The following is a 72,089-nucleotide window of genomic DNA, read 5'->3' as shown; positions in this document are numbered from 1 at the left end:
AACTGGTGACCTTTTCTTACTATAAATAACTTCAAGGCCTCGGCTCATTTCCTATTTGAAGTACCTTTTTCATTCAGTTTCTCAAAGTGGGGTGTTAATAGGCATCAGCAAGCGGACGTTGTGGGCACATCCAGTAGTTAGTTATCTTTTATGGGCCTCATCTGCACTGTTGTGTGAATAGATAGATGTTGCCATGCAGATCAGATAAAACCTACCATGCAGGTTAGGGTGCATCTCTATCTATTGTTTCTAGTCCTCTAGTCAACTACATATTGCATGCAGCACTGGCTTCTGGATCATGGCCAGTGGCTTGGCTTAGGTGTGTAGCAAAAGGATATTTGGCTGTTTCTCTTAGTACTATTACTTATGATAGCCTTCACTTTCAAATAATTGAAAGAGTCCTGTCTTTTGCAAGCCACTTCCTGTTCAACCCACTTTAAGTACATATTTCCTGCTACTTTGGGCTTCATGTCATGCCATATTGTGCTAAGAGTGGGATTTTTAATGTAAACAATGTTAAAAAGTAGCTTCTAAAATAATTTTAAAATGCACTAAATAGAAATTGTACTTTTTAGAACACCATTATACTGTTTAGTATAATACAGCATTCCTTACATTCCTTTCTTAAAAGTCATGAGAGCAGGGCTGTCAGCAGAAGGAGACTGGAGGTACAAAACTGGGAAGGCCCAAGTCAGCTGGAGGGCCCCTGAAGTCAGCCTGGTGCTGCATCCAGCTGAATGCCTTTCCAGTGATTTTCCTTTTGATGCAGTTCTGGTTGCAGCTACTAGGGCACAGGGAAATCTGAGCACAATAAAAGGCACTCTGCCTATCGGCTAGGCTCCACTTCTGCAAGACTGAAGCAAACTTGCCTAACAGATCATGCTGAGCCCATCAACCAATCCAGCACTGGAACAAGACAAGACAGCACACTGATGGCTTCCTTTCCTTGTACCCAGCTCAGCCATATCTTGCAAAGTGGTAGTGTATTGCAGCAAGATAAAACAACCTTTCCATCCCTTTTCCTTAATTTATCTCCCTCTTTTCCAACTTTTGTTAATATTATAAAGAGAAGGTTGTGTGGAGGCAATATTTCCCCATGATCCAACAAAGTAGTAAACGGACCCCCCCCCCACCCCCTTACATGCATGGTAATGGAACATTAATTTGTTTTAGTGGCTATACACATGAAACAGAAGTTAGAACTCTCATTGTTGTTGTGTTGATGGAAGCTCTAATAGCCCTTTGTAAAGGCTACTTTGCTGTATGGCAAATGACATACTCTTTTTAATATCATTCAAATTAGATTTATAACAAATGTCATACCCAGTCTTTCCCCCAGTGGGGGTCCAAAGTTGCATTGTTCTCCTGTCCTCCATTTTATTCTCACAACAACCCGTGAAGTAGGTCTGGCTGAGAATGTGTCACCCAGCAACCTTCTATGGCAGACTGGGGATCTGAGTATTAGAGACACATTTTTTGTTTAAAAGCTCTCTTATTACATGTTGCCTCTCGTGAAGATAACCTGGTTCATGGTGTTCGAATGCCCTTAATTTTTGGCACTATAACTTCCATCATCATTCTTGAGTTGATGGCCAGTTTTCAAATGTGTAGCATAGTTTTCTGATGAGTTATGCCTGCCACAAATAGAGACTCTTAGCTTTCACTGCAAATGGCATGGGTGTGTGTGTCTTACCTGGGCCGGGATATTCCCATGTGTTTCAAGTTTGGCCCTGGAATTCCCACAGTCATCTTGAACCTGGTGGCCAATTTTGAGTCTCCTAGCTTTATTCTCCTATGAGTTAAGCTTGCCACAGGTGGACAGACAGGCTGATTATTTTATTACTATAGATTCATGGTAACAGCAAGCAAAATTATTTGTTTTGTTGTGATATTTGGTTTGGATCAAGGTCATGGGGGGCCCTGTGCAAGAAATGGGCTTGGATTGACCTTCACAGGGAGGAATTTATATAGCAAAGGACCCACTGGTATCATGGCCTGCTCTTTCCCCTAACCAAACATATAGGTGATATCTGGAGCAGAGTTTCCTACAGAGATTGTGGAGGAGGCAGGATGGTTCGCAAAAGGAAGAAGCACTCCCAGTGTAATGCAATGCCTAGGTGTTCTATGGATTTATTGGCTATAACCATCTCCTTGAATAATGTCTGGAGGCTCAACGGCAGCAAATACAATTGCAATGAAACTCAAGGGTCTTTTTGTAAGCATCAGCAAAATTGAAAGTAGCCCCTAGGGATTTGATTTACTCCAGTGATTTATTTAGGAGATTTATAGGCCACTTCTCCAGAGCCCTACTTGAGGCAGCTAACAAAGTAAAGATAACGCAATAAAACCATAAAAACTAGCTATAAAATTGTTGATAAACCTCAGTGAAGGAGCATAAAAACAGCAGCATGTTACTGTAGAAGTCAAAAGCTGTAGTCATAAAACAGCAATAGTTATACATACAGCAGTATAAAGAAGAAGAAGAGATTGGATTTATACCCTGCCCTTCACTCAGAGTCTCAGAGTGGCTTACAAACTCCTTTCCCTTCCCCTCCCCACAACAGACACCCTGTGAGGTAGTTGGGACTGAGAGAGCTCTTTCCAGAACTGTCCTTGAGAGAACAGGTCTGACAGAACTATGGCTTGCCCAAGGTCATCCAGCAGCTGCAATTGGAGTAGTGGGGAATCAAACCTGGTTCTCCCAGATTAGAGTCCATGCACTTAACCACTAGACCAAACTGGCTCTCTGTAAAAGCTATAAAACAACCAGGTCAAAAGAATTAGCTAAAACTTTAATTAAAAGCCTGGGCAGAGTCCCTGATGATAGCTCGAACATCCTATTTAGAACCAGTTAAAGTATCCAGGCATTTACCAAAGGCAACCTGTGTTAAGAACATTACAGTAGTCAAAGGTGAGTGTGATCAGAACATCAGACTTCACATTTTGAAGGCTGCGCAGAAACTAGTATGGATGCCAGCCATCCTCCAGGTTCATACCTTATTCCTGAAACTATTCAGGCTATTAATAATGGTGCATGGTAGATGCTAAGCAAAAAAAGCAACCATAAAATGGATGACACTAAAATCTGACTAAGGTCTGAATATTGTCTTTTTCTGAATCTCCATAGCTGATTTGTCTTCCATTTCAGACCAATCCATTAAGTGACTCAGCCCATGTTTTGGAGAGAAGGTAAATAAGCTATGTTCAACTTGCTTCTTTCCTGTTAGTATGATTCTTTAACAATGACCTATCCTGCTCCTACAGCCATTTCATACACTATGGTATGTAGTTTGCTGAGTAAAATATAGAATTTTTGCTAGCTTCTTTATATGAAGTACATCACTGATGCTGCTTCGTTATAAAACCAGACATACTTTCCGTCATTCCAGATGAGCTGACCTAAATCCTCTTTGTTTACATTCTAATCCTTCATTGCCTTGTTGATGAGAAAGGAAACTAAACAAATTGACTTGGATCATGCCTAAAAATTCCAGATGAAAAGGGATTTGTTTCTGATTTCCCCTTCCCATGGTAGACCTCTGACTCCCAGCAAGCTGGGGATCTCTCATCCTCTGGGAGCAGCATTTCAGGGGTCATTTGGGGCTGTACTGGGACAGGGAAGGAGGAGAAGTTGGGCTCATATGGAAAGAAATTCCATCCATCACCTGAAGTTTAAGGCAGGATTTAAGCCAATGTGCTTCAAATGTTGGACTAAATAACTCTCTCCAAAGAAGGGCAGAACAAGTAAGTTCTCTAGTGATGAAATAAAAGATCTAGAAACCAACCACTGCCAAAAACCAACCACTGCCAGAACTCCATTATCATTATGGAGTTCTCACTATAAAGAGAATATTCAAACGCATAACTGATTTAATTTTTTGCTTGCATTTGTTAAAACCATGTGACCCACAGCAGCAGCTTAAAAAATCACAGCTGGGCTCATGATTCATTTGTGAGACCCGTTTTTCATATGCCCCATGCATCCCGAGTGAAGGAAATATGCTTAAATATCCACAGAAGGGTTGTGCTGAATTACTTGCAGAAGGGTTCTGGCCAACATGGTGTCTGAACATTTCATGGCAAAATATGCTGAAGAACTGGAAACAAGGCAAGTTTTCAAAAAGCCCAACTAAATTGCTTTTTAGAATTTTTGTGATTCTATTGTTATATTTTTTCAAAGTTTTTCCAGGACTACCACTTTTTGAAAGTAACCTTCTAAATAACCCCATCAGTATTGATGCATTGAACATGCACAGCAAGGTAGGAAATGTTTTAATTAAAAAAAGGACTATCTGAAGATAAGAAAGAGCTCTGCTGGAGCAGACCAAAGGTCTATTAGTCCATCATTTTCTAAGAAATTTTATGCAGGGAAAAGAGAAAGGAGTGTAGTAGACATTGCCTCCTTGGACAATATGTATGCCATGCTCTCTGTTTTTTCCTTCTTTTTCATACTATGTTTGTATTGTATGCTGGTCTTAAGACCGTAATAATAAAACTAAACTAAACTATATATGCCATGCATAATCTAGCTTTGGGATGACAGAAGGGAGTGGTGATGTGTTCCTATGCCTGAGCAGCATAATTATTACCATGCAACTCTGATGGTCATTCAGCACTGAATCGGTTGCCCATCTCTGCCCAAACTACCAAAGGTTCGTTTGAGGTTTGTTTGAGGCTTCGGCCTAGTTCACTGAGGGTGATAAGCCTGTCTCTGGGTTGTATCTCTTCAGACAGCAGGTGGGAATTTACACAACAAATACCTCACTCTGCTATGAAGCTCACTGAGTGAAACAGTCACTGTCTGCCTAACCTACATCTCATCGCGTAGGTAAAATGTTCAGGGAGACCATTTGTGCTACTTTGAGGTTGGAGGAAAGGTTTAGACTCCTAGGCTTGTATTCTGTCAGAAACAAGTAGACCAGCATGCTCTGAACTTAACTTTTCCACATTACTGGGAAAGGTAATGGCAAAAGTCACCCATTTCCACTGAGAGAAGTGCTCTTTATCAGCAGAAAATAGTATTACGATTAAAAAAAAAACTTGGTTCAAGCCTCCTCTTTCTACAAAATGAAGCAAATTCCATGTTTAAACAGAAGAGATGGCTGCCATCTCGTTTGGCCCTTCATGAAATTATGGAGTCCTAGAGCTGGCCCAGGGACAAAACTATTTGCCTTGTTATGATTAGACAAAACGGCTTATATTGCCAGAATCCAAAATATTTGCTTGTAGATTACATAGTGATCACCAACATTTCATAGTCAAGTTTCTAAACCCCTTGAAAAGTGAAGTACCTTAGAACTTAACTGGATGATAAAAATACTGTTTTAAATTAATATTTTGCTTAAAAGAAAAAACTGAAGTATATTGCCAGTATAAAGTCATTTAAAGAGTCTGAACCTTTATATTTGCTTGGAAATAAGTCCTCTGACTGAGTTTACAGACAGGCTCCCATGCTGGTATAAGTGAATGATTTTATACTAGAAACTGCAAAACTTTGTTCCAAAAATGTTTTAATCCAGTGGCAATCAGCAAGTATGTTGTAAGTCATGGGCAAAACAAGGGAGTGCCACTGAATAATATTTATATTATTATTTAAATATATTATGTTTCTGTCTACAGGTACTTGAGAACATTTACAAGAAAGTGAAACAAAAGCTTTTATGGATAGATTTCCTGGATAGATAAAATAATGTCCTGAGAACTCCTTTGCAGAAGATCTAGTCCTTTTGTAGTTGCAGGAAGCTGTGATTAATCTTCTTAAGAAACTGTCTTTGGACAATGGGGATGTAGGCAATTATAAAACAGTGCTGTGCGGTCTTCCCTTTTGGGGTAAGGCAGCTGAGCAGGTAGGGGGAGAGCAGCTTTCAAGTTAGCTGTCATCAATATACTGATGACGTGTTGCATTTCTTCAGCTCCGCAGAAGAGTTGGTATTATGGCATGGCATGCTAAAAATGGTGTGAAGAGCGCCCTTACCTTTCAGAGAAGGTGTCAGAGTGTTTTGTGCCAAAGAGTTTTTTCAGGAGGGTAAAATAACTTGAGTAAGATCTAGCTGCTATGCTATCATATGTATGTTGTGTGGGGCAATGTTGAAACATTAATGGAATGTATGCTGCCACTCTGTTTAGCAAAGTTTAAAGCCTTCCTCCAAGCTAAGGAGCCTTTGTTAATTTAAGTTGCTCTTCCACCAGAGGAAGAGCCACGTAAAGTTGCCAAAAGGCTCCTTAGGCTAGAAGAAAGCTTCCAACTTTGCCAAGCTGGTGGTAAGACACATACCATTGTTTAATTTTATTTTTTACCACAGCTTTGTTGCTTCTGTATTCCACCTTAAGTCTTAGGAGAAAAATGAGATATAACTGTTTTAAATAAGTAATAGTAAGGCAATCTAAACTAAATGTATTTCTCTTCTGCATCTGACATAAAATGATAGCATTAGCCTAGGCACAAGCTCCAAATAACAATGCCTATGAAAATAAGAAGGGCATGTACAGCCACACAACGAAGTGGCCTGATGGGCTTACCTGGGTAGGGTGTTCTGTCACAGTTGTGCCATTACAGAGAAAGTCCTGCTCCACACATCGCCTAGTCTTACCTCTCAAAGAGATTTCCCTGGAAGATCAGGGAAAAGTGAGTCTGATATTTTGTACAATGCATAAGCCACCCTTGCCACACTTCATGTCTTTTATGTTTTTTGCCTCTAGTCTGCTGAGGATGGAGCAAGAAGCAGCCTAGGGTTGAGGAGGCAGGCAGGCATGTCAGCTAGGCCACAGGGCAGCCACAGATCCCAGCGGTCTGTTAAGATCTGTTAAGGTAGTTCTCCGTCCTGGCCCCAGCCTGGTGGAACATGCTCCCTATTGAGACCAGGGCCCTGCAGGATCTTCTTCAATTCCGCAGGGCCTGCAAGATGGAGCTGTCCCACCAGGCCTTTGGTTGAGGCAACGGGCAGCCATATACGGTCTCCCTGAGGTTGCTGTCACCCGTCTATTTACTGACCACCAACAAGTGGCCTTTAACTCACTGCACCATCTGGCCAGAACTTTATAGCCAACTGACACCGTGTCAAGCTGTACCCATTGTTTTAATTGTTAGAATGTTTTATCATGTTTTCAACTGAAAATTGTATTTATTATAATGATGTTACCCACCCTGAGCCTGCTTGCGGGATGGGTGGGATATAAATGCAAATAATAAATAAAAAATGAATGTAAAAAAATGTTGATAATCTCCCTTTTCTAAACAGGAGAAATATGCCCTTCTTTGCTTCTAGTGTCCTATTTATTCATGTGGTCCATTTTTATTCCGACCTTCCTCCAAGCAACTCCGGCTGGTGTGAATAGTTCTCCCCTCTTTCACTTTCCAATAACTAGGACAGATGGACTCACATTCTAGCTACATCTGAAGAAGTGAGCAGTGACCTGCGAAAGCTCATATACCCCTGCCACAGATTTTGTTAGTTTTTAAGGTGCTACTGGACTCTTGTTCTTTTCTACTGCTACAGACAGACTAACACGGCTACCCATCTTGATCTATCCCCTCTTCCAGTTTATCTCCACAACAACCATGTGACATCGGCTAGGCAGAGGGAGAGAATGATTGGCCAAAGCTCCCCCGGTGAGTGTTATGGCAAATAGGGATTTGGACCTAGATCTTCTCAGTCCAGCACTTTTAACTGCTATGCTACGCTGGTGCCATATGCACATTTATTTATTTAAAATGTTTAATACAAGTCTGGGATAAACTTGCAGTGGAGGGATATAAAGTACTTGCTCTGTGTTAACCACACCTCTCAGTCAAGGGCTAATAGTCAAGGTGGGCAGCGCTTTAAATCAAAAGAGATAGTGCAGAAGATTTTAGTAAAGGGAATCTTTATGCTGTCACTCTTGGTGTGCTTCAGCAGTTTGTAACAGTTTGTTTGTATCTCTTCTAATCTGCTTAATTGAAAGTTTTAGCACCATTTACTCTAAAGGGCAGCTAATTGCTATAGAGCACAATTAGCATCAGCTGTGAGAAGACACATGCCAACAATAAATACATTCAACATGCCTGGCTTGCAGAATCTAGAACATTAAATTTAACAACAATTTGAAAAATGCTATCCTGGGGAAACACTGGCTGATTCCCCCCCTCCCCCAAAAAAGTGGACAAATCAGGCTTAAATATAAAGAAATGTAAATATTGTCATCATGTCTTTGTGATAAGGTTTAATTTGAATTTTGTGATTGAGTGTTGTTGCTCACACTTCCCTCCAGTGAGCTCAGGGTAGGATGCATGGTTCCTCCATTCTATCTTCCTAACAACCCCGAGAGGTAGGTCGGGATGAGAGAGACTGGTCCGGAGCACCCAATAAAGCTTCATGGCAGAGTGGGGATTTGATCTTAGATCCTCCCAGACTTGATTCAACCCCTTAACCACTGGACCACAGCATGTAGAAGGATGTGATTAGACTGAAGATTCAAGATGGTGAGGCACTTTGAAAGAAAACATTCCTGGACTCCACTGCTTGGTCTTGGCTAGAAAGTATATTACTCTAAGGAATCCAGGGCCTCCACATGGGAAAACGTCACTGCCTCTTCTGTAAAACATCAACATTTATGTCATCCCCCTTATGCCTTATTTAATCAATTCCCTAGAAATAGGGGTGCTAGGCCAATTAAAAATTGTTGCTGTGGTTTATGAGCCACTGTGACAGTAACATAAGTGTATCCACTCTTAAGAAACCTACTCTGGACCCAGGAGAGTTGAATAGCTACCATCCAGACTCAGATATACCATTCTTGAGCAAAGTGATTGAACAAGTGGTGGCTGGGCAACTTTAGGGATTCCTGAATTAAGTAGATTGTTTGGATCCATTCCAATCTGGTTTTAGGCCTGATTATGGTACTGAAATGGCCTCGGGTGCCCTCATGGGTAATGTGCTCTGGAAGACGGACAGGGGGAATGCAACCCTGTTAATTCTGCTGGACCTCTTGGCTTCTTATACCATTGATCATGATGTCCATCTGGATCACCTTTCAGAATTGCGACTGGGAGGCACTGTTCTGTGGTGGTTTCAGTACTGCTTCAGTAGGTTTTAGAATGTGGTACTGGGGAACTGCTGCTCTGCCTCTTGACCTCTGGCCTATGGGGTCCCACAAAGCTCCATCTAATCCCCCATGCTTTCTAACATCCGCATGAAGCCACTGGAAGAAGTCATCCAGAGGTTTGGACTGAGCTGCCACCAATATACAGATGACACAATTCTAGCTCATGTTTCCATCAGATCCCAGGGAGGTTGTGGACACTGTGAACAGGTGCCTGAAGCCAGTTTTGGGATGGGTGAGGTCTACCAAACAAACTAAATACCAACAAAATGGTGTTGCTACTAGTGGTAGGAAGGTTTGACCCAGGAAATAGTGTATCTCCTGTTCTGTATGGCTTTGCCCTTCCCCTAGACGAGAATGTTTGTAGCTTGGGGGTGCTGCTGTACTCAGGCCTCCTGTTGGATGAACAGGTGGCAGTTGTGGCCAGCAGTACCTTTCACCAGCCAACAACTCTTCTTGGGCTGGAAAGATCTTGCTACTGTGATGTCTGTCCTGGTAATATCTAATAATGTGCTCTATGTGGGGTTACCCTTGAAGACAGTCTGGAAGCTACAGTTGGTACAAAATGCGGTGGCCAGAATGTTTGACTGGAGTGGATCATAGGGACCATATCATTCCAGCCTTGTTCCATAGACACTGGCTCCCAGTTTGTTTCTGGGACTAATTCAAAATGCTGGTTTTGACCTTTAAACCCTATATGGCTTAAGGCCAGCATGCCTGAAGAGTTGCCTTTTCAAGGGGCCCTAAAGCCAGGATCCTTTAGAGGGGCAGGTCATGCAAAACAAAACCAAAAAAGCCAAAAAAGCTGAAGTGTGAATCTTCACACTCCATAGTAGCACTACCACCAGCCTTTTTCTTACTCCCCAGACAGCTAGAGACCAAGGGACAAAGCCTCCAGCCCTCCTGGGACAACAATCAAGAAGGCCACCCTTGCAAGGTAGGATGCTTACAATGCAAATTTCACAGAACAATCTGGTAGTTGTAGCCAATGGGGGCTAAAGTACTGGATTCATTTTGAAGTCTCATGAATTCAAAAGCATCACAAAACATAAGTAAAGTGTTTTATTACACAATTATGCAGGAATAGTCAATTAAAAAGCACAGAGTCCAATAGGGTTCCAAAGTCCAAGACAAATTTTCTGGGCAATATGACCCACCCAGAATCAAGAAGTGTCCCGAAGTCAGACATAATCCAGATACAGGACAAAACTAGAACGAAAGATCTTTCCTATTTGGTCAAGGGCCAGCATTCGCCTAATTCTAATTAACCAGTGAATGATGTAACTTGACCAATCAGGTCTATTGATAACCAGGTAATCTGACCAATCAGATGGGCTTGCCAATTAAACCAAATGCCCTGCAGCTGCATTGGGTCCAATTAAACAAACACCTTCTCCCACCCAAAAGCTTAGATGCTAACAAGATGGAATGCACCCTCCTAGATTCTTGAGGCCTTGAAATTGCCAGGCCTAATTGGATGATGAGCACCCATCTCCCTTATTGGAGTCTTTGAAGCTACAAGCACCTTGATGGAAGTTCTGAGAGATAGAAACTTGTAGGCCTCCACCTGAACCATTGTTTGAATTGAACAAGAAACTGCTTGAAGAAACCAGTTTCTTGACAGTCTTCTCCCATATGAATCTATCAATCCACTTCAGTCATCTTCAGAGACCCTGCTTCAAGTGCCCCTGACATCTGAGGATAGATGGGTGGTTACCCTTTGGCTGTGGCACCAAAACTTTGGAGTTTCCTCCCCAAGGAGATAATTCTGTCTCCCTCTATCATTGCCTGCTCCCAGCGGATTAAGATTTTTTTTATTTTGTTTGGCATGCCCCCAGTAACTGTTATTGGGCCTCCTCCCTTGTGATTTGTATGTGTTTGTGCCTTTATATGTGTTTTGTTGTTGTTCAGTCGCACAGTCGAGTCCGACTCTTCGCGACCCCATGGACCATCTCCCGCCAGGCCCTCCTGTCTTCCGCAGTCCTCCGAAGTTGGCTCAATTTCATGTTCGTTGCATCTATGACACTGTCTAACCATCTCATCCTTTGCCGTCCCCGTCTTCTTTGACCTTCAATCTTTCCCAGCATCAGGGACTTCTCCAGTGAGTGCTCCCTTCTCATTTGGTGGCCAAAGTATTTGAGCTTCAGTTTCATTATCTGGCCTTCCAGGGAACAGTCAGGGTTGATTTCTTTGAGGATTGACTGATTTGTTCTTCTTGCAGTCCAAGGGACTCTCAAGAGTCTTCTCCAGCACCATAGTTCAAAAGAATCTATTCTTCGGCGCTCGGCCTTCCTTATCGTCCAACTCTCGCAGCCATACATGACTACTGGGAATACCATTGCTTTGACCATGCGGACTTTTGTTGGCAGGGTGATGTCTCTACTTTTTATCATGCTGTTTAGGTTCGCCATCGCTTTCCTCCCAAGGAGCAGGCGTCTTTTAATTTCATGGCTGCAGTCACAGTCTGCCGTGATCTGGGATCCCAGGAACGTGAAGTCTGTCACTACTTCCACGACTTCCCCTTCTATTTGCCAAGGAGTGATGGGGCCGGATGCCATGATCTTAGTTTTTTTGATGTTGAGCTTCAAGCCCACTTTTGCGCTCTCCTCTTTTACTCTGAGCAAGAGGCTCTTTAGATCCTTTTCACTTTCAGCCATTAGAGTGGTATCATCTGCATATCTGAGGTTGTTGATCTTTTCCCCAGCAATCTTAATTCCCGCTTGTGATTCATCCAGGCCAGCATTTCGCATGATGTACTCTGCATATATATTAAATAAGCAAGGTGACAGTATACATCCTTGTCGTACTCCTTTTCCTATGCTGAACCAATCAGTTGTTCCGTATCCGGTTCTAACTGTCGCTTCTTGGCCCTTATACAGGTTTCTCAAGAGACATGTGAGGTGGTCTGGTACTCCCATCTCTTTAAGGACCTGCCATAGTTTGTTGTGATCCACACAGTCAAAGGCTTTAGCATAGTCAATGAAGCAGAAGTAGATATTTTTCTGGTACTCTCTTGCTTTCTCCATAATCCAGCGAATGTTGGCAATATGATCTCTCGTTCCTCTACCTCTTCGAAACCCAGCTTGTACTTCTGGTAGTTCTCTATCCACGTACTGTTGAAGCCTAGCTTGTAGGATCTTGAGCATGACCTTGCTAGCGTGTGATATGAGTGCAATTGTGCGATAGTTTGAACATTCCTTGGCGTTGCCCTTCTTTGGGATTGGAATGTATACTGATCTTTTCCAATCCTGTGGCCACTGTTGCGTTTTCCAAATTTGCTGGCAAATGGAGTGCAGCACTTTAACAGCATCATCTTCTAAGACTTTGAATAGCTCAGCTGGAATACCATCACCTCCACTAGCTTTGTTGTTAGCAATGCTTTCTAAGGCCCATTTAACTTCACATTCCAGGATGTCTGGCTCAAGGTCAGTGATTATACCGTCGTGTTTGTCAAGGACATTGAGGTCTTTCTTGTATAGTTCTTCTGTGTATTCTTGCCATCTTTTCCTAATCTCTTCTGCTTCTGTTAGGTCCCTACCGTTTTTGTCCTTTATCATGGCCAGCTTTGCATGGAACGCTCCCTTGATTTCTCCAATTTTCTTGAAGAGATCTCTAGTCCTTCCCATTCTATTGTTTTCTTCTATTACTTTGCACTGTTCATTCAGGAAGGCCTCCTTATCTCTCCTTGCTGTTCTCTGGAAATCTGCGTTCAGTTGGGTAAATCTTTCCTTTTCGCCTTTGCCTTTCGCTTTCCTTCTTTCCTCTGCTATTTGTAAAGCCTCATCAGAAAGCCACTTTGCTTTCTTACATTTCTTTTTCTTTGGGATGGTGGTGATTGCTGCCTCCTGTACGATGTCACGAACCTCTGTCCATAGTTCTTCAGGCACTCTATCTATCAAATCCAGACCCTTGAATCTATTCTTCACCTCTACTGTATATTCATCAGGGATGCGATCTAGGTCAAACCTGAATGGCCTCGTGGTTTTCCCGATTTTCTTCAGTTTAAGTCTGAATTTTGCAATGAGTAGCTCATGATCTGAACCACAGTCAGCTCCAGGTCTTGTTTTTACTGACTGGATAGAGCTTCTCCATCTTTGACTGCAAATTATATAGTCAATCTGATTTCGGTGTTGCCCATCTGGTGATGTCCATGTGTAGAGTCGCCTCTTAGGTTGTTGGAAAAGGGTGTTCGCTATGACCAGTGTGTTCTCTTGACAAAACTCTGTTAACCTTTGCCCTGCTTCATTTTGCTTTCCAAGGCCAAACTTGTCTGTTATTCCAGTTACCTTTTCACTTCCTACTTTAGCATTCCAGTCCCCTATGATGATGAGGACATCATTTTTTGGTGTTAGTTCTAGGAGGTGTTGTAGGTCTTCATAGAACCGGTCCACTTCAGCCTCTTCTGCATCAGTGGTTGGGGCATAGACTTGGATTACTGTGATGCTGAATGGTTTGCCTTGGAATCGGACATAAATCATTCTGTCATTTTTGAGATTGTATCCCAGTACTGCCTTTTGCACTCTCTTGTTGACTATAAAGGGCACACCATTTTTTCTACGAGATTCCTGGCCACAGTAGTAGATATAATGGTCTTCTGAGTTAAATTCGCCCATTCCTGTCCACTTTAGTTCACTGATTCCTAGGATATCGATGTTTAGTCTTGCCATCTCATTTTTGACCACGTCAAGCTTACCTTGATTCATAGATCTTACATTCCAGGTTCCTATGTAGTATTGTTCTTTGCAGCATTGGACTTTCCTTTCACCATCAGACACATCCACAACTGAGCGTCCTTTCGGCTTTGGCCCAGCCGCTTCACTTTTTCTGGGGTTACTTGTACTTGTCCTCTGCTCTTCCTCAGTAGCATATTGGACACCTTCCGACCTGAGGGGCTCATCTTCCAGCGTCATATCTTTTAGCCTTTTGATACTGTCCATGGGGTTTTCTTGGCAAAGATACTGGAGTGGGTTGCCATTTCCTTCTCCAGGTGGATCACGCTTGGTCTGAGTTCTCTGCTGTGGCCTGTCCGTCTTGGGTGGCCCTTCACGGCATAGCCCACAGCTTCATTGAACTGCGCAAGCCCCCTCGCCATGACAAGGCAGTGATCCATGAGGGGGTATATGTGTTTTACTTCATGTTAAACACTGTTTTGATGTTTTGATCTTTGCCACCTATTTGGGTGGAAAGGCAGCGTATCACAGGTGGATGATAACGTAAAAACTACTGTACTGGGATGATGTTAAGATTACTGAGCCATTGCATTTGAAGCACTGAGTACGACTTCTGTTGTTTTTGTACAAAACAAAAAAGTGAAAAGGCTAATGTGTCCCAATTGGAGTAGTGTAACTTTTGCAATTGACTTGGACTGGATTTTTGCCTGTCTTTGGCCTTGTCCCAGCCACCTTCTCTGACTACAGCCTGTCCACTTCTTTAACAAGACATTTACCATTACACGCATCCACTTAGGCACATTGTGAATTTCCCCTTTCTGCTTCATATCCTCAGGTGCTGTTTTATTCTCAGGATTCCCTCTCTTCCTTTGTATTACATTTATGGTGCTGGTATGATATATGTACATACTGATCTTTTTTCAAAAAGGAAAAAAATAAGAATTTCAGCTGACTGGAAAGGGAAGCAAGTATGTATGGGAAATGTATGAAGAATATCAGGGCCTGATATGTTAACAGAAGCATGAGAAGGTGCTGAGCTGCATGTACTTTTATCAGTAATCTGCATTTGGCTTTGAAGTAGTCAGTTCATAACAGCACTGTAGCTTGTCATGACTTCATTAAAATGCCATAAATAATATTATTGAGTATTAATTTCTAAACATTATGACACTTGCAGGAGCTGAGCAACTACATCAAAATTCATGATGAAGGATGTCTGGCAAAGTTGCTTCTACCATGGCACATAACAGCTAGGTTTGCCACTGAATGTAGTCTTCACACAGGTAGTCATTGTTAGCCTTATCTTTCAGATGAGTGAATTTTGCTTGAGTCTTCACATTTGTGCCACATTAATTCTTCACATTTTTAGAACTGTATACTTCTAAAACCATAAGTGTAATGCACTGTAGGTGTTCAACTGGGCATGTGAATTTCCCCCCCAACACTTAGAAGAAATCCATGTTTGGTAGGAGTCCTCTTGGAGGGAGTGAGACATGATCACTTGAATGAACTATGAGAGGAAATATCTTGTTACTACTTTGTGGTCTACAGAGATGGACTTTGCACCTGCACAGAGCCTCTATTTGGAAACTTGTAGATCTAGTTTTTAGGCATGGAAATCCTCTCCTCAGCAGCACACCCTCAAAAGCATATACCTGAGTGAGAGGAGTTGCATTTTCCCACTGTGTTCCATTTCATTCCCTGCAGTTGCAACAGCACTTGGCAAATTTTTTTGAGTCTCCTCTCTCTCTTTTTTAAACTTTTATTAATATGCACAAACAGATGAATACAAAAACAAACCACAATAACTGCAGAAACAGCATGACCAACCTATGAACCGTAAGTCTCCTTCTCTGGTGGGTAGTCAATACAGACACACAGAGTTATTCTTCCTCCTGTCTCTCTTGTACAGTATTCTTGCCTTTTCTGTCTGCTCTCCATATTTTTCTGTAGCACTCTACTGTCCATAGCATCAATATGGGGGGGTGGGGGAACCTGCCTTTTTGCCTGATGATCACCTTTGGTGTCTCCTGGGCTTTAGAAAACAACATACAATCAAGGCTTGTAGCCATTGCCTCATATTCATTACACAGACAAGCCACAACCAGTTCAGGTGACTGGTTCATCAGGCTGTATCAGCCACTGAGGTAATGGCTGAACAATCTGCACTGACCATACAGAAGCTTCTCCCATCACTTTTGGCTCCCCATCTTCAGCTGACTCCAGAACTACCAAGATGGACCGCTGAGGTGCCAAGCAAGCAACAGCCAAGAAGGCTAAAGCTTAAATGTCCAACCCACTCTCCCGCTGAACCGTGGAAGAAAAAAACATAAAGCAATGCATCAGTCTAAAGTTGATGAATGGAGATTCAGTCCACCCTCAGTCTTGATTCCTGTGATGCTTCTTCTTGAGTTCTGGAAGCCCTCAGTACAGAACTATTTGAGTCAATCTACAGATCATCAAGGAGGTCTTCCCAGTCCTAAGAACCCTAATTATTTATTTGTCATATTTCTACCCCACCCTCCCAGCCAGAGCCGTCTCAGGGCGGCTTACATAAAACAGATAAGTTACATTAAAACATAAATTACAATTAAAACAATTCTAAAACCATCTAACATAACAAAGTGCTAGTAGTCGTCATTATTGATTTGATGGTGGCAGCCATTATTCGATGCTCTCAGTTCACAGTCGGCTCGCAACTCTTCCTTTTTTATTGTCCTTGAGGTGGTTGATGTTCTTTAGGCTGTTGATGGAAAGTCCAGGGATTCAGTGCCCTCTCTCATTCCACTGTTAGTTGTTAATTATTGATGATGGTGGCAGCTCACGAAAGCCTGGTGGAAGAGCTCCATTTTACAGGCCCTTCGAAACTGTAAGAGGTCCCGCAGGGGCCTGATCTCTTCCGGGAGCTCATTCCCTGGTCCTGGTTGTGAACAAAGCATCTCCCCCATGTATAGCCTTTGGGATCTTCTCCAAAGCGCAGGTGGAAAGACTTCTCAACAATGATGCACCCATTCCATCTTAATTCACTTTTGCCATCATCTCTATTTTTTAAAACTGGCAATGGAAACTGGGTGCTTAGATTTTTGCATTTCTTGTATAGCTAAAAACACAGGGTATGAAGAGGCCATTCCTTTAGCTTCTTCCAAGGAGTAGGCATGAATGGTGTGTGTGGGGTTAAGGGTCACTTTAGTTGTTCCAGATAAAATGAATCCTTTGTTTAATGACCCTTTCACCTTTCAGTTCAAAAATTTCTTCATAATATGATACATAAATGTCTGTCTAGTAAGGAATCACTAAATACATCTAACAAAGTATGTTCTCGTCCATCAAAACTTATGCTAGAAAACTTGCTACTCTTTAAAATGTCACAACACTCCAGCTGTCTGTCTGTCTCTTTCTTTCTTTCTTTCTTTCTTTCTTTCTTTCTTTCTTTCTTTCTTTCTTTCTTTCTTTCTTTCTTTCTTTCTTTCTTTCTTTCTTTCTTTCTTTCTGCAACAGCATCACTTGTTTTTCCCCCTGGAATTCTTGCAACTCTTGTTTTCAGTAAAATTTGAAATACATTTGATTATCTGACCTACAGCATCCGGGTGCATGCTTCAGATGCTACAGATAAGAAGACATACTTGACCTATGATGAGAAAGTGGGAGTAGGGAATGACTCATTCCTTGCCCTTCTATATTCCCTTATAAATTCTGAACAGAATATAGCCAATTTAGGTGTAAGGAAGTCTTCATCTCCATCTGATCTCTTTCTCAAAATGGCCTTGCGTAAGGAGAAGGCTGGCAAATACACAAATTTCAGCCTCTTGTTTGGACACAAATGTAGGCCTTAGCATTTTTTTCCATAATAGAAATGAAATATGTTAAGTCTATGTAACTTGGATAATAGGTTTATTTTTGCTCATTTTGGATTCCTGCACTTTTCTGCATATTTTGGAGATCTTAAGTAATGTTATGCAAGGGCAGAGGCAGGGAAATGCTGCCCAAAAATAAGAGAATGAGATGAATCTTTCCAAAACTAGCAAACAAGACATACCATTTTTCTTAATGTCAAAGAAGGTCACTACCAGGTATGCAAGCTAAAGATGTTTTTAGTTAGGCACTACCGGGATGCTGAAATCATATTGAACACATCCCTGGAAAACCCTGAACCTTGGCTTTAACCTCAGCAGAGGGGTCACATCCAATATCCCATATACTTGTGTTCTAAATACCAGACCTCCTTATTCCAGTGGGCAGAATTAGGAATCCCGCTTGAGAAATGTCATCTGATAAACTGCAGATTACAGAGGAAATAACTGAGCAATCCTTTCTTTGGAAATTTGAATGTTAATGTGAAACACAGGAAAAATTCAGTCTTCTGGCTGATCATAAATGGTTCAGTATGTGAGTTAAATAACACAGTGCATTGTTACTATTTTAAATCATGCATTTTAAGCAACCAAATAACTTATTTCCAATCTTAACATTTTTTTCCTAAATCTATATTGCCTTTCCTGTTACAACCAGTCAAGCTGCTTTTCAACAACAAAAAGTCTTTCATCTTTCTCTAGACCAGTGTTTGATCATGTGTCTTGCTGGGTTACAATCCTCCCCCCACACCCCGAATTTTTGGGCTGCTTTTTGGAATGACCTGCTGCTAGTAGAGAGGAAGGGTGAAACATCATCTGAAAGAACCAGTAGGATGGTGAGGTAAGATCACTGAGTGATGAAGAATACAGGCAAGTTCAGGGACCGCCCCCCGCATGCAAAAGTACTCCCTTCCCTTCTTTATATCTCCCACCCATCCTTTGCAGTCTTGCCTGGCAACCTCTAATGCTCCACATCCATGTGAGGCACAGATCCCCTAACTGGTGAGGTAATAATTCAGTCTCCTCCTCTTCCTGTCACAACTGATGTAACATGACTTTCTGTCACAGGCTTGTAGCTCAGTTTGTTCTATGCTGCCACCTGGGGTTTTAATGATGGGTCCTGGATCTGGAAAAGCTGAAGGCCACAACTGTAGCTTATGTAATATGCCCTAAATGCCAATTTGTCACTCTTCCCACATCCTCTTGGAGACAAACTCTTCAATCAAAGCCAACTCTCCTTACCCCATTTGCAAAACAAACTCATCCCTGCTTCCTCTCCCATAGTCAGCTATATGCTCTCCACTTAATCTTAGTTGCAGCTTTTTCTGAAACGCTGATGCCATGGAAAAACGTAACATTTGGAAGGTAGTGAAGATTAAGCAATAGTGACATTCTCAAATCTAAGCTTTATTCCTTTAAGAATGTAAAATGCATAATTTGTAACTTTGCTGGTATACAAAATTATACTATTGGACATAGTTATGAAATTTAAAATACATCACCTTAGTTTTGTTCACATGAAACAGCATATAAACACTGTACTAGAGACAGTCGTAAACGTCTGCACCCACTATGTCACATGAGCCTTCTGAGAAACAGGACTCCCAGAAACTATTTCAGGGCATGACAGTGGGAGAGGAAAATGGCAAATGCTGCTCTGTTCTGTGAGTGGGTCTTTATGGATACAGGCCCATGTGTCTTATTGAGAGTCAGTTTGGTGTAGTGGTTAAGCGGACTCTAATCTGGGAGAACCGGAATTGTTACTCCACTTGCACCTGGCTGGATGACCTTGGCCAGCCATAATTCTGGCACAGCTGTTCTTGAAAAAGAGCACTTTCTGTCAGAGTTCTCTCAGCCCCACCTACCTCACAGGGTGTCTGTTGTGGGGAGGGGAAGGGAAAGGAGTTTGTAAGCCGCTCTGAGACTGCCTTGGGTAGTGAAGGGCGGGATATAAATCCAGTCTCTTTTCTTCTTACTGATTATGAAGAAATGTAGTCACATTTGAGCAATAAACTTGGAAAATATTTATGTCTGCAGCATACACAGGAATTGTTACTGCTGAATGCTGGAAATTCTTACATAAAAATAATCACACCACAGTTCAGAGAAAGCTTTTTGAGTAATATCTTGGCTTATTTATAAAGCATTACATTTATTCTAGAAGAGAACATGATGTTTACCACATGGGGACAGGCTTGTGCAGTTTCCCTGTTGCTGCTGCAGCTAAAGCAGCTGTGTCAGAGCTTCCACACAGCAGGTTTCACTAGTAGGGTTTTTTTTAAATCAACAATTTAATACTGTTATACCAAAATATGTGTCAGGTTCTCTGAGTTTACAGTCCTTCCTTCCTTCCTTCCTTCCTTCCTTCCTTCCTTCCTTCCTTCCTTCCCCCATTAAAGTTATGGAGATATGCTTTCTCCCATATACCCCTGCCTGAGACCCTGAAGAGCTGCTACCAGTCTGAGTAGATAATACTGACCTTGATGGACTCATGATCTGATTCAGTATAAGGCAGCATCAGTGTTCATATATTTCCACAAGGAAAGGGGCTAGGGACTTACTTTTAAAAAAATGAAGACTGAGAATTCAGAGAACCAGGTAATATCTTGGTATAACATCATATTAATAAAACGGTATTAAATCACTGATTTAAAAAGAAAAACAAAAAACTCTTCAGTAGGGAGAGGAAATGGCTACTGTATGGGCAAGACCAGGGAAATCTGAATTTTTCAACCTACACATCAGTTACCCAGGCTTTCCTGCAATCTTTCCCAAAATTGTGGAACAAAGGTTTGAGAAAGATAGATTGGGGAAAAGCTGGGAGGTGCACAGTTGCAGCATGATACTGTGGGGGTGCGGGCGGCGGCGGGGGGAGGGGGAAGCAACAACTTCCCAAAAGCCTTGAACTAGGGACTATTATGGATGAGAGCAAGGGGAAACATGTCACCATAGGAAGGGCTGACATTTACAGAAAGGAACCAGTGTTTATGGAGAGAGCAAGGCTGGGGAAATGTCCATTACCTTGGGTCAGTATGCATTAGCATCCTGTGGGGAAAATAATGAATCCCTCTAATATGAGTAGCTTCTGACCATTGGCAGGCTCCAACAGTCAGGACTGCAGAGCCCAGGTTGGCACAGGACCTTTGGGGGGGGATTGAAAAGGAGTAGTTCTCTCTTTGCTTCTCTGTGTGTGTGTGAGAGAGAGAGAGGGAGAGGGAGAGTGAATGACAGCTGGAGAGTGTCATCTCTGCATACACTCCCAGCTTGGGGGGCTGGGAGAATGCAAATTTCAGATAACCGTAGTGTTCTAAGTTGGGATAAACATCTTTCTCTGTTTTATTTTCTTTCTTAGAGCCTGCACCCTCATTTCTGTAGCCTATATACCTTCTAAAAAATTTATAGTGGAAAAATACTTGGTATTGTTTAAGAGAGAAAGACTGCCTTGATTCCTATTCACAAACCTTGCTGTGCCCATGTTATCACACAGGTGCAGTTTCAAGAGGCTCAGGAGTGTATTGAATGGATCCTATGCAAGCTAAAGACACCAAACACACAAGGGATCTCCATCTGACTCTCTTCTACCCGCCCCCCAAGTTTGGTGAGGATTGGATATACGAGATCTGAGTTACAACCCTCCAAAAAGGTGCCCCAGGAAAGTGCTTTCTGGGAAAATGACAGGTAGTCATTTTTCCCAGAGAGTGCTTTCCTGGGGGCACCTTCTTTGGGGGGCCGTAACTCAGACCTCATAAATTTGCACCAAACATGGAGGTCAGGTAGATGGAGATCCCCTGTGAATTTGGCATCTCTAGTATGCCCAAGGGGCATTCTACTGGACCATGAAACTCATGAGCTGCCCTGAGCCCTTCTTGGCAGGGAAAGGAGTGGGATAAAAATCAAATAAATAGACTTCTGGTTTCGGTGTTCGCCAGGGCGGCCACTTTCTCCCAGAGCTCCGGGAGACTACCGCCAGAGCCTGTGGTTGGGAGGGGACACGACTGTCTGCACCACCCCCGGAGCCCTTGTGTGGGGCTCCCAGCCATGGGGCGCTAGAGTGCCCTTCCTCTGGCGACCCTGCTGGTGAAGGGGGGCTAATCCATGCCCCAAAGGTCCCGCTGCGGAGTGTCCCGAATGGGAACTAGAAATCGCACACTGGAGCAAGCATTTGGTGGCCAAGCAAGTAGAAAATAAAAGCAGATTTATCATTGAACTGTGAGTTAATGTTCAAGCGAGAAACACCGAAGAAGTAGCCGAAAACCTCCCCTTTGAAAGGGAGGGGGAGGAGGGAACTCTCCCCCACTAAGAACAATTAAGCGAACTTTGAGCCATTACGTAAAGGGGGGTGGGCTAATGAAGCAAGACGGACTGAAATAAAGAGTATTTAAGAACTTACCTGGCTGATTCAAGAGCATCAGAGACTGCTCTTGAGAGATAAGTAAACAATTCCCAAACATGGTGCCCACGAAGAAGGATGAGAAAGACAAGCAAGTGAAACCAAAGCTTCTTGCCGGAACTGCCAGCCCAGCGAGTTCTGTGCCTAGACAGGACACAACTACAGAGCTGCAAAAGATACTGATTGAAACTTTGCGCCCTCTGCTGGAACAAGTCACGGCATTGCACCAGAAGTTCAATGCATAGCAAACTCAACTAACTGAGATAGCTAAAAAAACATAAAACTGAGCAAGAGCTGAAAGAAGTGGATACCAATACCAAGAAGCTTAAAAAACAACTGCAGTTGATGGAGAAAAAGAGACTAACGGAGGAGTCTCATTTATTACAGCTACAAATGGAAAGAGCAAGCTATGTTATAAGATTTCAAGGTGTTCCGGAAGAGAAGGGAGAGAATCTGAAGCAGATTATGTGCGAGATTTTAGGCTCTATGGCAGATATAAAAATGGACATACTACAAAGCGAAATTGATACGATCTTCAGGTCGTATTCAGAATTCACAAGAAAGAATAATCTGCCAGGGGATGTTATGGTAAGATTCTCCAGAAGGCAAGTGAGAGACCAAATTCTCAAAGTGACAAATGGAACTACCTTGAAAATCAAGGACAAAGAAATAAAAGTGTTGAAGAACATCCCATTTGAAATAAGAAGGAAAAGAAGAAAATACAGAGACTTGGTTTTATTTCTTCAAAAGAACAACATCCCCTACAGATGGATTGTGCCTGAATGCACAATCTTCAAATTTATGGACAAGAAGGAAAAAATTGACTCTGTTGAAAAGGCACGTGAATTTTTACATCAACATAGTCGTCCAGCAGGAGAAGAAGAAGAGGAGGAAGAAGTCAGCAACAAAGAAAGTGAAGAAGAGGGAGCAGTGGCATCTTCAGATGAGGACTCAGACTCTAAACTGGGGGCAGCAGCCCCAAAGACAAGCTATCATTTGAGAAAGAAAAAGTAGAAAAGATTAGATGTTATCGCACTCTGAAATCTCTTACAATGCTATGTTATAATTATTTCTTTTATTGCTCTTTAAGAAGTCAGTAACGGTGGTGTTTAATTTTTTATCTTAGTTTAAATTGATTACTAGATGACCACATTCAATGAACTTGAACTGAATCTTAAGCTAAAAGCTAAATTGTTAAGCAGTATGTATGACCACCATCTCTTGGGTTTTTTGTGGGTTTTCTTTACTTTCTCCAATAGTTTGTAGTTTCATTGTAGTTTATAGAAAATGCAATTAAAAAATCCCCTATGGGGGGCAAAAAATCAAATAAATAAATAAATTAACCACATCGGTTCGTAAGGTGGCTAAAAATTTGTGACGGTCGGTGGTTCGTGATTGGGGCACATCACAAACTGAACCACATTTTCCAGTTTTCTGTCTATCCCTAACCAGAATGTGTCATAGTGCTCAAATTATGAAGCAACAATTAATGAAGTCCATGTCCCCCTCCCTCTTGAGCTTTACTGATAGTAACAAAGGGACTATGAAAAAAGGAAGGTGGACAGGGACTCCCAGTGCCCCAGAAATTCAAGCACTAGTGTACCCCAATCATATTTTAAACTCTGCTAAAATAAAAGGGACTATTCAAAGATAAGAATGCAATATCTAATATACGTATAATTGAGAGAACAGGGTAGGCTTGCTGTGCTGGGAATTGGGAGACGGTAGAAGAATTGGGTTTGTTTATTTAAAGGAAAACAGGAGATGCAGAGAGAAAGTGATTAATATTACTTTTTTATATTAAAAATCTAGCCACTTTTTCAGTTCAGAATTTGGTCCTAGAAGCTGCTAACAAATACAGCTGAATTTGTTCAGGTACAATTTGGTTTTCATGACAGTTGACCTGCAGTGATGTTTTTTTAAAAAAGAAACAAATCCAAAGGCTCTTAAAATGGTGGAGCACGACTACTCAATCTGGTGGAAAAAGGGTTCCCTTTGCTAAGTTTGCCTAGACCAAAACAAGGGTTCTGTCTGTGCCTCTATTAAGTGATTGTCATATTGGCACTTCTTGGCCCTTGGTTAGTAAAAACAAAAAACCCTGCCTGTGTTGGGCCAGTTAAGGTCAAAGGAAAAGTGGGTGAAGTATTACTCATGCCATTCTGGCCAGGCTCCCATTAATTAAAAGCAGCCCTTTAATTCACGTGCCGATCAGATAACAGCTGTTGCTGGCATTCAAAGAGTGGGCTCCAGCTCAAGTTGGAAATCTAAAAAGCATTATTGTTAGGCATTTTATATGCAAAACTCAGGACACTTAACATATGTCAGTTATTCTTCCATTGCTTTGCAAGGACTGTTTACTCTCTGCCAGCCCAAGATAATTTATAGCCTTTGCTCTGCTGTAGGGAATGACCCTCATTGGCCTCTGTTGGTCAGTGACTGTGATATTACTGCAGAAGTCCTGCCCCTGCCCTTTTGTACCATGATCAATTTGCATCTGAAATGAAAAAGAGGCTTTCCTTCCATTGCTTTAAACTCTACATTTTTTTTCCACTGGTGGCTTTGTTATCCTTCTATCCAGGGATAGTGAGCAAACCTCCAACAACATATAAATCACCCCTTTATAGCAGGACAGTGATCTTTTCCAGCTAAAGGAACAGTGAAGAAAGGTCATAACACAGTGGTGGGCAGACCTCTTGTTTCATTTCACATCACATGAGACAAGTCAAAATCTTGAAGTTAGACCTGCAGAATGGTTAAGGAATTTCTTGGGTACAAAAAAAACCCCGAACTAAATTTACATTGGATAGTTTCTTACCTTTCCACCAAATTGTGTTACATTACAACAGGTGTAAAATGATACAAACAACAATCCACAATTTATAATAACAAAACAGGCAGGGACAGGAATAGTATCCATGCATATGGTACTGACTTTGTGGAATGGATTTCCCACACTGTATCATGTTCATGTTTGTGTTAAATTAACAGTTAAAACATTACCGTGACAAAGTTTTTCTGGCTTTGTTATGGTTTATGAGGTAGACAATGCCAAGCTGAACTGGTAACTCTGAAGATATTCAAAATAAGTGTTGGGAAGGCAGGAATTTAAAAGGATGAGAGGAATATGCATAGAGGCAATCAGGTTCTACTGGATCCATTCTCTTTGTGGTTCAGTTCCATAGTTCTGGTGCTAGGATCAATACAAAGTTGTTCTCCTCTTCTGTTCCAGGGAATTATACTGTAACCCCCCCACCCCCACCCCCCAGTTACTGGAATAAAGCTAAGGCATTGAGCATGAGCAAAGGAGTGTTCTGGGAAAGCTTCTGGGCTTAGTCATTTGTGGCTGGAGTCCTTTCCCCTGCTTGGCGAATACAATCCAGTTCTGTTATATTCCTTTTTGTCCTCACATTTCTTTTCTTTCTCCTCCCTCGCCTTTCACTTTTTTTAAGTACTGAAGAGAGAAGGAGCCTTTGTTTTACACAGCTTCAAACCAGCAGAAACCTGCTGACAGCTCCTAAGGCTAAAACAATACACTCTTGCTGACCTGTTTGTCTCTGACAGTATACCTACTACGCCCTCCATCTGCCTGTGGATCCAGTTTCATGTCACTCTCTTTCTGTTTATCTCAGACAGCAACACTTAATATCAAAGTATGTTCTTGCTATTCTCTGTGCTGGTAACAGTGGAGATAAAATCTCCTCTTGTCCAGAACAACTCTGTGTGTGCTGGCTTGCTTTTGCAGCAAGTTTTCTGTTGTGGACTCTTTCCATTATTTGCCTGGTTATTCTGCCACCAAACTCCTACTTTTTTCTGCTCACAGAAATTGCATAGTAACTGGAACTGAAACACACAGTCCTGAATGTGATGATTACTTATGCCTTTTCCATTTCATGTGACATCCGTTAAATCTTGTTTCTATTTACAGAGCTGATGCATCATTAATGATAATGGGTTGGATTCTAGACTTTGCTAATGGTAGAAGCTTCTGCCAGCACGAGAAGCTTTTTGTTGGCAGAACACAACCCTAAAAGAAGAAGAACTTTTCTGCCAGCAGAAGGCTCCATGATTTTTGAAATAGAGTATAAGATCCAATCAAGTAAGTTTTCCTAACGATTCTGATTGGACTTTGTAAGTAAACATGTAATGTGCTTTATGAGGAGTTTCTCCTTTTTCCTGACATTAATGATGAGACAGCCAAAAGTTGGACTTTATATAATATGACTAGGAATAATGCCCGTTGTGGGAAGAAATACGAGATCTAGAAGGAAGCTCCAGATGAGTGTCCCGACTGTGGCTGGGGGGGCGGCAGAGGGAAGCGGAAAATGGAGGGAGGCAAGCCATGTTTCTTTCCTTCTGCTTAGCTATAAGGCAGGGCTGTCTCAAGTCATTTTGCTGCCCCAAGTGGGTAGAATGGGAGGACAGCCTCATGGTATCAGATATGATTCTCTCCCCCTCTGACTTATTTTTTGAGGGGGAGGGGGGTGTTATGCAGTCAGTGGCCGCTAAGGTAGAAAAGCACCTCCTCCTGTGCCATGTTTTCTGGGTTCCAAGGGTCTGGAAAGTAGTTCCATAGCCGATTGCACGGTTGCCAACTCTGGGTTGGGAAATACCTGTAGATTTGAGGGGTAGAGCCTGGGGAGGGCAGGGGTTTGGGGGGGACCTCAGCAGGGGATAATGCCATAGAATCTACTGCCCAAAGCAGCCATTATCTCCAAGAGAACTGATCTGGGGCATCTGGACATCAGTTTTAATACCTGAAGCCCTGACTGCTATGTCACATTGGCTGTCATACAGGCGCCATCTCAGCAAGATATAAGGACACAGAGTCCACCATTTTCTCCAGAAGAACTGATCTCTGCCATTTGGAAAGCAGTTGTAATTCTGAGTGATCTTTAGCCCTCACCTGGAGATTTGCAACCATGGTTTCCCCCAACAGACACTAAGGGGAAATTTATTTTACCTCAGAACATCAACAGCAAACTGTTTAGAATGTTGGAGGCAGGACTCAGGCAAAGCAGCCAGTGGATAGGGAGACCCTCTGAATGACAGATCAGAGAGCGAACTGATTTTGGAGCCTGTTGGAATGTTCAGGGGAGTCCATGACCAAAATAGAATTATATATACCGGAGGATTAATAGCACAGATCTATGCACTACGGAATTAGGACAAAATAGTAAAAGATTATCTCAAGACACACAGATCCTAATGTGTATGTTCCTCTGTAATTACGTTGGTGGTTTTGGCCATTTGTAGTACCATGGTTTCTATTTTGTTCTGGAATAAAGAGCCACCTTCATTTTATTATTTATTAACAAAATATATAGACTGCCTTTCAACAGTAGCTTTCAAGGTGATTTGTGATATAAAATTAACCATTAAAGTACTTGGTGGTGGAAGGTGCCATCAAGTTGCAACCAATTTATGGTGACCCTGTAGGGTTTTCAGCACCAGTGATTTCACAAGCACTAGACAATGGATACGTTACACTGCCAACACAATATTCCCAACACCCTAAACTGCAATGGTATAAATACATATGTATAGAGGAAGAGAGGAATAAAAATTTCATTTTTTTCAAGGGACAAAAAGCTATTTCACTGTGATGTTTCTGCAAGAAATGGAGTACTAAGGGAGTGCTATCAAGGCCCCATCAACAAATGAATAATAAGCCGGAATGAAGCCTAAAAGAGCCCATTCAACAATTTGGGATCAGGCTATGGTACATTGGCAGAGGCCATGTTATAGGTCCCAAGTTTAATCCTAGCAGCATCAGTTAAAAGATAGCAGATGTTGCATTAGAACTTTCTCTTCCTTACACTGAAGAGTCACTGCTAGTATTACCTAGATGAATGAACAGTCTAATTTTGTGTAAGGCAACTTCATATGTTAATATAATTCAGTACAAACAGTTCAAGTTATCAGAACTATGAAGCCTGCCTCAGCACATTTCTTTCCAATGATGAGCTATATGGAAAGTTGCCTCCCATACAGATTTTTTAATATACTTTATGTGGGTGTGGGTGGATCGGTGTTGTTTTGTGTGTGTGTGTGTGTGTGTGTGTGTGTGTTTGCATGGAAGTCATGATTGACTTCTGATGACCCCTACTAGGGGTTTGGACTTTTTCAGAGAGGTGGCTTGATTAGCCTGCCTCTATGTCCCGCCTCTGGTATTCCTTGGAGGTCGCCCTTCCAAGTACTTGCTAAAGTCAGCCCAAGATCTGACAGGGTTTGCCTGGGCTATCCAGGTCAGGACACCTCCCATACAGAATTTGACCAGTCAGGTTAAGGCCAATTTCTGGGAACTAGGGCTGTTAACCTCCAGACAGGGCCTGGATATCTCCCAGAATTACAGCTGATCTCCAGACTACCGGTTATCAGTTCCTCTGGAGCAAATTGTAGCTTCAAGACCAAAATAATGTTATTAGAGGCAACAAACGAAGATCAAGAAGAGATACAGAAAATAACAGAATGTACTATCACCAAAAAGCCAATAAAACACTTGGGCATTTATGTAACAGCACAAAGTCAAAATTAAAGATAATTATCAAAACGTCTGGGCGAGTATTACTGAAGAAAAAAATAGAAAGACTGAAAATTTCATGGCTAGGAAGAAGTTCGGCTGTCAAAATGAATATATTACCAAAGCTGACTTTTTTGTTTCACATGCTACCAATTCATATAGATGAAAAGAGTTTTAAAAAATGGCAGAAAATGATAAATAATTTCATATGGAATGGGAAGAAGCCAAGAATAAGATTTAAAGTATTACAGAATGAAAAAGAGGAGGTTTAGCAGTACCTAATATTAAATTGTATTGTCAAGCAAGTGCATTGGTTTGGATTGCATAAATCCAAACAAAGGGAGCATCAGATTGGAAATAATTGATATTAAAGAAGGAACCCACAATTATTTATGGACAAAGAAATCATTAAAAACAATACAAAGACAAGATAGTAACCATATTCTGAGAGATGGACTTTTTCTGAGAGATGGAATATGGTTCCAATGTAAAATAGAATAAGTCTGCCTATCTCACCACTGACATTCCCAATTGATGCCTATTGTGACAGCAATACAAGAAAGAAAACTTATAACTTATGAATGTATGACAAGACTAGGGAAAATTAAAACTTGGCAAGTGATCTGTAATGAAGGAAAGAACATTTTGTGGCTTTTCTATTACCCAAAGGTATCTAAATATAAAGAATAGAAAAAGAAGGAAGTTGATTAAGAGAGAAAACAATTTTTCAACATGTAATCACTGGAGATTAAAAAAAAATTATTAGGAAAAATTTATAGAATGTTACTGCAATATGACACAGAAACAGAGCAAGTAAAAAACTATGATATAATGGATGTAAAATTCTAGAGAGAATGTATGAGCCAATGGGAAAAATTATGGACTAAAGAAATCAAATTCACTGAATCTCAAATATTAGGGGAGAATTGGTACAAAATGTTTTAGATGGTATATTACGCCTAAAGATATTGCAAAAACTAATAAAGGATATACTGGGAAGTGTTGGAAAGGCCAGAGTATGGAAGCAACATTCTAATTCTAGCACATGTGGTGGACATGTAAGAAAGCAAGAAAATACATGAATAAATGCAGAAGATATTAAAACTTAAGTTTGTGATGGACCCCAAAAGTATCTTATTAAATATTATATCAAGCAATATTACAAGAGTACACACTGAATTATTTAATTATATGGCGATGGCAGCCAGGGTAACATTTGTGGCAAGATGGAAAGTAGAAAATATACAGAATTGAAGGAATAGAAAAATAAGTTTAATGGTTATGAGATAATGGCAAAATCAACATCTTATGTACGTGACAGACCTATCTCTGAATTCCAGGAGAAATGGAAAGCCTTTTAAAATTACATAGCAGAAAACCAAGATTAAACTGTCAAATTGTAAAAATAGAAAATGATAAAAAGATAGAGTCAGGCAACATACATTTGTAAAAATAAATGGTCAGATATGAAGTAATTAGGAAAAGACAGAACAAAGTTAGAAGTGAAAATTTAAAAAAAAAGTGTACATATACCTAATATCTGTGCAAGTAAGTTCTGATGAATAATTAGCACAGGGTAGCTTTTATTTGTATAAGTAGTTTTTGTTTGTATTTATGTATGTTTAGATAATGTAGATGAAGTAGTGGTAGAAGATTATAGATTATACATATGTTTATATAAGGTGAATGTTTATGTTAATTGTATGATTGTTTATGTTATTTGCATGATCTGAAGGATTGTAGTCTTTTATGTGTTCATAAAAAGAGAGAAAATTGTAGCTTCAGAGAACAAGCTCTATGGTATTATAGATTCTAGGTTAAATCCCTCCCCATATTTTACCCTTCACAGATAACCACCCCCAAATCTCCAGGAACTTGGCAGTTGGGAGAAGCTTTCAGAGTTGCATAGGGAACCTGGTTTGATTTCTCCAGACCCATACCAGATTTTTCTTCTCCTGTCACTTCTCCTCCTTGCTCTGCAGATGGGCTTCTTTCAAAACAGTTAACATTGCCAGAGCATCTGCTTTGAATATCATGAATATCATGTCATGGATTCAGTGATTGTCCTGCAGTGTTACCCTCTTTTTTTAGATCTTGATTTGCACTTGTGGCAGAATAGGAAACTGGATTGTGTTAGATTTAACTCTGTTGGCATGCTGGCATGTATAAGTGTAATTGTTTGGTGAGACTTGTAAGCATATCAAACAGTTGTACACTTAGATGAACAGAGCATTTTTATTGTCTCACCCATTTATCTCTCAGCTCCACATAGGGATCCCAAGTTTCCCCGCCCCAGAGGCCCGTTCCCCGGCGGCGCCAGATCGGGCCCCGGGGGGGACTCCTCCCCAATGTTCGCGTCACCTGGAAGTGACGGGAGGACGCTGGGCACGCTGCGGGCGGGGCCATGGCCATACAAGGGAAAACTCTATGGTTTTCCCTTGTATGGCCGTGGCCCCACCCCCAGCGTGATCGGCGTCCTCCCGTCACTTCTGGGTGATGTGTGTGCGGCGCGCGCTTTGCGCGCGCACCAAACACCAACCAGGAGCCCCCCGCTCCCGGTGAAGATCAACTTGGCAACCCTAGCTCCACAACTTCCTCCCTCTCTCCCTCCCCATGGATGTGTGGGTGGGTGGGCCCCCATAGCTTGACCCTGTCCCTTGTGAGAGGGGGGGGTCTTCCATCCGTTTGTAATTCTAGCTGCAAGAATCTTATGGATGGGTGGTGGTCAAGTTGCCTACACTGCCTCAATCCAGCTACATAACTGTTTATTTACATAGGTACTACTCACTGACAAATAGCAGTAGAAACCCACATAGTAAAGAAGCAGAATAGCAAACCAAATTAGTGACTCCCTACTATTTTGCAACATTTATCTACTCTGAATGTCCGGATCTAAAATGGCTGATTTAAAGAAAGCAGAGCTAGTTTCCAAAAAGGCCATAAAGAACACATATATGATAAAGGCAAGGAGAAAGAAAGGACACAAGATAATGGGCAACGTAAGAGGGCAGTAACTTTCTCCAATTTAATATACAGGTTATTAGTAATCAAAAAAAGTATCTTAAGCAGATGGGTAACTGGTTTTCCATCTGAACCAAAGTGTACATGTGTGTATTTATTTACTTTACAGTCTGCCTTTCTCACTGAGCCTCAAAGTGGATTACAAAATTTAAAAACAATGTAACAGGAACACTATAAGACACAGAAGCAATGCAATAAGATTGGATTACAAAATTAGAAAACAAAGCAATAAAACAGTATGACACAGCATATCATAAGAAATGCATAAACTAGATTACAGAATTTAGAAAATAAAGCAGGGAGCACAAAATAATTCATATAATAAACAATACCATTGACCTACAGCCATAATCATTTTATAAAAGCACCCTTTTGAACAATTCTGTTGTACACATTCTGTGGCATGCTAGAAGTTCAGGAGCCTTCCTGTTCTCCACAAACATGCCATTCCACAAAGTGGGAGCTACAACAGAGAATACTAATGTACAGGCAGCTGCTAGGGTTGCTAGGCCCTCACCTGCTGGTGGTGAGGGGATTTGGGGAGCATTCTAGGGGTAGGCGGTGCTGCCATTGTGGTGTTGGGATGATGCTCTACTTTTTGGGCAAAACTCTATGGTAAAAATGGCTACAAGCCATAGAATTTGCCCCAAAAGTAGAGCGTCGCCCCCAACACTATGACATCATTTCCTGAAGTGATGTCATTGCATCATCGCTGCCACCAAGGGATGTCTTGTTGGGGGTGGGGTTTCTCCTGACAGCCAGCTGGCCAGCGGTAGGCTTGAGCCTGCAAAAATAGGGGATTCCCCCCCGGAGGCTGGCAAGCCTAGGAGCTGCTGGGTGAGACTGCCAGGTAAAAAATTCAACAAAGGGGATGTAGGTATACCTCCCGGTAAACCTAGGATAACCCCTAGGTGTTTAGAAAAAATGTAAAAACTTAAAATAGGGCTAACATTCTCCCAAATCTAACATAAAACTATCTGCAGTAACCTAATATGGCAGCTGACATTCTGTGGCCCCACCCAGGAGAAAAATTTGGGGAGGGGAGAACATGAAGGAGGGCTGGAAGGGGAGAACTTGGGTCAGCAAGGGGAGGAGGTTGGGGCCAGATCAAATGGAGGGGGGAGCAAGGGCCAGAGGCAGCAGGGATCCCTCTCCCTTCTGAGTTCTTTGGGTTCCCTGGTCATGTCACTCTCTGTCTGGACCTGTCTTTGGAGACATCCTATATATATAATTCCATTACGTATTAGCCATTTCCAGCTCTCCCATTGGCTGTGCAGTGCATTCCATCAGCCATTGGCCCATCAACCGCTACTCAAGAGTACTTGTGTGCCATTGACTGAGTGCTGGGTCTGCTCCTCTCCCCCGCCCACTGCCAGCCTGAACATTCTTCTCTCATAGAATTGACTATTAAAATGGCTGTCCTGACAAAGACACTTCTGCTTGGCTCCTGTGGGTCTAACTTTTCCTTCAATGGCTGTTGCTAGGCAACCAAGCTTGTTTCTGTCAGTAAACAGACAAAGAAAATAACCCTTTTTCAGGCCTTTGTGAAGAACTCATTGGGGCCAGTCCTGACGAGGGTTGCCAGCTCCAGGTTGGGAAATTCCTGGATATTCTGTGGTGGAGTCTAAGGAAGGTAGAGTTTGGGGAGGGGAGAGGCCTCGGCTGAATAGAATGCCATAGAGCCCACCCTCCAAAGCAGTTATTTTCTCCAGGGTGGGAGAGATCTGTTGTCTGGAGTTCAGTTGTGATACCCGGTGATCTTCAGGCTCCACCTGGAAGTTGGCTACCCTAGCAGTTAGCGCTTCAAAGAAGGGTCTGCTAGACCCAGGTTCTTGCTGTGGAAGTTGAGTGGGTGATTTTGGACCAGTCACAGACTTTCAGCCTAACCTACCTCACAGGGTTGTTGTGCAGATCAAAAGGGGGAGAGGAGAATGATGTAAGCTGCTTTGGTCTCCACCACGGAGAAAGACTACTTTTCTTCCAGGGGAATTATTGCTGCTAATCTCGAGGTGAGGGCTGGAAATCACTCAGAATTAAAACTGCTCCCCAGATGGTAGAGATCAGTTCCCCTGGAGAAAATGGCTGCTTTACAGGGTGGACTCTGAGTCAATATACCCTGCTGAGGTTTTCCCCTCTTGCTTGGGTCCCCACTGAGGAGGAGAAAGACTGTACTTTTCCTAGGCAGAGGCTGAAGGTGTGTGTGGGAGGGAGATGTAAAGCTGAAGTCAGAGGGGTAGATAAGGGTATGCTGATAGTTGACTGGGAAGGAGATAGGGTTGTCACCTCCAAGACAGGTACAATGCCATAGACTCCACCCTCCAAACCAGACATTTCCTTTGGGGAGCCATTGTTGCCAATCTCCAGGGGAGGGCTGGAGATCACTCAGAAATATAATTGCTTTTCAGATGGCAGAGATCAGTTCCCTTGGAGAAAACAGTAAGCTCTGTGTCATTATACCCTGCTGAGGTCGCCACAGCAAATTGACACTGAGTGCCCAAGGCCAGGGCACCCGCCCAGAGCCTCTTTCTAAAGCTCATTGTATGTATTTCCACAACGAGCCTTATTCCTTGTAAGAAATAAATTATTCAAAGTAGGTTTAGGGAAACATGGCTGGAGAGTTGGCAAAATGGAACAAGGGCCTATGTTTGGGATTCTGGGACCCTTAGGAAGTGCAGGTGAATAAATGGCTTTTTTCAGGGTGTGATGGGTGGGCAGCAGATGTCAAGAATTAGTCCTTGATTCATTGTTGGTGGCACTGTTCAGTGATTAAAAGATTCTGGAGCCAAATTGTACAGGAAATTAAAAAATCGACAGGATATACAATTCCAGAGAACCCAGATATGGTTCTATTAAATAATTGGCAATGTATCAATATTCCTCATATCCAGAAAGAATTGATTTCAATAGTATTGACCACTGCCAAAACGTGTATAGCACAAAAATGGAAGTCTTTGGATTCTCCTAGTATTATTCAATGGTACTCAATTATTTGGGACCATTTTATTATGGATAAGATCACTGCAGGTATCTCCGAAGCAGATCCATTACAGGATTATTTTAGATTTATAACAAAACAGTCACGCATAATAGGGAAATTAGACCAAACTACTCAGGGTATTAGCTCTTTTAGAAATCATAAATATTTTCAACGTATGCGATTTTACTAAAAGTGGATGGGTTATCTATATTAAGCTGTCATAGTCTTAGCACATAGTTTTTAAAGTTTTTATTTTCTTAAATTGTTAATATTTTGACTTTTATAATGTTGTAGTTGTTGTCTACATACTGTAATTTGTCCAACAGTGTAAAAATTAAAAGTATTTTTAAATCTTAAAAAAAGAAAGAAAAAGAATTAGCCGATACCTGATGGCCCGCTGCTTCTAGAAGTTTTACAAAAAAAGTTGGACTAGATGGAGCTTGGTCTGTTCCAGGAAGGTGCTTTTATTCACATGCAAGAGCCAGGATTATGTTCCATAAATTAATCCATTTGTTTTGAGATTCTGTATGCATTTTTACTTTGTAATCTGTCAACACTTCTCTGGTCTAGGGAGATTCTAATGTTTTTGTTGTTGTTGTTAAATACCAGAACTGAGGCCGGATGATTCCTGCTGTACCATAGAGAAGATGTGAAGGAGAAACTGTGCAGTAGTGTGGTTAAAGAGTGAAGACTGAGATGTGGGTGATCTAGAGTCTATTCCCCACTCAGCCACAAAATTCACCAGCTAACTTTGGGCAGTTCCTCATGTTCAGCCTAACCTACCTCATAGGGTTGTTGAGAAATACAGAAAGCCAGTGGAGCTAGCCTGAGTTTATCAGAGGAAGGATGGAATACAAATGCAAAAATAGCTTAAAACCCTGGTGTGACGTCACTTATGTTTTGCCTAAATCCTAGAATGTTGCATTAATGGCACAGCTGCAATGTGATACCACTTCTAGTATTAGCTGGAATACTAGTGCCATCCCCACCCCCAAGTGGGTAGACTATGCGGGTACATCCCCACTGACCTCAGTCCCCTCCCACCCCACTGCAGGCAGGCCTGTAGATATGGTGGGGCTATTTGAGGCTTTGTCCCCTTTCCGCCCCACAAGATTTTCTCCTGTAAAAGCTTTTTAAAAGAGAAATTACAGCCAAGGAGTGGTGGGGTGAGGAGATTGTGGGGAGCTAGGTTTAACTGGAAAATTCAAGCCCCCCTTCCCCCCCAATTGCCCCCCCAAGCCACAAAATCCTGGCTACCGGCCTGTCTAAAGGTATAACCTATTTAATTCAAGGAGCAATATCTAATAAACTGAGGGAGTTCACATATATGACAGTGTGATCCCACCTTGTGACACTTGCATTTATGAAGATAACAATAAAGACATAGTATTTGGAACAATAATTAAGCATATGCAACAATCAAGATGTAATAATTCAGGACTGCTGTATTAAAGCAGACCAGGGTCTCAGTCTTTCTGACTGCTGTGCTGTCTAACCATTCCCTTGAAGATGCATCAGCTTGCAGTTCTGCTCTGTTTCTGTTATCCCTAAAATATTAATATATAGAAAGGAGTGCTTCTCCCTGCAGCTTCAGGCCTTCTAAATCCTTCAGGGAAAATTGTGCCTTTTTTTCCTTATAAGGAATACCCCAACTCTTTCACTCCCCCTGGTGGATTAAGGGTTACACAGGCTTGCTCCCAAATCGCCAAGAATTTCCCTAGCCAAAACTGGCAACCCTATCGAAGCTCGGAAAGGGTATTAGCAGGGAGAAACTTCTTGTAGGTGGGTCTACTTCGTGGTGTCTCTCGCTTGTCCTCGGCGACCCTCCCTTTAAAAGGCGTTCCAGGCAAGCTAGGCCTTAAAACCGGAAGTACGCCTGTTTGAGGAAAAGCGGCTTTCAGAGACTGTGATTAGAGACTGGGCTCGCGGGGGGGACGCGGGGGGGGGGGGATGAAGGTCAAAGCCGGAGGAGTTGGTGCTTCTCCCACCCAATGATGACCCTCTCTTCTAAACAATCCTCTTGCCCTTACACTCCCCCTTATCTCGGTAAATGTGTGGTTGCATTTAGTGAAACAATGGCCTGTCTAGCTCCGTGGTTTACGTTCTGCTCTATATGTGAAAAACGCAGATCGTGTGAGGTTGGAGCTGTTCCTAATGACATGGCAAACCCAGAGTGCGGCGTGGCGAAGAATGAGCTCTGGCTCACGAATGACTCACATCGCAAAACATCCGCGAGTCTTTGCTGCAGCGTTGCCCTATATCTATCCCCCCCCCCCCCCCGAAGTCTCATTCGGTTCATTAGGGTTTACTCTTAGGGAAGCGTGTGCCGAGTTGCCTCCTTAACAAGGCCGAAGGGAACCCGCAGTTTTTGCCGCGCAATAGCCTCACGCGGGCGGTTACCCTTCTGAACTGAATTTCCTTCCCGAGGGGAAAAAACTGTGAGAGGCTAAACCGACACACACTTATAGTGGGTTTTTGATTTCCGAAGAATTATTTACATATATTTAGGAGCTATCTTAGCCAGGGGGAGGCGTTCGAGAGACATTTTGCAGCCTCTTAAATAACAGGAGTAACAGGAATTTTTAGAGGGGGGGGCAGCAAATACAGGCGTTTCTGCCACCACGAGGCGGGCATGTCTCGCGCAGCGCGTGGTCCACAGACTTGTTGCGCCGTCCCTGTAGCCCTAACGCGCAGGCGGGGTTCACGTAGCCAATCAGGCAGGCTGGCGCCATTCGGGGGCGGGCGCTGCTCGTTCCTCCGCCCCTTTGTCAGCCTCGTTGCGGAGGAAGCGGCGTCAGAGAGGCCTGAGGCGGGGAAGCGGTCGCTGCAGCAGTTTCAAGGAGGTCGAGGAGACAGGCGCCGTCTCCACCCGCGTTCGAGCCGCGAGGGTCGTAGCCGCCATGGATTACGGGGAAGGTGAGCGCCCGTTGTCCCTTCAACAAGCCGTACAGCCACGGGGAATGAACAGGCAGGGGATTGATTGTGGCTCAAAATGGCGGCCGGCGGGAGCGGCTGCGGAGGCGGGAATGGCGGCCGAGGCCTAGGCGAAGGGCCTGCGTTGGGAAGCACAGCCAGGCCTAGCAACGGCCCTTCTCTTTAGCATGAGGGTGTAGAACTCGTGTTGTTGAGTCTCACCTTATTGTTTGCGGCAACCAGTATAGGCTTCGTGTCCTAATAGTCCCCCGCCCTTACTTGTGTGTAAATCCCGTGGAGTTGAGTAGGATTTATTTTCAGAGTAGCCATATCCTGGTGTTTAGACGGATATTGGTGTAATCTGAACATGGAAACGAGCAGGGTGGTCCCTGCAGCCGCTTCTTGGATGCACATTTGGGACAGTCCTTGGTGGAAAGGGGGTAGGGTGACTGTAAGAGTTGAGGGTTCGTCGGCAGGCTTAAGTGGGAAGAGAATTAAACGTACATTCTTGTAGCACTCTCTCTTCAGAGGGGTAACCTCCCTAGTTCACTGGAGCTCACGGGAAGCCTTGTTCTGAAACTGCCTCGGCTTTGTGAAAACGGCTTAAGAACTCGTCTTGTACTGTTGAGGCGTACCTGCCTTTATTCCCGTTTCCCATGTAGGATATCGAAGCCGTGTGTACCTGTACAAGATCTAGTCATACACATCAAAGGCATGGATAGTTTGTGATATTATTTTTTAAATTTATTCACGTAATTTATACTCTGCCATTCTTATTGAGGATCGAAGCGGACTACACAATACAAGTCAGTAAATCAACTGGATGGGGCATCTAATAAACAGTGCAGTAGAATTTGGATTTCAGAAATCTGGAACCAAAAAATCTGAAGCAGAGCATAATCATTGATGTATTAAACGATGTGGGATTTCCATAGTAGAGTCTTTAAGTAGTGCAACAGTCAGTACAGACTTTGCACAGAAGTGTATTCACAGACCCTGACCCTTTATCAAAACATTTTTCTGCGCCTCCCTTTTTTACAGTGTAGTGTGTTAAAAAGCCTTCCATAGAAATTCAGTTTTGCATAGTTTTCAGAGAACCAGGAGAGCAGGAGCCTTCCTGACCATCTCAGGCAGGCCATTCCATAAACTGGGGTACTCTAATAATTATTTGCAGGTTTTTGGTAGGGAAGATGCATATTAAGGGTCAACTTGGTACGTTCTTTTCCTGAATAAGTATATAAGGTTCCATGGATGGGCTTGCTTGTCTCATTTAGACAGCATTCAGATGTTAGCAGACAAAGGCTTGTTCACACTCAGCCTAGCCACCTCACAGGTTGTTGTGACAGTATAAGTGCTTTGTTTCCCACTAGTTAAAAAGGTGGGGTATAAATTGTAACCAGCATGAACTTGGCTTGTAGTTGTGTTTGATACCTTTCTTCCTCTGTGGAAAACATACATAAGGTCCTCCTGAAATCAAACTTGCCATATCTGCAGAAATTGGAGAATCCCCCCCCCCAAGAAACGGTGATTTTCAGCCAGAACAAAACAGTGTCATGTTGACAGAAATGGCACCTTAAAGGCAGTGTATATAAAAGCTCTTCTTTGCTGTGAAATTATACATTAAAATTATATTACATTTGTCCACCAGGTGGCAATCCAAAGCACAAAAGCAGAATAGTAAAGCTAGTTTTCTTTAGTCTTATTTTCCTTGACTAAATTTTCTAGATTACATCTCTCCTCCCAAAATGTAATTGAATATACTTGCTTGGCTAATTACTCCATTCCTGCCCTGTAACTCAGGGGTCTGTAATATGGTGTCCACAAACACCTTTTCTTGTGCCTGCCAGGTGTTTTTAGAAAGCAGTTGGGGTCAGATAGGGCTTTTGCCCAACAAGGCTTCTGATTGACTCATAGATTTGATTGACTGTGCAGTTTTTTAAGATGGTGCTTTCACAGCAGTTACTGCTGCAGCAGAGATCTACACTGTTACTGAAGGTAAGCTGTGACAGTCTTTTTGTGTCTGGCTCCACCTCCTGCGACAGCCATTTTGTTGCTGCAAGCATCATGCCATGTCAGAATTCCAGATGTATCCACAGGCTCAGAAAGGTTGGGGACGCCTGCTGTAACTGATGTAAGCATGCGTCATTTTATTTCCTGTGTGCCCCGGCCTACACAACTATTGTATTTTCCCTAGGGATGATAATGTCTTTAAGCGAAAGGCTATTGTGTTATTGTTATTGTGTTATATTGGGGGCCCATTCACATGGAGAAGTTGCTGCGCTAAAGACACGGATGATAGGTGGATTTTTGGTGCGTGATCACACCGCAACATCTGGGAAGGATAGTACACTCGTGGCTAACCCATGGCTTCTCGCCAAAGATGTGGAATAAAAAACTACCACATGCGATGTACTAGTTTCCGGAAAACGCGGAGCAAGGGTGGGCATCTGATCGCGTTTCCGCCTGAATCCTGTGGCTTCTGGCGCCCGTCCATGTCCCATCGCACACCGGATGTTTATTGTGTGTATAAGTCACAGGATACACACAAACAATTATGCGCATGCGCAAACTTCAGTGTAAAAAAAAATTCCCGTTTGCCACGGAAGCGGTGCCTAGTGATTGCTGGTGTGATTGCGCCGCTTCTTTGCCGCGCTGCAGGATAGCCGTGTGATCCGCACCTGATGGCCTAACCACAGGACCTCGATGGGACGTGATCGGGCTGCCGCACGTTACTTTGCTCCAGGGCAAACAGCCACGCTTCCCCCCGCATTTTCTGGCCCATGTGACCGGGACCTGCATTTAGTTGTTTAGGATAAATATTTTATCCTAATATATATAGGGTTTAGTTTAGGATAAATATTTTTGATGCTGATATCTTTTTAAAAATGAGACTTTCCCACCACAATATTTCACTTGTTCCAAACCAGCACAATGCAAGTTCCTATTACTTTGCTGGTAGATTCTAGCTGACATCAACATTCTTTATTAAGGCCCCTGTCACATGTGCCTGAAAAAGCCGGGGGGGGAGGAGGTGTGGCTATTTGTGGTGCCGCAATTAGCCGTGCGACAACGTGATCAGATGCATTGGCGGCAACCCATGGTTCCGGCCCTCAGCGTGTGTGCAGCAACAAAGACGGCTGGAGGGAAAAGCCGCATTGGTGTGATCACACCAAGGGACTCCGGAGGCAGCCCATGGCAAACTGTTTGCTACTATGTTCGAGGAGGTATTTTTTTATCGTGCATTTTCAGCGTCATGCCACAGGTTGGCCACGGGTGCGCTCCACTTGCCAGATGTTGTGGTATGATCGCTCCCGGAAAATCCACCATCCAATCGTGGCTCTCCCACGGCAAATTTGCCGTGTGAATGGGGCCTATAACATATAAAAAAGTACCTTAGGCCTCCACATTATCCATGACTACCCAAAATAGCACTTGGTTGTGCTCAGCTTTATGAAACTATATTTTTCTATGATGCATTGTAAAAAATGAAATAAAGATCTGCAGAACTATGCAGCCAAATGCATTAAAAGATGCAGCAAGGAGCTAAAGGAGTGGAAGAAGAAGAAGAAGAAGAGATTGGATTTATACCCCGCCTTTCACTTGGAGTCTCATAGTGGCTTACAAACTCCTTTCTCTTCCCCTCCCCACAACAGACACCTTGTGAGGTAGGTGGAGCTGAGAGAGCTTTTTCCAGAACTGTGGCTTGCCCAAGGTGATCCTTGGAGGAGTGGGGAATCAAACCTGGTTCTCCCAGATTAGAGTCCATGCACTTAACCACTACACCAAACTGGCTTGGTGACTGGCAAAACCAAGCTGGTGTAGGTCCTGGAGACGGAGATGCGAATGTTAGGGTTGGGCACTTAAGAGACCAAAAAACCCTAATCAAATCTTGATCAGTTAAATGCTTAAGTACTTTATTAGAACAACCAAAAAGGTAGTTTAGCTCATTTGATACTTGTACTAATTGTCAAAACAAATTTGTTAATGTTGTCGAAAAGAGCAAGAGTCCAGTAGCACCTTAAAGACTAACAAAATATGTGGTATGGTATGAGCTTTCATGAGTCACTGCTTCTTCAGTGACACGGCTAACCCTCTTGTTAATGTTCTGTGATAACTTAATGCTTTAAGAGTCTTAATGCAACTTATGATTTTAATGTAATTACCTGTTTTTATGTAAGGGGGGGGAGGAATCTGAATAAATAAATAAATAATGCTGTAAGGTTTCTTTAAATGTGAATGATGACTGAAGTATTATTTTTGGCATTTTTACCTTGGGAAAAAAGAAAGCCAACCTGCAGTTACAAAGTATGAAAAAATGTGGAATAGCCATAAAGCCACATAATGTGGAGGGGTAGTCTCATTTTGTTATCAAGCAAGATGCAGTTAGGGTAGTCCTAGGCAATGACCATTGGTAATGATAGTTTCTTATGTTCCTTTTTGGAGATGCAGTTAAAATGGTGCTGTTAGGTTAGCTCTGCTACAGAGTTAGGTGGCAAGCAGCCTTTACTGCTGTTCTTACTAACAGATGGCATTATAATGAAATAAACATGGTCAGCTGCAGTCTGCACAGTGGGATTCTTGGCTGTGATGGAACATATGACTCTGATAAAATAATTAGTCAATTCAATGACATGCCAACCCTAGTTACCCTTCAGAAAGATAGTGCTACATGAAGGTACAGGTTCTTTGCCTGTTGTTAGTAACAACTTTTGTAGTGTCATATCATTGACTCTCTGATCTACAGAGGGAGATGTGTGGGTCTTAGTAATTTAATTCTGTTAAAGTAAGACTTTCTTTCTTAGAAATGGATCGTGACTATGGGCATGGTGCCTATGGTGGCCCAAGAGCTATGGACTCTTATATGAACCAGTCATATGGAATGGAGAGTCATGGAGGCGGCGGTGGAGGTGGTAACAGGTAAAATGCTGAATTAGTTGCCTTGAGTATTAATTGTAATTAAATTTAATAGTATATTTTGGTCCAATTTAAGTGTTCCTTGAGGATGCTGCATTGATGCACTGTGCATGTGTTTTAGAATGTCTTTTGCTTTTTGAAATGTACACTGCTGCAGTGCATGTTCTATTTCTACTGTTAGTTTGAATCTACTAGAGCTACAGCTTTTTGTAGTGAGGAGTATCTTTACCATTAATATATCAATATGGAATTTATTGTTCGACTCAGCATTTCTCTTTTAGCATTCTGTTTACAAGGAACATTTAAATTTTAACTCTGTTAATGTTAATATAGTGCAAAAATATTCACGGGTAAACTGTCTCATGTCCAGATTATTTTATTGGCAGGTACTAATTACACTGAATTATGTCTGTTCAGTCTACTTTACAAATTTTGGCAGTTTATGTGGTTAGCATTGTAGAGATATTTCTGGTAAGCTTTTGAATTTGTACTATGCCTGCACTTCATGTTTACTAACTTGCAATTCTTAAGCAAAATTGGGGTTTTTGTAAGATCTACACATTCATCAAAAAAAGAAAAGAAAAAACACTGGATGAAGTATTATACTTGTGTTCTCATCCATATGGCTGTGAAAGACTGCAGGTTGGCAACTCTGATTCTACAAGTTCTGTTATGATATGAATTACTAGGGAAATAGAAATTTGTATATATTACTGCATAGTTCTATTCAACAGCTGGTTGAAATATCTAATGCTTGGGTGTTTGCTTAGCTAACTGCCCTGAAAACTAGTATTTATCTGTACCTGCCATTTAGTAATCTGCATATGATTGAAACTCACTAGTCCTCATGAATACATTGACATTTTTTGCTGCTGTAAGGCACTGTTGCGTAGATAGCCTTTTAAATATGCAAGTTTTGTTTCACTGAATTTTTTTTAATGGGGAAAAATTATTATACTGTTGTAGGCAAGGGCAGTTACCTTGGTAGTTTGTTTCCTTTTTTCTTGTTTACTGTGTGTTAATGCTTTGGATAGACTGATAACCTCCCCTTTCCACTATAGTTGTACATGACAGTAATGTCTTCCTGGTTGCTCCATTTTCTAATTCTCAGTAACTAAACTGTTGCATTTGGCTTTTGGTAACAAGTGTTGCCTGTATATACACAGCCAATTGTGATCACTGTATTTCAGTCATACTGAAGACCTGTTTGTGTCTTTTCAGTTCTGAAATAAGGTACCTGCCTTATCCTCGAGGATATGCTAAATATAATATTAAAGGATGGGGCATACTGGCAATTGTTACCTTTGTGTTTGGAAGATCACATTTTGCAAAAAGCAAATGATCTAAAATACAAACGAGCAGTAAACCTATCAAGGTTTAAAAGAAAAAGTATAAAGTTTTATGAATTGCCTCTCATTATTGGTACCTGTCATGACCTTCCCAGTTAAGGACAAAGCTATTTTCAATGTTGTTGAACTGTTGTTAGGCATGGCTTTAAAGGTAGACAAATTTAATTAACTTTTAAGTCTGTGCAGATGCCTGCATCTCTTAAGACTAGGTCTGGGCACAAACAATGAGGTTTAAATACTACTGAGAAATGAAATTTAGTAAAATTCACGTATTTGGAACGGTAATATTCTATTTATGGAAAAGTGGCTCAGATAGCTTTCTGTCTGGTCATGACTTGGAATTGCCCAGACCTAATCAAAACAAACACTACCAAAGTAAAATATACATTGATTTTAGTTGATAAATGTCAACTGATAAACTGTCTTTTGAAATGTTTAACTTTAGTAAGCTTACTTTTTTTTTCCTCACTGCAACTTTTCCAGGTTTGGACCTTATGAGTCTTATGACTCCGGGTCTTCTCTGGGTGGGCGAGATCTGTACAGATCTGGCTATGGTTATAATGAACCCGAACAAAGCCGCTTCGGAGGTAGTTATGGTGGTCGATTTGACAGCAACTACCGGAATAGCCTTGACTCTTTCGGAGGTAGAAACCAGGGCGGGTCTAGCTGGGAAGCACCTTACTCACGCACAAAATTGAGGCCTGGGTTTATGGAGGACAGAGGAAGAGAGAGTTACTCTTCCTACAGCAGTTTTTCTTCACCCCATATGAAGCCTGCACCTGTAGGCTCTCGGGGGAGAGGAACGCCTGCTTACCCTGACAGTGGATTTGGAAGCAGAAACTATGATGCTTTTGGAGGACCATCAACAGGCAGAGGCCGTGGCCGAGGAGTAAGTACAGAATCTTTTCAGATTCTTTTCACTAGTCACTCTTTTAAACCCTTTCAAGACCATAGCATTTAAAAAAATGGCACTGTACATCACAGTGCACTTTTGGCCAAACTGTTAGGGTTGATGACCTTCCAATCCCTTTTGGTGTTTACTTAGAACATCATACCCAGTCTCTCTTCATTTTGCAAGTAAATGCACTAAGACATTAGTTGCTAAGGTTTTATCAAATCTCTCCTTTTGTTTGAAAGGTGAAGATTAAGGCAATGGGTTTGGTCTAAAAGGGATTAAAAGGAATTGCATTTTTCCTTGTCAACACTAGCATCTTGGCTAGTGGGAGAAATTTTGAATCACTGTAAAGGTTAATTAGAACCTTTCTCAGTTTTGAGTAGGTTAAAGGTGCAATGTATGAATGCTAATAATTTTAAGGAGCAAATGCTACAAAGCATATTTTGTCTAGGATGGCAGGCAGTTAGATCTTCATACACATTCTTACTCAAACTTAAGGTCCCTAGACTTACATGGAGGGGAGGGTCTAATAAAGGTACGTGATAAAAAAAGAAGCTGGTTTTAAAAATCACAGTTAATAGGACACCATCAACTTGAAATCATTACCAAATGCAAGCTAATTTATGAAAAGTTTTGGTTTTTCTAATTGTTTTATAATGCTGAATGCGATATTTCAGCACAACTTCAAGTGGTGTAATTGGGCACGACATTTATAAATTCAGGTATTAGCAACAATTTATTAAAAGGTGCTATACACCTAAAAGCATATTTCAGGTTTATGATGATGTCCCATCTGACTCAAAGTACAAATAGTTCAGTTAGTGAAGCTTTTATTAATCATATGTATGCTATCTGAAAATTAATAGTATATTTCTTCAAGACGTCTTAAAGAAAAACAGGTAGCTTACTGGAAGGTAACTTTTTAGGTCTTCTGCATGTCTAAGCTGCTTTTTAAAAAATGGTTCTACCTGCGTGGCTTTCATAAGGGTATAATTGGCATAATTAGTTTTATCTCACAAAGATGTAAACAGACCCAGTAGCTTTCTTGTAGTTTGATAACAGACTACTTTGCGGATCTGTGTAGATTGTCAGACTTTATTTTTTTTACAGATTTCTGAGCTTGAGTTAGTTAAAATTTAATGCAAAAATCTTACTGACTAAAGTTTAGCTTGCCTCTCTTGAACCCTGAATACTTTGAGGATATATATGCTAATTCTTAACCGTATTTAAAATGCATTGCACCTTTAATAGATTATGGAAATATTTGCTCATGAAAAGTAAATTTAGAAAGTGTCCTTTGATTTATGTACATGCTACATGGAGATATTTCTAAAATGTTCTTTACTAAAGGCCTTTGATTATACAATTTGTAGAGGAGCTGAAATTTAGAACAGATGCATGGATTTTGTTAGTATAATTATATTGTAATTATTTTTAATATATTGTTGACTGATAGAATTAAAGGTTAGTTACAGAAGGAAAACATTTTACAAATCTGCTGCCTTAAATCTTAGTAGATTTAGCTTTTTAATATTAAAGATATAAGTTGTCTTTATGGCATTATACATATTTCTGCTTATATGATTTCACTTATCCAGTCAATTGAGCTTTCTTGTTTATTACGGTAATTAAATATATCAGTAAAAAGCTGGCTTGTAATTTGGCATTCTGCTAGTTCCTTCTCTTCAGTTTTCTTCAGTGCCTTTTAAATTGGTTGGTGTCATGGCTTTAAAGCATCTGTATCATTAGCTAGATGTCTAAAATATGGACCAAAAGAGAGAAAATAGACTTTTCATGTCTGTGGTTGACATATTTGGATCCTTAACTGCAAAGATTCCTGTACCGCCGCAGAGAGAACTGGATATGAAATAGATTATATTTTACTGTGGTTACTGCAGGCAATCCTCTTGATACATATGGTGGAAAGGAAGGGTTTGGAAGTTAGCAGTTTGATATGGGCAACCAAAATATACTACTTGTGTTCAACACTGGGGAGTTATGCTATTGCCTCAAAACATACAAGATAGATTTTTACTGATTTACTTAGCACTCAGCAGATAGTCCTGTCGAGAAGTGGGGGGTGTATTTGAAGAATCTGAAGAGAGGGACTACAACTATAACTGTACTGGTGTTTATGATCTGGACTAATGACTTTGAATAAGCAGAAATCAATTTAATATAAAACTTTTATGATCAAGTAATTGAAAAATTAATGAGCTTGCTACTTTGTATGTTAATTTACTAGTTTGTTTTCTACTAAGTTAGAATGTTCATAAATATGACTGTGTAGTAATTACATTGTGTCCAGTCAGCCACATCATTTTCTAATACTTGTTCTTCACCTATTTGCAGTACATGGGAGACTTTGGAGGCATGCATAGACCTGGAATTGTGGTTGACTATCATAACAAACCCAGTACTGCAGCAGTAGCTGCACGAGGAATAAAGAGAAAAATGATACAGCAGCCATATAATAAACCAGGTGGGACATTTATCAAGAAACCCAAACTGACAAAACCTAATGTGAAGATGAACCAAAACAAACCTAGTAAGTAATTGAATGAAAGATGCGAATTATAGCGCTATTTAACTTTTTTCTGAGAGGACACATTTATAATGCTTTGCTATTCTTCATTTTTCAGCCTGAAAGCCCATCTAAAAGTGCCTCTTCATAAAAGAGGTTGATCTTTGCATAAACTAGAAATTTTAATCTGGTATTTGGAAAATTAGGTTGTTCTATCAGATTTGTGCCTATATTCTATGTTCCTGTGTTGAACACTTCGGTGAAAATTCAGTCCCTTTGGTTATGAATTGATGCATATATTTTGAAATCCATTCTAGCTTATTTTATTGTGAAGACTGCTTGCTAAATGAAATCATGCAGTTAAGGCTGTCAGGCACAGGTTGTTACCAAATGAACAAATTGTTACTGTGAAAAAATCTGAAAACTTAATTTATTTTTCAGTTTAAAATTTAGTGGAAGAGGATGAAAAGCAAGTATCTGTCCTGGAGGGTTTTTTGGATTTTTGTGTGTGCAGGCATTAGTAGCTGAGCAGTAGAGTGGTATGGAATTGGAGCAAATACTGGACTCTGCTATTCTTGCTTTTTTCTTTTTGAAAGTTCATTGTGTGGCATTTGTCGGAAAAATAAAATATTTCTAGTCCTACTCTGGAACATCACAGTAAATGTCAACACCCACGCCTCTTGTAGAACATGTCTAGCCTGATTACAGTTTAACTAGAGTGATTAAATCTGAGAGTTGTGATTAATTAAACACGAGCAAACTGGCCTCCCATTTTGTGGCCTCATGTGTTGGAAATGGGGTTCCAGTGCCACATGGTTTTTTTACAGCACAAGCAGACTATAGCTTTGATATAGGAAAACGTCATTGAAAACTAGAATGTTTAGGGCTGCCAAACCGCGGCGGGAGATCCGGGACAGCGATCTGCGTTGCACCGGCGTCGCCAGGATGTGACGCTACGCGTTGCCCTGGCAACGGGACTCCAAACAGCCCCGTTGCCAGAGTGACGCGTAGCGTCACATCCTGGTGACACCGGTGCAACGCGGATCGCTGTCCCCCCGCGACAGCGATCCTGCGACGACGCACGGATCCCCCGCCGCGGTTTGGCAGCCATAAGAATGTTTCAAGAGTTTAATGAAAACTGAGAAGGTAAAACTTGTTCAGAGGCAGGCAAACTCTTAAGCTCATGATTCATACAAAAAGCCTGACTCTGTGTTTGTGTGAGTGTGTGTGTGTGTGTGAGAGAGAGTGCTCGGAATTTTAATCTTTCCCTTCACAAATTCTTTGGGAGTTAGGCTTGGCTAGTTAAGCTTGTGGTCCTTAATTAAGATAAACAAGGTATGTGTTTGAGTAGGCTCTGTTGCACGGACCTGGCATGCATATTGGTTGCAGCACGTTGCTGGACACACCATCATGTATCAGGTGGAGGTTGCTTTGCCCATTATAAGTGTTGACAAGCAGGTGCCCTTTACAATATGGTCCCAAAATGAAATGCTTCATTTTACTCCCATTAAATGAATAACAGCTATTTGCTTACATGTGTAAGTAAAATAATATTTTTAGGGACACTGAGAGCAGGTCTGAGGCTCTATATTTTACCAGCTTTCTTGTGCATTTGTGAATCATTCAGTAAAAGATTTAGTTTCTTGTTGCCTCCCTATGTTCTGTGCCAGGGGTAATGTATGTTATATATGCATGGTCTGTGCAACAGATACGTGTAAAGTGTAACGGTAACTTTAGACATTTTTCTTCTTGCAGTATAAAAGATTTAGCTAGGTTAAGAGCTTTCTCTTTTACAAGAAACAATATTGCTATCCATATGGCAGCTTCCTTTCTGCCTAAATTTTCTTAATTTAATTTTAACGACTTCAAGAAAAAAGACTTCCACTTGTGCCTTATAGTTGTGATTTTTTCTTATATTTTCTTCTCCTGAAAATAACTTCAAAACTTGTCTTAAATATACACCATCACATTGAGAACTAGCTGTTATGCTTTGACTTTAGATTTAAATATCATACTGTACTCAGACATATTGTAATTTTTATAAAAGGTTCACTACTACCCTTACACATGGCCTTCTTTTTCTTACATAATCAGCAAGTTCACAGAAGTTGTGAGCAAGATTCTATATTATCTGCTCTCACAGGGCTTGGTGGTCTATGAAATGCTTTTAATTGTTGCATATGCTTTGTACTGTTGGAGCTTGAGTGTAAACATGGAAAATTCAACTGATTGTTCCAAAAAATACAAAAACAAATCTTTTATGTGTAATGCATACAGCACTTGTGAATTGAAAATTAGAGGTGTGTGCAACAAATGAATGGAAAACCAGTTACACAGTATGATGCTATAACCCCACAATTCTATGATAGTTGTTTTTTGGTTTTCATAGACTGCTTTATGTAAAAGTTCTTGGGAAGAGAGCTTGCCTAAGTCAAATGATATATGTTTATTTTAATATGACTTGTTACTGCATGCCAACAGTCTTTCTTCAATGTATGTTCGGTTCTCTATAATAAAGCTTCCTATTTTTCCAGTTTCTCAAGGATTTAAACAAATTGTTAGGTGAGACAGAACATGCAGTTTGATTCTCTTTAAAATTATTCCTCCTTTCATGCTAATAGACCCAAGGACACCAAGCAAGAAAACTGCTCCTGAGGTAAAGAGCTCTAGATTTGCAAAATGTTTTTCTTTGCAATTAGTGCTAGAGTGCATCCTCTGCATTACAGTAGCAGTCAACATGCTTCATCTTTGCAGTTAAACAATAAGGCAAACATGTCTACAGGCATGGTAGGCTTTGAGTGTCTTTTCTCAGAGCACTTTCCTTGGAGAACTTGCACAGCAGTTTTTGATACATTATGATAAACTGCTGTTGGAAACAAGACTGAGAATCTGTGTGTGTGGCTACACTCCAGAGACTTTTAAGCAGTTAGCATTTTATAAATTCCAATAATCTTACTCCAGCTATTGATAGCTGACAGTTGTTAGTTGTACATCATGTTTAGTTTTATTAAGGGATTACTGAATACAAGATTAAGACAATATTCATAACAAGTGTTCATCTCCTTAAAGCTATAGATATAAAGACTAAGTCTGGATATCTTAAAACATTTTATGGAATTTGTAGTGTCTAGGAGAGCAGAAGTCAGCTCTGTGAGGAAATACTTCTGAGCCTGTAGTACCTTATGTGAGATTATGGCTGGATTCCATATAAATGTGTTGGATTAAAATCTGGATTGTACAGACAGATAACAGATGTTGAGTCATCAAAATGATCAACACATTACCAATTTGATCTGTTCCATCTGGTTTATTGAAAGCAAGTTGTTAGTGTTACCTTCTCTTGAATTATCAGTCTAAATAAATACGTATATTAGAAAAATGGTGCATGTCTGGTTGTCATCATAACACATTGGAATTTGAAACATAAGTTTATGTTATGTGAAACCAATATCTTACCATTTGATTTCTGCACCAGGAATTCTGAACCATTTTCCAACTCTGTAGACTTAAAAAAAACTATATTCCTCAAAATCATAAACAGTCAAAACAGCTTAAATACAAAAGTTGGCACACAGTTAAACTAGTGGCATAAACATGGTCAATTACTACATCTTTTCCAAACATGAAAGTATTTTATCTTAGCAGAATAAAAATATTGTCATGGTTTTTCTAAAAGCACCAGTGGAGAAAGGGTGGTGTGCCATGAGACTGACAGAAAAGACCTTTATTCCAGTAGGATGCACCTGGTTTCATTTTACAGAGGAGCAAGGGCTCACTAGAAGATTGCAGTCCATGAGAGAGAGAGCTCATAAGCGATGATGTACTTCTTGAGGTTGAAGGAGCAGCTGAGTATGAAGGCCGAAGAAGGGAGGAACGATAAGTGAAAAATTATGAGAAGGATAGAAAAACGTGTGTGTGATTGTAAAAAGAAAGTAGAAGGATCCTCCTGAGTTGGTCAGCTGTGTACAAAACCCAGAATGTATCATTTTGCAATGAACTCCACTTTAATTCACATGAATCACTACAGCAAATTGGATTGAGATTACTACTTCATTTACTGGAATTCATATGGCACATTTTGTCAGTTCTTCCGTTTACACTGGAAACTTGTGCATTTGACCTTTCATTAGGGTAATGAAGCTGAAGCAGGTGGCCCAGTTATGGATGAAGATTTTACAGAAGATGCCTATGATGGCATCTATCAGGCCTTCGTAAGCCTGCTTATTTTATTAGGTAAAACTCGAGATACTGTGCCTCCAACAATATCCAGAAAAGCTGCTCCAGACGTTCTGTCTTGCTGTGTTTTCCAAAACAGATAACTTGTAGGTAGTCAGAGGTTTTGGTTGTGGCAAACACTTGTTGCTCATGATAACTTCTTCCTCCCTGCATCTAGATCCACTTATTTGACTTTTTTGCCTTTAGTTTTAGCATATATGCCATCATTTAAATATATTCTGTAGTATCGACCATGTTTACATTTGTAGCTAATGCATATTTCATCGATATTGATTTTAAAGTAGTCCAATTATCAGCTGCTCTTCACCATAAATTGGTTGTGTTTGTACGTGCTGCATATTAAAACAGGTAAACTATTTCTAGGAGACAGACGTTTCAGTTGCTAAGCTATATCTTCAAACCCACAAGCAAGAAAATTCAACAATGAGGCTGAAATTTCATTTAAATGTATTTCTCTTGATGTGCCTTGATACTGTATATTGTGTGATATAAGGAATGCTGTAAGATTGTTGCAAATTGTATAGATTTTCTTTTTGAAAAATTGTGGGTGTATCTCATATTGTGTAATCGGCTTTCCATTAAACTGCTATGTACCCTTTTGTTTGCACTGCTCTAATTATGAGGCCAAGTGGAAACTTTTTTATCCCAGACTTACACTATCCTGCGATCAGAACTTAGTTTGTTTTGAAATTCTAGTGTAGTGTTAAACCTGTGGATTCATCACTAATGGCACCTTAACAAATGCACAAATCTTTATTTCTAACTCTTTAAACAAGTAAATGATCATACTGGAAAAGAGGAATCTAAAGTTCATATCAAGGCTTAGGCTTCCATTCCACTCGTCTATATAGGCGAGAAATTTAAAGATGTCTGCTGGCCTTGAGGGGCAAGATGCAGACCATGTCTCTCTACAGAACTCCATGTCAGATGGCTTATGCAGAAATTAAGCAAGAATTCACTTGCCTATCCTTTGGGCTTTGGAGGTAAGGTGCCACATTGCAAATTTGTCCCTATGGGGTGGTTTGGGGGAGGGGGGCTGGGGATTCTTTCTGGTGATGTGGAGTACTGTATGCATGATATGCGTGGGGGGAAATGGAGTGCTTGTTCTATAAAGTTAAAGGAATAGTATTTTATTGTTCACAGTCCACCAGAATAATTGTGGATGGTTCAGATATGTAGTCTGCTGTTGTATGCTATTTAGTGGTTAGAACTTCACAAATCATCAGATACCTGTTTTTAATAAGGCAGACTTTTCTTTCAAAGTGAATTCAAAGGAGAGAACAGCTGTTTTGGCTGCTTAAAAATCATGTTCAGATTGACACTTAAAATCCCATTTCAACACATGGACTGAAAGCCTGCCTCCCCTGTAAATGGATAGATTCTATTTTATGATATTTTTGAGATTATTTTTCCACTCTAATCACAAGTTTAGAAGAATAAGGAAAAAAATACATTCCGATATTTGGGATGCCCTCAGACTGTCAGCCTTACAAATGTAGAAAAGTTTGGAAACTATACTTTTGATGTCAAATCATACTTGAATAGAAAATTGAGCTCTTCATCGAGTACTTCTTGAAGTTTGCACACTTTTCATTTTCAGGTCATCAGTGTTCTGTTTTGTTTCCCCAATTTATGTAAGCGGTCTTCACAATAAAACTAGCATGCATCTAGCATAGAGAATGTGGATTTTACGCTTCAGAGATCTCCAAAAACTTGTACAGCATCCACATATTGCCATTTCCCACTGTCTCTGCTGGGCATCTACTGAGAAATACCTTGGCAATCTAGCCATGATAAGGTTATGGCAGTTTAACTCTGGATTCAACTTTTTATAAGCATGACCCTTAATTACAAACTTATGCTAAAATGTTTGGATGTTTGCTTTTAATTAAATAAACCACACCCCTGTAGATGCCATTTACATTAATGGCTTGAATTTATCCCTCCTTATGAGACCATAAATGATTATTGTGAGGGAGAGATAGGGTAAGTTGGATTTCATATTTTCTCCCTCACTGAATTTTGGAATTCACAAGTATTTATTCAGATCTCAACCATTTATAGGTGTCAAGCCAGAAGTGAAAAACGAAGAGGAAGAAAAACGTCGGATTGAGGCAAGAAGAGAGAAGCAGAGGCGTAGGAGAGAGAAAAACAGTGAAAAGTATGGTGATGGTTACAGGTTTGTGGTAGAAATGTCGTGAATATATTTTGTCCCCGCCATCACTCACAGGCAGTGCAACAGCAACAGGTCCTTCTCCTGTCCTGTGCTTCCCTCCATAGTGTCCCATTTCTGAATTCTGATACTGCAGGTAGTATGTGCAGTTTCAGACATCTAGGGACAAGGTTACTGCTCATGTCTCATGGTTTATGAGAAGCTATTAATTATATCTTGAGCTACCAGACATACAACAGTAATCCATTATAAGAACAGCAAATCTACGTAGGCAGACAGTGCTATGGGATCTCCCAATTAGTTACATCATTTAGAAAGTGGGCTCCTTGGCTTTGCCTTGGATAGCCTCCTAAGTGTGGCTTAATTGTTTGACCTGTGAACTGGTAGAATATATTAACTGAGAATATGAGAAGTTACTTGCCCTTTTTGTGGACTCAACTCCATTCATAGATCTTTAGATAAGCATATGGAGCAGAGGTCCATCAGTGGCTATTAGCCACAAGGTATAGATAGGGACTCTGGGGCAAGTGATGCTCTGTCATCTTGGTGCTTGGGGGGGGGTCAATAGTGGGAGGGCTTCTAATGTCCTGGCCCCACTGGTGGACCTCCTGATGGCACTGGTATTTCTGGCCACTGTGGGATACAGAGTGTTGGACTGGATGGGCCTTTGGCCTGATCCAACATTGGCATCTCTTATGTTCTTAGGATCCAAGCAATAATTAGCCATTAATTATGCTATATAAATGCTGATTGTTTTATTGCTGTTAAGTGTTTGAGAGAACATTTCGCTGCTGATTATGAAGTTATCAATGTCTATATAGAATTCCAGATGAACTCACCAAGTGTGCTGTTTGTTCTGTTGGCAAGCCAAAGGTGGAAAACGAGATGACTTTTAAAAAACATAAGTTTTGTTTTCATTAGCTGGAAGGTGAAGTAGACAGAAAGTTGTTTCTTTTCCTTTAAATAAGGTAGCTGGAAGGATGAGCCCTGCTGTGGATAGCTTAGCCTGATTTCATCAGATCTCAGAAGCTAAGCAGGGTTGGCCCTGGTCAGTCTTTGGATGGGAAACCACCAAGGAATATCAGTTTCTATGCAGAGGCAGGCAGTGATAAACTACCTCTGAACATCTCTTTTCTTGAAAACCCTACAGAGTTGCTGTAAGTCCACTGTGACTTGACAGCGGGGGGGGGGGGGGCAACTGTGTCAACCTGCCATTTTTTTCTCCTGTTCTGTTGTAGTCCTGTGATTATGATACATAACTAATTCTAGGAGGTGCCATTTGCTGTTCTCTATTTTTCTCAACTTCCAGATGGGAAGCTGTATTGTTCTGTGGCAATAAAAAACCGCAGATAGATTATTGTGGCATTGGCCTTTGTGGTCTAGTATGGGAATCTTTGAGCTCTAGTCAGTAAACGTTTATTCCATATTAAACCTCCTGGTCTTTTAAGTACCATAAGACTCACTTTTTTTCTTCTTGTATGTGTGGTATTGTTTGTATTTGCCTGTTTCTTCTTTTCAAAATGGTCTGATACTCAGAGCAATTTTAAGTACCCCTAGTAGGAGTCCCCTCCCATCCACACTGGTCAGTAGGCCCGGCAGTTGATCCTGAACTGCTTTTGAAATTCCTGCATTCAAAGCAGTTCGGCTTATGGCATGTGGGATAGCACTTCAAGAAAGCAATTCCAAAGTCTCTGAGCTGTAGAACTCGTTGTAGAAGTCTTCAGGACTTAAAATTGTATGTCATGGAAAAGATGCAAAGAACATGTGGGAAGGCAATTTTTGCCAGTTGTCCCCCTGTTCCAGCAGCCCTTCACCTTACCTCTCATGCCTCTCATAGGGGTTTGCTTGTTCCCTGGAAGCAGCATTAGGGGGAACTTCAGGGAAGTGAGAGGCTGGGAAGTTGTACTTCTGGGCATGAAAATTAGACAAGATCTAATCCTTAATGTTATGACATGATCTTAAGCTGAGTTTATTCCAAAAGAAACACAACTGTGTTTCATAAGTTTTGTTTTCAAGTATATTAGCTAATGATTGTACTTTTAAGAGATCAAAATAATGTAAATCCGTTTGTATTATTTGTATTAGAGTGATTTATATAACATTTTGACTAACACATATGCAATTGCATGTAATGTTAATGAAACAGAATTTAAAATGTTCTGATTTTAATAAAATCTGCTAATATATATTTGTACATATGTCTTCTGCTAGAATGGCATTTACCTGCTCATTCTGTAAGTTTCGAACCTTTGAAGAAAAGGACATTGAAGCTCATCTGGAAAGTCCTGTGCACCAAGAAACTTTAGATCATATTCAGAAACAAACCAAATTTGATAAAGTTGTGATGGAGTTTCTGCATGTAAGTTAGCTGTCTTGTCTGTTAATGAGGATGTCACTTGCATATTAACTGACAAAAACAAATACATTGGACTTAATCTTTAAATGTGGAAAGTGAACAAAGAGCAACAATGCAGAACATTTTCCTAAACATAAGCATGGGTAATTATAACTTTTTGAACACGTTATTTAATAGTGTTTACATCATAGTGCATATTAGGATTTAAAAAAAATAATACAGGGATCAAAAGATCTGCTTAGGAGTGTAACAGAGGCTTGTCAGTAGCCTAACTGAATCAGTATCTTTTGCCCTTGACAGGGTGACCTCTTTGTTTCATCACATACTGCTTTTGGTTCGCCCCTCAATTTTAAAAGCAGTTCCTATAAGACCTAGGATGGTGGGAATGGGCTGTTTGAGGATAAAGTTCTTTGGGTCATTGACTTGTTGGTTCATGAGTGATAATTTCAGGCTGTGGGAAGTGAACTTCGGATAAGATAACATTTAATTCCTTAAAGTGGTGAATACTTGCATTCTAGGAATGTATGGTGAATAAATTCAAGAAGACGGCTATGCGTAAACAGCAGACTGCCAGCCAAATGGAAGCTGCCTTGTTGGTTGAAAAAGATATAATGGAAGGTAAGTGTCTTTTGAAAATGTCAGTCGTGTGTCAGAACAGTGATTTCGTTGCATAGGCGCTGTCCAGGCCAACATATTATACAGACCAGCTAGTTTCTGTACCCTCCCACTAGTTAAAATCAATAGTTTAGAACTGCTGGTTGGCAGAAGAACTAATCAAATGCTGTCATGAATAAAACCATCACTAGCCAGAAAAGAATTAGCATCTGTGGGTTATGTATTGATGAATAAAACAGCCTTCAGTTGCCTTCTAAAGACTGCTGGGGTGGTTGTTCCATAATCATGGGGCTGCCACTGTAAAAACGCTGTCTTGTGTATCCACCAGACAAGCATCTTTGGTCAATGAGCAGTCAAGAGGGCCTCTTCCTGTGATCTTAGTTCCCAGGCAGAAACGTATGGGAGAAGGTTATCATTCAAATACCCTGGGAGCCAAGCTATGTAGGACTTTAAAGATCAAAACCAGCATCTTGAATTGGGATTGGGAGTGGATCAGAAGCCAGTGTAATTTGCTGTAGGATTGGGGTCACATGATCCCAGTAACTGGCCCTAAACAGCAGTCTAGCCACAGCATTCTACACTAGCTGCAGCCTCTGAACATTGGTCATGGGTAGCCCCAATTGGAGGCCATTGCAACAGTCTAGTCTTGTATCTACTAGTAAATTCTGTATTTGTGACTATTCACATATGAACTTTCTTAATCTATAATATATAATATATATAATATAATATAACATGCAGTAACAGAAGCTTGGCAACCTACTGCAAGGTTTCAGTGGTTCACACTTAACTGATATCTCTTGCAGGAAATAACTTTTTAATATGTAAATAATAGTAGTCTCAGGTGGAATTTGAAAGTATTATGTGCACATATGCACTTTGCTTCAGAGTTTCGCAAGTATATTTGTTTTATATATTAACTGTTTTACATTTAGATTTCTAGTTTGCTTGAGGTTTTTCTCAATATTCTGTCTTCAAAATACCTTTATATTTGTTAGGTGTTACAGCTGATGATCATATGATGAAAGTTGAGACTGTTCTCTGCTCTGCGTGCAGTGTGTATGTTCCTGCACTACATAGTTCTGTTCAGCAGCACTTAAAATCTCCTGAACATGCAAAGGGAAAACAGGTAAGACTTAGCTATTCAGTTGGTGGTTTTGTTGATTGTTTGAAAATTGTATAGGTTGCCTTCCAGCATGTTGTCTTATGGAATTCATGTTGCTTTGCCAGGGATCTGATCATTTTGAGATTGCATTAGCATGTAGCATCTGAACAGATCATGACCAATGTTCCCTCTAAGCTGTGGAGTCTTGTGAGCAAAAATTCTACTTTGTGAGCCACTGGCATGAAAGTGGTGAGCGAGCAATTTGGCTACTGCATAAATTACTTTGCTCTGGAGCCATCCTTCCTGAGCTAAGACAAAAATGTGTGAGCCGGAGGCTAAAAAACGGTGAGCTAGCTCACACTAACTCAGCTTAGAGGGAACACTGATCATGACTATATTACATAGTGCAAAGTAGGTAGAATGTTGGAAAGTCACTGTAAACAATATCTATTAATGCCATGCCAACTCTTATATATATGAGTGGAAGACCGTGAGAGTACCTCAGAGTGTGTAGCATGATGCTTTTGGAAAACCAGATGTCCCACACTTAAATTCTGAATACTTTCTGTGCAGATTTACTGTACAAATAAAAGAGTGCAATCTGAGTTGTGATTAACTATGCCTGGGAAATTCTTTATCATTGGCCATACTTCCAGTGACCCAGTCACTAAGAGCTGGAAATGGGTACAAAATCAGGAAGGGGGAGGAGTAAACTCCCCCCCCATTTTTGCAATGAGAATTGGTTTTTAGATGTTTATAAATAGTGCTGGAAGTAACCTAGGGCAACCATATATTAGGGATGTGAATTTCATTACTATGTATTTAAAACATTAATTTAAAATATATGTCCACCTTTCTCCTCAGCAACTCAAGTCAGTTAAATAAAAAAGCACCCGTTTAAATTATTTTAAATGTTATTTAAAATAATGAAAGTATTAACAAGATCACTAGACCATATTCTTACACATTATCAGTTTTGCTAGTATTTGTTAAGAAAAATCAAAGTGTTAATGTGCTCCAGTATCAGTCCTGTGCCAGATGATAAACTGTAAGGGCAGCATTGGAAAATGCATGTTCCCCGGGAAAAGATAATCCTGAAATGCAGTGGTAACTCTTTGCCAGTTTTGCAAGCTTTGGAAAACATTGTGCATTAACTAGTCACCACTCCAACACACTGCATTCTAATGAAGGGCAAGGCTCCCTGGAGTATGTAATGGCGTTCTTAATTTTCCTGCTCTGATCCTTTGTTTGATTGGACTGTTGCCATACCAGCGAATAGATTGTTAGGAAATGAATGTTACATTTCTGGTAACATAGATTATTGCAGTTATGGTGAGGAGCAGACATCAAGAGTCGGAGGGAGAGAACACCGGAAGCAGGGCTGTTGACACCCATCTTGCCAAGGGGCTGCAGAAGTACCTACAGTCCTCTAGAAGCACATGTAGTCTTAACAGTTATGCAGAAAAAGGTCATGAAATAATTATGCCAAACATGTTTAAACATTTACAGCAGTATATAAATGATAATAAAATCCTTATAGTTTACATGTTAATTAATTAAAATCCCTATCATACCTGCAGCTGCTAACACAGCCGTGATTCTCAGCAGTGGTTTCAACTCAGTCATAAAATCATTTAGACTAAGACCTCTAATGTCATTCACTGCTGCTACCACCAGGTTAAAATATCTGATGTAAAAAAAGTTTGGTTTTCTTAGATTCCAGTAAAGAATTTCCTTCATTTCAGGAAAAATTAAAATCTTGTCCTTCAGTTTACAGGCACAAGGATTTCTTCCCACAAAGTGCAATTTCCCCCTCCCATAGCAGCTTTAAATGGCCCGTGAAGTCCTATGCTGGGGAGAGGTAGCCCCACAGGAACAGGATTTTGAGTATTTTGGGCTGCTGACATAGGGGGAAATCATGCTACGTGGGTAGATACCTTTGTGTCTGCAGAAACATGAGTCTGGATCCAAACCTTCAGTTGTATCGAAAAACTTTTGGTGAAAATCAAGTTTTATAATATAGAAGGGTTGCTGCCCATCCAAAAAATTGATGAAATTGGGATTATGCAATCTGTTTTTCTTTTGCTACTTCTAGATCAGCTATAGTGGAAAGTTTTGTCTGTCTTTAGGTGCTTACACTTGCAGATCCCCACATTTCATATTATGCTGTTCTTGAAGGTCTAGTAGGAATAGGAAGGTGCGAAAATGTTGTTCCCTGAGCTCTGCTGTACATGGTGCTTGGGATCTGTAAAACCTAAATCACAATTTACTTATTTAGGACATTTCTGTGCTGCCATTCTAGAGATAATTTATGCGAGGTGGTTTTATGAAGTAAAACATAGTGAACACACCATAAAAGTTGTCAACAGTTAAAGCAAGTGTGCTGGAGTAGCCTGAGGGTCTTTAATAGACAATTACCTTCTTCCAGTAAATTGACAGTGCTGCTGTTTTAGAGAAGTTTTAGCTTAACTCTCGGATTCTTCCAAATTTTCTGAAATAAAAGTAAATCTGCCATTTAATTTCAAGCTTAAGCCAGGTACTTTTATTGCTGTACTTAAAGCCAGATGTTTAAATAGTACACAGATTAAACTCTTCTAATTTATATCTTTTCCTGGATTTTTTCTCTTCAAGATACTCATATGTCTGATTCTATAACCTTTGTTTCAATGTACATTGAATGGCACTTCGGAATAAATGTGTAGTGTTTGCTTTCACCATGTAATTTCATTCACAGACTTACAAAGAACAAATTAAGAGAGAGAGTGTTCTCACTGCTACCAGCATTCTGAACAACCCTATTGTGAAGGCACGGTATGAGCGCTATGTTAAGGTAAGCAGTAGTAGCGATTTGAATTCTCCATCACTGGTCACGGATCTTAAGAAAACGTGAAATCGGCTCCTCCATGATTCTATCAGCTTAACTTAATGAAAATGAAATCTTAAATTATATAGTTTGAGTTGTAAAACTTGCTTAGCATTCGGCAGTTTGCATGGCCGAAACCTATTAGCCAACATCCAGTACCTCAGCTTTTGGCTTCAGTTAGCAGCGGCCTTAATTCACTCTCAGTAAGGATCATGAAATGGAAGCAGACACCCAGGTCTTAAGCAGTGCAAACTTCTACAGTCCTATGGGATTTACACCATAGAGTAATTGGAAGGATTGAGCGTCTAGTATACCCCTCAGGAGACATGGACAGGGTTGCCACTTTCGAGAAAGTCAGGGAAAGTCAGGGAAATTGGTCTGAAGTCAGGGAAATTGTGATTAAAATATATTCAAGCAGTAGATTTTTGACCTGCTTGCTGCAAGAGCATGATCTGTTCTTGTGGCAACTGGAATAGAGAAGTAGCAGAATACAAGTAGAACTTAATGATGCCCTTTCCCAACCATTTTAGATGGAACGTTTATATAATTTTTAGTGTACCTTTAAAACAATACAAAAATTTATGTCATTTGTTAGCATTCAGAGTTTACTTGAATTGAAATTTGTATCTTGGTGTAATTTTTGGTTCAGTTGCAAAACAGATGTTGCTGCAGTTAATGTTGAAAGAAGCTGATATTAAATCTCTTTGACAAATATTTTTGCAGTTGAGACTTGTGTAGTTGTAGAGTGGAACCTTACCTTGCATTAATGCAATACGTCCTATTTGTGGGTATATTTGAATGGTGGTCAGGGAAATTGACAAATGTTGGTCAGGAAAAGGAAAAATAAAATTTTAGTGGCAACCCTAATGAAGCACTGGGGACAGATAGTCAGATCTTGCTTTCTTCAAAGACCCATCAACGCCTGTTGTAAAGCCCCTGAAACACTGCCAGCTCAGTGTACTACCTGTCTTTCATCTGGATGGACATTGCAGAAGAGAATCAAATGGCAGTCATACAAAGCCTAGCCTCTGAAGAGGCTGCTTTATCAAGTGTTGTGCTAAGTAGTCCAGTGGGAGAGGTTGGTTCTAGAGTGAGGGGGAAGTGGATGGAACACATGCTGGTTTGTTTTTGTTGTGTGCATGTTTGTTAATCTGAAGTCGTGGACAAACTGGACCAGTTTAATGTGGCAATTCTAAGCAATCACTCCATGCAAGCATTCCATTTAATCTTTAGTTCTTGTCTGTAAATTGCAGTTTAGCATGTTACCTTTCTCTACATTGTTACTGTGACTTCATTGGAATTAAATGCAAAAGGGGTGGATTGTTATTATGTTCACTGGTGGAAGGTACTTCTGAACTGGAAGGTGGGGAGAGATTTCAGGGGCTCAGAAGACTGCAGTGGGAGCTGGATTCCGCTCAAACTTAATTGGATCCACTCTGATACATGAATGATAGAAAATACAAAATTGGAATAAATATAAAATGTAGGCATTACCTGTCATGATTTGAAAAATGCTCTGGAAAAAGCACCTTTGGAACACATGAATTGAAAATATTTTTTCTGTTTTGGAATAATGTCATTATTTTCTTCACCATTGCTACTGCATTTGTAAGTTTTCTGATAACTGCTGACTTGTCAGGTTTTTTTTAACTGTCCCTCCTCCCCACACACACACAGGGTGAAAATCCATTTGAAATTACTGATCAGAATCCAGAGCAGCAAGGAGAAGATGACAAAGCTGATGAGCCCGTAGAGGAGGAAGAGGAGGAGGCAGAAGCTGAGGAAGAGGAGGCTGAACCTGAAGAACAGACTGACTTCACTCTTGACCAGACAGAAGATAATTAAACTGAACACAAGTAGAGAAAAATGCTGCATTGTTTTTCTGTTAATGTGGCTGTGTAAAGCTTCCAATAGTTAAGCATGAGATTGTGTAATCATCTTTACCCTGTGCATGCATTCCATTCAGATTAATAGGGATTTATGTAATTTTTTTAGCTTTGCTCAAATCTGTAGTTAAAGCAATTTTTAGTTGTGCTTTTATAGTAACCAAGTGTTAGTACTGATACATTATTGTATTGTGTATGTTTTTAAATGTTGTTTTTCCTCCCTTGTGATGTTGAGAATTTGATACAATGAAATTGATTAGTCATTTCAGTACAAGGATATGTCAGCTAAATGCTGTGTGACTTAACAGCATTATTTACTTCTAGAATGTGTAAACTAAACTGAATTATGCTGGGAGTGTGGCTGTCTTTTGGACTGCATCACTCAGTGTAAAATACATGTTATGGCACACCTTGCAGCTTTTTTTGTCAAAATATACATGTTTGTAGCAATAAAATCTTTTGGAAATTTCAGTGTCATGCAGTTTAAGCTACAGTTCCGTAGAGGTGCTTAGAGCTTTTGGGAGGGCTGCATGTGGGGGAGTGGTGACTAGGACTTGTTGTATCTTTACCTTTATGTTTCAGTGCTCATGAACACATGCTGTTATGGAAGTCATTGAGCTAGTTTTCTAGCAGTACTAACCAAATGTGAGTTGCAGTTTTAGTGAAGAACTAAACCAGTTACACTAAGTTGTAAATAGTCAAGCACTCGCAGGTAAAAGGCTAGTTGTCCCTAGTTCCTTGCTGGTTCAGTCTCTCTCTACTGGTAACAGTGATAGTTGCATCCGTGAGGTAAAAGGAAGGCTATCTTGCTATAGTCAGTGCTATTCCAAGCACTGAATGCTGTTGTATTTCATGCTGTGTTCCACATATCTTCTACCCTTTCAACATCTTACCATTATCAGGGCTTCGGAGCAGTGTGAAAACCTGCACATTAATCTGTTGTGTGGGCCTTAGTGATTAAGAAACTAATCTTTTTATTGATCAGTAAGGTTTTATGCTGCCTAGAGTGAGGAAGTAGAAATACTTTATGGTAAATCCTTCTGGCTAAGATACTGTAATCAGTAGATCAGTCTTATATTCTCTCTTGGAGCTTTTAATTTTATTGCAATATTTTTCCATCTGACAGATGTGTCAGTGAGAAGTGCTGATGGTCAGTGATCTTTCGCATTTTTTCCTTTCTCCTCTACTATCAGCAATCTCTTCTCAGGATTGGACTAATGTGGACTACTAGCTAAACAGGGGGCGGGGGCAAACTTTCCTGGTGGAAAAAGATGGAGGTGATTTCACTCCTTCCCTCTCACTCTCCCAGCATAGTTTCTGCAACCATGACAATCCACTTCCCTCAGGTTGGATACGGGGAAGGGTAGGAGAATGTTGGAAGGATTCTCAGTCCTTGTGCCCCTCCCTATAGACCATGGGCTTTTATATACCTCACCAATATATATATCATTCCCAAGGTGGCCCCAACTGTGGATACTTAAAGCCAGAGTCTGGGGCCATGGACAGACAAGACCAGGTGTGTCGAACTCATTTGTTATGAGGGCTGGATCTGAAATAAATGAGACCTTGTTGGCCGGGCCATGTGTGTCATAAAATGTAATGCCAAGTAGCGGAGATATACTTTATAAAGGAACCAAACACAAAGGGCTTTTTACTTCAAAGTATGCTTAAACCATTAGCACTCTTGCAATATTTTGTTTATTTAACAGTGGCTGCGGTCACACGCAACATTAGCCACGCAAGAGATACGGAAGACAAGCGGAGTTTCCGGTCGCGATCTCACCAGCACATCTGGGAAGCGTAGTGCTTCCGTGGCACAACTGAGGCTTCCTGCCGAAAAAGCGCAGCAAAAAACTAGTACCTTGGAGGTACTAGTTTCCAGAAACTGCGGGGCAAGGGCGGGCGTCTGATCGCGTTTCCGGTGGTATCCGGCGCCCGCCCATGTCCCCTTGCGGAAAAGGGTTTTTTTTCCCCCACGTCTCCGTGGATGCGCACACGCACCCAACGGAGCATGCGCATTCGTAGTGTACACAAAAAAAGAAAACCAGTTCGCCGCGCCGCGCGCTTCTTCATTGCGCGCAGGCGTGTGTTGTGATCGGCACCTCTCCCTTGCCATGGAACCTCCACAGAACCTCCACAGTAGGTCTGATCGCTTTACTGCATGTTAGTTTGCCCCGGGGCAAACAGCCACACTTCTCCTCTGCAGTTTCCTGCCCGTGTGGCAGGGGCCACTGTCTGATAACTGACACCTTTTGCTCTGAATTATTGCATCAAAATGTCTGTGCTGTTGCAATCTTGAGTATGCTGTTCAGGTGTGTATCTGTAAACCGCGAACCTACGATGACGCAGCAACAGCAGAACTGTAAGAAGAAGCAGAAGACAGCCAGTTCCACTGTGGGCCTGATAGAAGCCCTCTGGGGGCCTGATCCGGCTCCTGGGCCACATGTTTGACACCCCTGGACAAGACAAATCTTCGTACAAACCGAACAAAAGCCCCACATTTTCAGTAAAATATGAAATCTTTAAGGGGGGGGGGGTTTAAAACTCAAAATAAGAGAAGTAGGGCCTGTAGCTTTAAGAAGCAAATGCCCCTAATGGTTGTTGCTAGGCAACTACACTGTTGCCAGCTTTAGGCTTTGGTTTCTGTCAATAAAAAGGGAGAGAGCAGGGCCCTTTCCATTGGCCTTTGAGAGAGAACTCATCAGGGACATGCCCAGTTGTAATAGGAGCTGGGCAAGCGGCTACCCAAAACTGACTGCCAGTTTAACAGAAGTCCCCACGACCAAGCCACTGTAGTGTCGTGGTTAGGGTTTCAGGCAAGGATCTGGGAGACCCAGGTTCCAGTCAATACTCAGCTCACTAGGTGACCATAGCCCAGTGATGGCGAGCCTTTTAGAGACCGAGTGCCCAAACTGCAACCCAAAACCCACTTATTTATCACAAAGTGCCAACATGGCAATTTAACCTGAATACTGAGGCAAAATCAACATTAGAACCAGGAACCCACCACCATCAGCAGCGTGAAGCAAGGCAGCCTATTCTAGGGTTGCCAACCTCCAGGTGGTGGCTGAAGATCTAGGATTACAACTGATCTCCAGGTGAAAGATCAGTTCACCTGGAGAAAATGGCTGCTTTGAACAGTAGACTGTATGGCATTATACCCCACTGAAATCCCTCCCCTCCCAAACCCGACCATCCTCAGGCTCCACCACCAAAATCTCCAGGTATTTGTCATCCCAGAGCCGGCAACCCTATATTCTCCCCACACTAAGTGTTCTCCTGAATGGGTGAGGACCAGAGCAGAGGGGTTGTGGTCTGAAGGGAAATATTCCTGGCAGAGATTTCTAAAATCAAACATGACCCCCTGTCTGGGTTGCCAACTCCAGGTTGCAAACTACCTGCAGACTTGGGGAGAGGGGATCAGTGCAGAAACCCTCAGCAGGGTATTTAAAAAACTCCCCAAAAAACCCATTTCCTCCAGGGAAGCTGACCTGTCACCTGGAGACAGGATGTAATTCAGGAGATCCCCTGGTCCCACCTGGAGGTTAGCAACTCTACCACACACACTTCCCCCCTCCTCTTACCACGGTTTCCCAGCACTAACATTCTAGGAGGCACAAGGAAGAACGCGGCTCCCTACAACCCGGACAAGAACGCCCTGCCCCTTTCACAGCACATCCCAGGAAGCCACCCCGTTAAAGGGGCAGCAGCAGTACGTTTCCCACGCCAGGCTGCTGGCGCAGACGGAACCACCCCAGCACCTCGCCTTTCCGGCCTCTCCCTTACATGAACCTGGTGCCACTGGTCACCAGGATCCACTTCCCGAAGCCCGGCAGCAGCGCCTCTGCTCCTAAGGGGTCGCCAGACATCATCCGTAAGACGGCGGTGCCTTCCCCTCCCGCGTATCACTTCCAAGGCAGCTGCCACTGCCTTTTTCTGCCCTCAGCCCAGCCTGCCTGCTTGCCAGTCATTCCCACCCACCTCCGAAGCAGCTCTGTGCTGGGGCGACGGCTCGTGTGCCCACAGAGAGGGCTCTGAGTGCCGCCTCTGGCACCCGTGCCATAGGTTCGCCACCACTGCCATAGCCCATCTATACATTCTCAGCCTAACCTCATAGGGTGGTTGTAGGTGGGTTGGAGGGTGTGAAGGAAAGGAGGAAGCAAGGAAAGGTTGATATGGGAGCTGTCAGAAAGATGGAAAGAAAATAGTGTGATGAGGGAATATAGGGGAAAATGAGGCACCCTCTGCAAATCCTTGCAGATTCCCACCATGCAACTGGGTGATTGTCCCATTTTCCTCAGCAAAAACTGAAGGGGGAGGTAAAAGTAGATTGGTTGCTGGGTGGGAAAGATGAAGTAATAAAAGGGAGTGACTATGGGGGCTTTAAGGCAAGAGAAAGATGAAATAGTGGGGGAGGAGAAATAAGATGCCCCTGCATGTCTTTGCAGGTCCCCTGTTTGTACATTATTTGGTGTACAAAATAAGGTGATTTAGTGAATTAAAAATACACCAACAGTACAAAACAGTTTAAAAACCCTTCAAAATCCTTAGGAAACCCTGGATGCTTAGTGTGAAAGCTAAATAATTTATTGGGGCTTTAAAGATATTTGATCTTTAAGGAAGTAACACCATATATTTGATGCAGATCATTAGAATGAATGTCGTTTGACCAGCCTAGTGAAACCCGAAAAAATACTTTTATATAGTTAAGGTTTTTCTTTGTCTTGCATACTAAAATTGGAGTCCTAGAAGCACCCTGTATGTCTGTGTTGCAGACTGAACTCTTACTATGTAGTCCAATCTTCAAGGGAAAATACAGTACTCTGAGGATGACTAAATCTAGTTGCCGAGGTAGCTACGGAGAATAATAAGACTTTTTTCTCCACATTGGAGTGATAGTGGGGAGACTGCAAGACAGGCTGCAATTGAGTGATTTTGGGGACATTTTATAAATCGCACAAACGAATAAACACATTTTCTTCCTGCTAAAATTCAACTTTAAAAAAAATATATCCTCCAGAAGCCCCAGGAAACACCATTCATTCATTCATTCATTCATTCATTCATTCATTCATTCATTCATTCATTCATTCATTCAGCTCCTATACTGCCCTCCTCGCAGAGTGGCCTCAGAGCAGTGTACAACAGTTTAAAATAAAAGAATATATTAAAATACAGCCTAATATAAAAATCATATAATGTGAAACCTACATGGCGCCGCAGTACATACATTTCTGACCACCATTAGTGGGGGGGGGGGAGTGTGAGAGACAAACTAATACCACCAATTGCTGTGTTCCTCCTTAATAACCCCCCATACACCCTTTTGTAGTTGATATTTTTGAAAGCATTATTTTGATACATTCAGTTTGCCTAAGATAATAAGTTAAGCCCTTCCCCCCACTTCAAAATTAATTAGCTTTTGTGAGCATTCCTCTAGAGTACTCCTACATTCTTGGAAGGGTTTTATGAATGCCCAAGAGGAATGTTCGCCAAAATTGCCCTCCCAGCTGGCAGCTGGAGCTCATAGCACTTTTAAAAATTAGAAGTCAGAGAGAAGGGTTGCATGCCAGCTATATCCCTCTGCAAATTTTCTACACTTCAATGTTACAAACAGCTGGTAAAAACAGCAGTTCAGTTTTTAAACAGGATAAAATAGCAGTTTTCATTGCTTGTCTAGCTTTACATTTAAATTATCATTCCTGTTGGTTATTATAGTGCTAAATGTTGTAACACCATGTGTTACTTTTGAAATTTAACGAAGCCCTTCTGTGCATTGTGTTCTCATCCAGCCGTCCACTAAGGGGTTAATTTGTTTCCATCCCCAGAGGTTTGGATTGCCTGTCTATGCTGAGGTCATTGTCACTTTTAAATGACAGATGTCTTCCTGAAAAACCCTTGCATCTTCCCTTGTGATGTAAAGTTCAGCGACTGCAATAACAGGGTGGTGTTCTCTAATAACTGTTAAATTTATTCTTTAGAGATTTGGCAAAAATGTTCTATTGCTCCTAGAGGACTCCCTTGGTACCAAACTCTGCATTTTCTTTTTGCATAATGCCTGTAGATTTAAAGTCACTGTACTCCCAGTAGTACAGCTTCTGTAGCCCTGGTTCGCTGCTGCTGAAATACTCGTAAATCTCCTTTCTTCTAACGGCTTTGTGCAGCAGCTGGGGTATGACAATAAGGTCCCTGATCTGTAATTCCACACAGCCCCTGCGGGGTACATATGGAATGACCAATTGTGAGCTTCAGTGTTACTTTTAAATGATGAAGCTCAGAGAAGCATGCAATCCCCAAGATGTAATTATCTAATGCTTCCTATTTGTATTCTCTAGAAAACTCCTTCCCACACCAGACCAGTGCTTGCTTGAAGTACTGGCAAGTCTGAGATATATCCCCATTAGTGGGAGGGAGACTAAAAGTGTGCTTTCGATTAGTACCATTTTAACTAAGAAACCACACATTTCAAATTTTCGACTGCTTAAATGGCTTAGTTTTGCGGGTTCTATAATGACTGTCTATGCAGAGGTTCCCAAACTTATTTGGCCTACCGCCCCCTTTCCAGAAAAAAAAATTATTTAGTGCCCCCCTGAAAATCTACCTTCAAGAAGTGGACAAAAAGGGTGACCAGAAAAAAGCCCACAGAAAAAAAGACCCACGGTCATAAATGCCCGCATGGAAAAAAGCCCACATGGAAATAAGCCCGCAAGGGAAAAAGCCCATACGCATGAAAGCCCACACAGAAAAAAGCTCACATGGAAAGAATGCCAGCAGGGGGTTGGGGGCTATCCAGTGTTTTGCACAGAGTGTCACATGTATGACTATCTGCCCACTGGGCAGAAGTCTTGGGTGTGTGCTCGGTGCAAGGAGCTCCTGGTTCTCAGGGAACGTGTGTGCTCCCTTGAGGCCAAGGTGGCTGACCTGGAGAAGCAGAGACAGTCAGCTAGGCGCACAGAAAAGACTCTCGGGGACTTGTTAGCTACGTCCCACTCTGGATCTGGCAGCCCCGCTGCTGTCAGGGAGCATGAGGGTCTAGGGGAAACAGGGCACCATGCTGAGGATAAGGGGAATGTGCCCTCAGAAGGGACCTCTTCCCCAGCTGGTGAGCGGCTCTCCTTTTGCACCAAGGAACCATCCCTGAGCAGGGTGGGAGGGGGGCTCTTGGTAGTGGGTGATTCGATCCTTAGGCAGGTAGACAGCTGGGTGGCGAACCCGCGTACTGACCGTATGGTGACTTGCCTGCCTGGTGCAAAGGTAGCGGACATTACGCGTGTTTTAGATAGGCTGGTAGATAGTGCTGGGGAGGAGCCAGTGGTCGTGGTGCATGTCGGCACCAACGATGTGGGGAAATGCAGTCGTGAGGTCCTGGAGGAGAAATTTAGGATGCTGGGCAGGAAACTTAGGTCCAGGACCTCCAAGGTAGCCTTCTCAGAAGTGCTACCTGTTCCACGCGCAGGGCCGGAGAGACAGGCACAGATCAGGAGTCTCAATGCGTGGATGAGACGATGGTGTAGAGGGGAAGGGTTCAGGTTTGTTAGGCACTGGGATTCTTTTTGGAACAAGAGGGAGCTGTACAGGCGAGACGGTCTCCACTTGTCCCGAGAAGGAACCAGGCTGCTGGCGCTTAAAATCAAAAAGGTGGCAGAGCAGCTTTTAAACTGAATATTGGGGGAAAGCCGACAGGAGATGAAAAGTCTCTGGTTCGGGTTGGCTCATCTCAGAGAGATGAGGGGGTACCTGTTGCTTTTCTACAGGGAGGTGGATTGAAATTGTCCACAGAGGCCATGGCTGGTGACATGGACTGCCGGACAACGACTCGAGATAGCAAGAGGAAGGATGCAGGCTTAACTTGTAAGGGAAATTACAGCTGTTTCTATACAAATGCTAGAAGTGTCCGAGGTAAAATCGGGGAGTTGGAGTGCTTGGTGTCGGAGGGAAAAATAGACATTGTGGGTATTTCTGAAACTTGGTGGGATGAGGAAAATCAGTGGGACACAGTGATTCCCGGTTATATATTATATCGGAAGGATAGGGGGGGAAGGGTTGGAGGTGGGGTAGCTCTGTATGTCAGAGAGGGTATAAAGTCTAGAAAGATTGAGAGGCTAAGTGAATTGGATTCGCTTCTGGAAGTTCTATGGGTTGAAATAGGGGGGCCAAAAGGAAACTTAACACTGGGAGTTTGTTATCGCCCACCAGATCAAAAGATAGAGGAGGATTATAAAATGATGAATGCCTTAAAGATAGCAACTAGACAAAAACACTGTGTAATAATAGGTGATTTTAACTACCCACACATTGATTGGGTCAATATGTGTTCTAGCCGGGAAAAAGAGATTGAGTTTCTAGACACTCTAAATGACTGTGCTATGGAGCAGATGGTCACGGAACCTACCAGGGGAGAGGCGATCCTTGATTTGGTCCTAAGTAACACTCAAGACCTGGTGAGAGATGTAAAAGTGATTGCACCGCTTGGAAACAGTGATCATAATGTTGTTGAGTTCATCATTTGTACAAATAGAGAATTGGCCAAAAAGACTCACACAACCATTTTTAACTTTAAAAGGGGTAATTTCTCTGATATGAGGGGACACGTGGGGAGGAAACTGAAAGGAAAAGTAGAAAGGGTCAAAACAATTGGGGAAGCTTGGGATCTATTTAAAACTACGATCCTAGAAGCTCAAAAAATATATATTCCGCAGGTTAGGAAAGGCACAAACAGGTATAGGAAAAAGCCTGCATGGTTAACAAACAGAGTAATGGAGGCTGTAAAAAGTAAAAAGAATTCCTTTAAGCAGTGGAAAGCTAGTCACAGTGAGGCTGATAAAACGGAACACAGGCTATGGCAAATAAAATGCAAGTCTGAGGTCAGGCAGGCAAAAAGGGAATATGAGGAGCATATAGCAAAAAACGTAAAAACCAACAATAAAACTTTCTTCAAATACATTAGAAACAGGAAACCAGCCAGGGAGGCAGTGGGGCCCTTGGACGACCAAGGGGTAAAAGGAGTATTGAAGGATGATAGGGAAATGGCTGAGAAGCTAAATGCATTTTTTGCCTCCGTCTTCACTGTGGAAGATGAGAAGTGCTTGCCCACTCCAGAATGGTGACTGCCCCCCTACTGGGGACCTGGAGGATATCCAGAGAGGTGGCTGAATAAAGCCTGTCCCCGCCTCAAAACTGTTGGTATTCCTTGGAGGTCTCCCATCCAAGTACTTGCCAGAGTCGGCCCTGCTTAGCTTCCAAGATCTGACAAGATCGGGCTGGCCTGGGCTATCTGGGTCAGGGCATTCTGAACCAATGTTTTAATGCATTGTTGTTTTCATGCATTAGAACACTTTATGCATTATTATTTTTTAAAATTCACACTGCTTTTAATGATGTGTGTTTGGGGGAAGGGTTGGATTTAGTGGTTGTAAAATATGAATTTATCATATATTTTTTTAAAAAAATGGCGGCTGCCTTGGTGGCCCTTGTAAGGGCAGAAAGGCTGGATACAAATTTTGTAAATAAAGTAAAATAAGCTCTGCCCCCCCCCCAAAAAAAGATTTAGTATTAAATGTGTAACCATTGTCATAAAGTTAGAACTGGAAAATGTGATGTGTTCAAACACATGTATGTTCTCTTTATTTTCTCTGTGTGGATATGCATGTTTGTTTGTCTAAAAACTAATAAATAGATTTTTAAAAAGCAAGAAAAGAAAATAAGATAAATCCTTATCTTTCTTATCAGCATGAACTTTTGTCAAATGTTCTT

General features: G+C 41.5%; 1 protein-coding gene across 2 annotated transcripts; it reads left to right on the top strand.

Moving 5' to 3' along the window:
- The first annotated feature begins 37,260 nt into the window (after positions 1 to 37,260).
- Positions 37,261 to 62,802, top strand: ZNF326 (zinc finger protein 326). 2 transcript variants are annotated; one of them, XM_015420189.1, is made up of 10 exons: positions 37,261 to 37,423; positions 42,223 to 42,337; positions 44,167 to 44,572; positions 46,931 to 47,126; positions 53,403 to 53,499; positions 55,723 to 55,870; positions 56,386 to 56,485; positions 57,481 to 57,611; positions 60,322 to 60,417; positions 62,128 to 62,802. In XM_015420189.1, exons 1-10 carry the CDS (start codon positions 37,408 to 37,410, stop codon positions 62,293 to 62,295), a joined length of 1,473 nt encoding a protein of 490 aa, XP_015275675.1. In that variant the 5' UTR covers positions 37,261 to 37,407; the 3' UTR covers positions 62,296 to 62,802. The 2 variants fall into 2 exon arrangements, with proteins under 2 accessions (XP_015275675.1, XP_015275674.1); XM_015420188.1 differs by having other exon boundaries at positions 53,403 to 53,517.
- Positions 62,803 to 72,089: the final 9,287 nt, after the last annotated feature.

The sequence above is a fragment of the Gekko japonicus genome, unplaced genomic scaffold (genome assembly GCF_001447785.1).
Source record: "Gekko japonicus isolate JY-2015 unplaced genomic scaffold, Gekko_japonicus_V1.1 scaffold134, whole genome shotgun sequence".
NCBI lineage: Eukaryota > Metazoa > Chordata > Lepidosauria > Squamata > Gekkonidae > Gekko > Gekko japonicus.
Note: the sequence above shows the minus strand (reverse complement) of the source record. Positions and strands in the feature narration are given on the sequence as shown.

Bases quoted from the DNA above. Each gene is read 5' to 3' on its own strand.
- ZNF326 (XM_015420188.1), top strand. The intron at 42,338-44,166 runs GTAAAATGCTGA...CAACTTTTCCAG, and splicing joins GGCGGTGGAGGTGGTAACAG to GTTTGGACCTTATGAGTCTT. The intron at 60,418-62,127 runs GTAAGCAGTAGT...ACACACACACAG, and splicing joins GGTATGAGCGCTATGTTAAG to GGTGAAAATCCATTTGAAAT.